At 41.2% G+C, this 72,089-nt stretch overlaps 1 protein-coding gene across 1 annotated transcript; it reads left to right on the top strand.

Annotated features, from left to right (window-relative positions):
- The first annotated feature begins 24,694 nt into the window (after positions 1-24,694).
- mphosph6 (M-phase phosphoprotein 6) lies at positions 24,695-66,163 on the top strand. The gene is made up of 5 exons (XM_041191916.1): positions 24,695-24,813; positions 46,088-46,200; positions 57,825-57,915; positions 59,941-60,038; positions 65,053-66,163. Exons 1-5 carry the CDS (start codon positions 24,763-24,765, stop codon positions 65,186-65,188), a joined length of 489 nt encoding a protein of 162 aa, XP_041047850.1. The 5' UTR covers positions 24,695-24,762; the 3' UTR covers positions 65,189-66,163.
- The last annotated feature ends 5,926 nt before the right edge of the window (positions 66,164-72,089 follow it).

The following is a 72,089-nucleotide window of genomic DNA, read 5'->3' as shown; positions in this document are numbered from 1 at the left end:
TTGTTCTTCGACGTCCTCACTATTTGACAGTCCATTCCAGATCCTCAACCACCTATTGCATCTAGGACAAGATCCCAAATGCAATCAGGAGCAACATCCAAGAATGACACCCCACAGATCACTGAGCAATTGAAGAAACTTCACAACAAGGTTACCATTACAAAATCTGGTTGCACCAGCAGATTATCTCTATGCTTTAGCGACTCATAGATTCATCTGTTCTATACACTTATGTAATGGTAACTGAACATGTATTGTAAATAATTATACATTTTTGGAAGGGGTGAAAATATCTTTAAAAAAAGGGGGGGATGTTATGATATGTCATTAAGCAGTTGCAGCAGGGCATCACTAGAAAGGAATTGTATCATACGATCCAGCTCACTTTTGCTTTTCAGCAGACTACATACACACATAGCTCTAATGACTTCAATCTTCATGTCAGTATAAATATTGCTATGTGCCTAGTCCCAATAAATGAACACACAATGTGTTTGCACAATTCCTAATGAGCAATTTATGCCTTTTTATTATTATAACACAAGCGACAAGATCCAGAGGAGGAATTCTCCTTACAGGGCCTACAAAATAATCCAGGCTGTGTTAAATACCAGACAGATGACTATCACATGAAAGCATTAAAATGTAATCCGCCGATAGCACCAACAATAATTTCTAGTCTTAGGAGAGATCTTTTATGACATCTAGCAGTGAGAAAAACAACTACTGCTACATGAAAGAATTCAGCTTGTATACAGTTCAAGTTGTGAAGCAAGTCACAGGCTTTAAACAGCTAACATTTAAATGAAAACAAAAATGTTACTTTGAAAGAAATGCTTGTCCTTGCTTTAAGCAAGCAGTCATCTTGAAGACATCTGATTGTATTTAGAATATCTAAGCAAGACATTGCAACTCCCTCTAAAGGAATAACAATGTCCTCACCCTCCTCAAGGAAGCCTAGTCACTGAAGGAAAGTGGCATTGCACACTTCTGCTTAACACTTAATGGGATGCTAAGTGTACATAGGTGTAAATGTATCTCACAATGTAAGATTCCACTGGAATAGAAGGATCTTGCAGTGGCAAGAAAGGCAATCCAACAGCAATGTCCTTTCCCAGGCCAACTTGCTCAGCCTCAAAACCAGCTCTACTGGTCTGGATATGTAATTTTCCTGCCACCAGACTCCTAAAGCAATTGCTCTACTCAGAGTTCAGTCATGGCAGAAGACTCCTGGGAGGTTAGCAGAAAAGCTTTAGGGATGTCCTAAAAAGCATCCCTGAAGAGGTCAAATATGCCTGCCAACTCCAGGAGAACGTGGCTTGTAACTGACCAAATTGGAGTAGGCTTGTTTGGGAAGCACCAAACACATCAAGAGGCTTCATTGGGAACATGCAGAGGCAAAGTCAATGTATCAGAGGGAGCGCACAGCTCTCCAAACAACCCATCTACCCAACCCTTCAAGCACCACCGTGTGGCAGAGACTACAGATCATGCATTGAACTTATCAGCTATTTCAGCACCTGTTGAACTGGAGTGAAAGTTATCTTCGATCCTGAGGGACTGCCTAAGAAGAAGATAAGATTCTAAAACTCTACAGCCATGATTTTGTGCTCTGTAGTGCCGCTTGTGCTGGTGCTACAGAAAAGCTGAAGCTGTAAAACGGCATGAGCCACTTCCCAATGGTTGCTTTTGGTACCCCATACTAGACAGGGCAAAAGTGAGAGTGTACCTTATGTGCCAGTAACATCAGGAGAACTCCAATTGTTATGTCAATCAGTTGTTCTAGCTGATTTGATGCATGTTTCATAAACTTGGTCAACACGTGTCCACTAAATACCTGTGTTAATCGCTTTCAGCTGCACATGTGTTCATTAGCAGGAAGGACCCCTGTACTGATGTTAGTTAAAGAGCCAGCCATCCAACTTGCAGATAAGGTGTGTTTGATTCACTTTAACTGTGACATGTTTTTGTGGCACATCACACCCATACTTGTGCCCTGCCTAGCATAGGGCACCATATGGGATGTACCAAAAGTGACCATTGGGATGTGGCTTATGCTATTCTACAGTTTTAGATCTTCTGTAGCACTGGCACCAGTGGCCCTACGGAGCACAAAAGCATGGCCATAGTGTTTTAGAATCTTACCTTTTTCTTAGGCAGTCCCTTGGGATTGAGGATTTGTAGTGAGCTGCTAGAATTCAGTGAGAGGCTAGTGGATCTGGTGACCTAATCTGCACCAGGTATGGGGACTATCATTGCACTGCCCCTGGGTCTGCAACATGACCAACAAATAGAACAGAGTCTACACAGAGAGAAGAAAGAGGAGGAGGAAATCACTCCACAGAAGGCCCAATAACACCACAGGTTTCGTTAGTACGCCATTACCTCAAACTAACCCAGGAGCAAAGCCTGAGGCAACTTAGGTTCAGCAAAGGCGTGGCCACAGAACTGCACTACCTACTTCAACATGACCTAGAGCCTTGCACCAGGATGAGGATGATGTTGCAAGTGGCCATAATGGTCAAGGTGGTGTTGAGTTTCTATGCACTGAATTTTTCCTGATGGGAGCATGTGGCATATCCAACATCTCCCTGTATAACCATCCTTTGATGCATCCGGGAAGTGAAGGAGGCTACCTATGCTAAGAAAGGTAAATACATTATTTTCTCTATCAGTAGAGAGAAGCACAGCAAGTGGGCACTAGACAGATGAATGTCATGAATGCATTAAGAATTAATCTGCTATAACACCAACAATAATTTATAGTCTTAGGAGAGATCTTTTGTGACATTTAGCAGTGAGAAAAACAGCTACTGCTGCGTGAAGGAATTCAGCTTGTATGCAGTTCAGTAAGTTGTGAAGCAACTTGCACGCTTTGAACGCCTAACCTTTAAGAGGGAGGAAAGAGGTGTGACATTTACATCTGTGGTTTTGTCGCACTAGTGGTATACCTGATGTTGCAGGGTGCCATAGTCTGCATGGACCTGGCTCTGTAGGTCCCACATGTCAACAAGAAGAGGTACAGGAACTGCAAAGGCTATCATCCCATCAATGTGCAGTTGATGTGCGACCAATGCACAGTGCTTCATATAGGTGAATGCCCACTATCCTGACAGCAGCTGTGATACTTTCATTCTGAGGCAGTCAGCTATTTCCACCATCATTGAGCCTGCATGGAGAACCAAAGGCGTCAAAGGCTACCTGTTGTAAACAAGGCTGATGACTCATCACCACCTGACCTCGTGAGGACAGTCAGCAGCATTGTGGAGCAGACCATAAGAAGCCAGAAGCAATGCTTCAAATGCCTAGACTTCCCACGTAAAGTGCCACCAGGGAGGACGTGTCCTGCTACATCATCCAAAGCAACAGCATTGTGAGGGCACAACCATTGCCTGCAATCTGGAGGCCACATTGGGAGGAGAGGAAGCAACAGGAAAAGTGCATCCTGGATCCTGTCACTCCAAGCAGGCTGTCCAAGAGAACCTGCTCAGACTCCACTTCCCAGGACAGCTTTCCCCTACTTCCATGAATCCACTTTTCCACACTGTTTCATCCATCTGAGATGTATCATCACAGTATCCCCTTTCCAACAAAACAATAAAAGCCCACCAACAAAAACATTTTCATTAACATTTTATCCCAAAACACATCCAGTTATAAAAATAAAACCAAACTATTCACCCTTGTGCATTCCTTTAATGCCTGTCTCCCAGTTTTTTTTTGCCTATCCTAGTGTTCATACACAGTTCTACCTCAGTGGCTGCAGCATGGCTGGTGGAAGGCTGCTGGATTTCACAGGGGAAGACTGCAGATGGTCTTCGAGAATGCCCTTGAGCAGCTTTGGGCCTTGAAGGCCTGGCTTTGGATTGGACCTCCTCAGCATGGACTTGCTGGCTAAGAGGTAATATGGGAAGTGAGAGTGTTGGGAGCACAACTGCTGTCATCCTGAGACAGTACAGCAGGTTTGCGCACCATAGTACCACTGCCACTCTTTTGGACCAACACATCAGAAATCCTAGTAATCTGCTGAAGCACAGATTGATGGACTGTTGTGAGAGCCTGCAAACACCTTTAAGCACTAATATCTAGTGCCATGATGGCAGCAGTCAGACCCTGATGGCTGCAAGCTTGCATCTCATGACCTTCACTGCAGCACTGAGATATTGGAAGGCTTCCACCTGTGTTGCATTGAAGTTTAGACAGTAACAACCAGATGCTGCATCATGGGCAAATCCTGTAGTTCTGGATTTGAGCTAGCCACCCCTTCCATGCTTGAAGTTATGGGCCCCAAAGTCTGTGCAATGTTCTCGGTCACCTTGGAGTCAGGCTCTTCCATACTCCTTGATAGTGACTGGACGGTGCCTGGTGGGTCTGTCAATGCACCAAGCATCTTTGTTAAGCTTTTTACAGCAAGTTGGTGAAGGAGAAGACCAGAAGTCAATCTTTATTCAGTTTTAGATTTATTCACAAAGTGAGACATTACTAATGTACAGTTTCTAACTCTACAACCTGCCACCAATGTCAATATAAGTCTCTTTCTACTCTTTTGAGTACAAGTCAACAAATTCACTGATTAACAACCCCTTTAAAGGGAGTACAGCAACTAAAACAAAAGCTACAAAGGAAACTTATGCACTCCAATACCTACCAGTTGCAAAGGGCCTCAAGCATACTGGCTGACACTCTGAGGGCACCTGGATGAGGACATAAATATCTCTTTATATTCTTTTGAGCACCAATGAATTAAAGAAATAGGGAAAATTAACTCATTGACAGCCCCTTAAAGGGGCACTGTAACAAAAGGACGAACCTTTTAGAGGAAACTTTGCAAATCAAATTAAAATGTTGTCTTGGGGCTGGTGATGCATGTCAGCTCCTGCCGTGTCTATTGGCTGTGGAAGGCCTCAAGCGAGCCAAAGGACACAGCATGCTCCCTCTCCAGGGAGACCCAGGCACGAACATAGTCACAGAAGAGGGGCAGACAGTCAGGCCGCACGAATCCCCAATGCCTGGACCTGTTAACAGCCACCTTGACCAGGCCCAGGAACATTCTAAATGTCTCTTTATTCTTTTGAGCATCCAATTAAACTAAATTAAAGAAAACAAGGGACAAAGTAAGAATCAGCCCCATAAAGGGAGCTGCAAAAAGAAAAACTAATCTTAAAGGAAACTTACAACATCAAATTAAAATGTGATTTGAGGGATCAATAAAGCAACCCAATCCCTGTGGTGCCCCCCACCCCCCCCACGCACAGAAGGCCTTGATGGTGCCGGTGGATACCATGTGCTTCCTCTCCAGGGACACCCAGCTACAAACATAGCTGTGAAAGAGCAGTAGACAATTGGGCCAAATGGCCCCCTTGGTCACCTGCTGCCTGGACCTATTGATAATTTTGCTATTGTGAGATTTGAACTCTTGATAATCTTTTAAATGAAAACCAAATCAACAAAATTGGGATAAATCAGGCACAGCCCCTAATTCAGGTCAGCTGTAAAACCAAGGACAAAAGTTTAAAGGAACCTTACAAACTTTAAATCAAAATGTGATTAAAGGGGTCAACAAAACACCCCAGTCCCCACGGTGCCCACCGAGCATGGAAGGCCTCAAGAGTGCCAGCAGACACCGCGTGCTCCTTCTCCAGGGACATCCGGCAGCGAATGTAGCCGCGGAAGAGGGACAAACAATCGGGTGGGACTCCCCCGTCGATCACCCGCTGCCTGGACCTGTTAATGGCCAACTTGGCCAGGCCCAGGAGTAGGTTCACGAGGAGGTCCTCCTCATTCCCGACCCCCTTCCGCACCGGGTGCCCATACATCAGAAGCGTGGGGCTGAAGTGCAAACAAAACATCAATAAAAGGTTTTTCAAATAACTAAAAAGGGAGTGCAGCCTACAACACCCTATGTATACATGGTCCACGGACTCCACAAGACCGCAAAAAGGGCACGTGTCCTGAGAGTCCGTGAACCTATGCATCCTCTTATTATAGGGGACTGCTGCATGCAACACCCTCCAACCCAGGTCCCCGATAGAAAGGGGGAGGACACCTCCGTAGAGGGCCTCCCATCGGGGGCCTCCGCCGCCGGACGGCAACAAGGCACGCCAGGGCGTGTCCGGTCGACGGACAAGGGCGAGAAAATGGAAGGTGTGCAGCAGCAGTCCATACAAAAAGCCCCTCTTTGCCGTGCCAAAAGGCACGGAGGGCATGTCCCCGAGGCGGCTCATATTGCGGGGCACCAGCACCCGAGGGAGGGTTCGGGGCTTGGGGCCAATGTGGAATTCTGTCCAAACAGGGGAACGTTCAGACGGAAGGCCACCACGCACCTGGGCCACCTCAAGACCCAAAATAACGTCGGGTCCAAGCACGACCGTTCTCAGGTCTTGGATGGCATCGGCTGCGACCTGGACACTCACAGACGCGCGTCGCGCCAACTCCTGCGGGAGCATCCAGCCCAATCCTCCGCCACCCAGCACGTCCCCGATCCTGGTCACCCCTGCGGCCACAGCCCTCCTCTCCGCCAACCACTGAAAAGGACGGAGGGGCAGATTCCTGAGCAGCAGCTCTCTGACAATAGCCGCTACTCCTGACGGGGGAGAGCTGCGTCGCGAGGTGACCACTTTCCAGACTTTGATCAGGTCCTGGTAAAAGACGGGCAATGCCTGCAAGGAGCCACCGAGGCCCAGCTGTTCTATAAACAGGAGCTGCACGTCATAATTCAGGCCGTGCACCTGACGGAAGAAATACGTCGTCAGGGCACACCATCTAGGAGGAGGCTCGATGTAGCGGTATCGCTGCAGGGTCTGAAGGCGGAAAGTCGCCACCTGTGTGCGTAGGCACACTAGCGCCTGACCACCCTCCCTAAATTAAAGTCAAGATGTAACTCTTTCGAGTACTAACCCGTTTCCATCAGTTTCAGATGAAGTTACATTGTTTCATAGTTTGCCATTGTGAGACTTGAACTCTTGATAATCTTTTAAATGAAAACCAAACCAACAAAATTGGGATAAATCAGGCACAGCCCCTAATTCAGGTCAGCTGTTAAACCAAGGACAAAAATTTAAAGGAACCTTGAACTCTTGATAATCTTTTAAATGAAAACCAAATCAACAAAATTGGGATAAATCAGGCACAGCCCCTAATTCAGGTCAGCTGTAAAACCAAGAACAAAGTTTAAAGGAAACTTACAAACTTTAAATCAAAATGTGATTAAAGGGGTCAACAAAACACCCCAGTCCCCGCGGTGCCCACCGAGCATGGAAGGCCTCGAGAGTGCCAGCAGACACCGCGTGCTCCTTCTCCAGGGACATCCGGCAGCGAACGTAGCCACGGAAGAGGGACAAACAATCGGGCGGGACTCCCCCGTCGATCACCCGCTGCCTGGACCTGTTAATGGCCAACTTGGCCAGGCCCAGGAGCAGGTTCACGAGGAGGTCCTCCTCCTTCCCGACCAAAATTCCAGTTGGTGTAACTCTTTCGAGTACAAACCTGTTTTTTTTCCCATCTGTTTCAGATGAAGTTACATTGTTTGCCATTGTGACATTTGAACTCTTGATACTCTTTTTGAGTAAACCTGTTTCCATCTGTTTCAGATGAAGTTACATTGTTTCATAGTTTGCCATTGTGAGATTTGAACTCTTGATCTTGGGGTTCCAAATCCAGTACCATAACCACTTGGCTATTTAGGCCAAGCCCAAACCCGTTTCCATCTGTTTCAGATGAAGTTACACTGTTTCATAGTTTGCCATTGAGAGATTTGAACTCTTGATCTTAGGGTTATAAACCCAGTACCATAACCACTTGGCTATTTAGGCCAAGCCTGGACCTATTAATGATCAACTTGGCCAGGCCCACAAGTAATGAACCAATGAGTGCCCCCACCTGTACACACACTTAAGCTTAATTTATACAATTAACAGATTCCTTTTCTCTTTGCTTTTAATTAAAAGCTTGATAATATTCATAATCAATATTTCAAAACAAATCTAAGATTAATGAAATAGATTTTCCATTTTCCATATTCTCTATAAAGTTTTCCTTAACAAGAGGCCACACTCCGAGCTCCCCTAATAGTCTTTTAGTGCAAGCGCTCCTTTTCATGAAACAATCAGATAATGGATGACCTACATCAACTTATTTGATCTTGGAGATTTCCTTTTCTTCTAACATTTCTTTCATGCTAACAAAGTCAATCCATAATCTTTTTTCACTTACACATTTTGTAGAGTGTGTTTTATCCCATGGGAATGATTCTCTATGGAACATTCAATGAGCAACTGTTTTTAATACACCCCTTGTATAGAATTTCCCCTAAAATATTTGACAAATATAATCCCGTATCCACTCCTAGTGTTTCCACAGCTGCAGTACTTTTAAGAACTTTTTTTTAGCTTCCTAGGCTTAAGGGCAACATTTCCCCATTTTTACCCACTGAAAATATTATGAACCCAGCTGCATTGAAAAGCCACCAGGAAACTTTGCATAAGAAGCATCACTAAAAGTAACTAATTTCATGTACTTTGGGTTCACCTGGGATAATATCACTTTGAGCTGACTTCATTGATAAGCTGTCAAAATATTCATCAGGGTCACCATAGTTACTCAAGTGATTCCTTTGTCTCCAACTAGAACCTTTTGGTCAGTTGTTTATATATTGGTGAGAATAGGTATTATATGGGTGAGTAAATATAACCAAACGCACCTTCACCTAAGGTAGCCATAGTCTCAGGCCAAGCTACTATGCCTGTTGCTTTATTTAAATAGCCCACCCAACCAGTCAATTGCAAAGTCCCACTCCATTATCAGTCAAAAACTTAGCCGGTGCCCCAAGTCCGGTCCCAATCCATTTCTCCATCACTTTATTTAGAATCACCCTTTTGTCTTTTCCAATGTATCATTGGAGAAAGACTGAATCTAGTTGCCATGTCTTTAAAGTTTAAAATGAAAATATTTCTGTCTATGTCCCATACCTTTAGATCCATGGCAACTATCTCATTAAAGTCACATGCCTATAGAAGGTTTACAACAGGCCATGATGGTGTCCTCCAATACTTTCTACAGGTTTCCCATTTTCACTAATCTCTTTGATGAGCCTTGTATACGCCTCATCAACTGCATCTGCATCATTTAGCATGATTTTTAATCTTTTGACAAGAAGGGTGAGAAAATTGTGCAGCTTTAAGACAATTTGGTTTTTTTTGCTGTCCGATTTTTATCTGATGCCATTAACACTTCTCTCACATTCTCAATAGGAACAGTAGGTTTTTTTAAGAGGAAACAATAATGCTTTGGGTAAACTGCAGATCCACTGATTTTCCAAAAACAATTACTTAATCATTATCCATGTCCAGTTTCATTTGTGCCTTTTTCAAGGAAGGCTTACTTAACAGCAAAGGTATCTCATGAGAAGCTTACATCAGTATTAATAACAAGGCTTACACCATCTATTGTATATGGAATCACCACTTTTATTGTGACCTCGATGTGTTGTCATCCCTGAAACTAAAACAAATAGAGCTTTCATAATCCCTGACCTTACATTGATCCTCCCTATTGAGTGAATCTAGATACCATTTTAGCCAATTTCTTTCACAGTCTTAAGATGCAACCATCATCTAACACCACACAGTTAAATGAGTCTACGGCTAATGCACTCATCGCCAGATCAAAGCTTCTTGTGACTAGTACAAATTCTTCTGACTGATGATTACAGTCTCTGAATTCCCTGTGCCATCTGCCACTTTGTGAACTCTGCTGTCCCATTTTGGGCAGCTCATCACATAATGACATTTTACATCACACCTGACACAAAACTGTTCCCCAGGCATTCCTGGGACTCATTTGCCTACTATTGCTGCACTAATCCTGTCATCTGCTGTGGTATCCAGATCTACTAAAAGTACTTTCATTCTGAATCCTACTGTCAGTACCTGTTCCTTTGTACTGGTGCCTGTGTCCAGTATCTTGATGATCTCAAAATGCCGCAATCACTGATTCCTCCATCCTTTGTGGCACTGCAGAATGTCCCATTTGTGCCCTCACAGCTGTTAGAACAGACTGTTTCCCAGGGTTTTTTCAAGTCCGCAGACATAGCTCCAAAAGGGAATCTCTGAGATCTGAACCACAGTTAAGACCAGGAGCCTGTCCGTATGCAACATCATAGCACAGTCCAGCAATTTAGATGTAAGCAGTGAACAAGTAATCTCCAAATTAAATTTCTGAAACCTTTTATACAGTTTGTTGAAGTCTATAATATATATCGTCCATCTTTTGAAATCTATAAAAGTCTGACCATGCCTAGTAGGCATCAAATAGATCATATTTCTGGTAAACTTCACTCATGAAACCTAATAGAAGAGCCAAAACTTCCTAAGATCCAATTGATGGGCTTGCAGCTCACAAAACACTTTGCTTCTGATTTTACTTTTGTTCGGAAGTGCCAATACCAAAGCCATACCTGTTTTCTCTTTGTTAAGGACATAACCCGTGTCCACATATCCACTTCATTCTTCCGCTGGTCATAAGGTTCAGACCCTGAGTATATCAATAGGTAATCATACACTGACAATTTACCCTAGCTTTCAGCCATTCTTTGCAAAAGCTACTCAGATTGAAGTCTTTTATCTTAAAAAAATTCTTAGTTTCTATACTTCATCTTCTAAGCTTCTTTTAGCCAGTTGGTTGTGCTGCTCAATCGGGGAAATCACATCTAATGGTAGACATTTGGTTTTTGGTTTTGCGAGCATGGGCTGTTTGAGTATGATCTGTACTCTGCCTATTACAAACAACCAAAGGAACATGCTGTTTGATTTGATCAGCTGATCATTGGGATGTATGGCCTACGTTAGATGGAATCCTGTGATTGAGAAGCACTTGCTGAACAATCCTGAGTGCACTAATAACTACACTAACAACCAATTTAAGATAAAAAGTAAATTACTTCGGATGCTGGAAATCTGAAATAGAATCAGAAAATACTGTAAAAACTCAGCAGGTCTGGCTGCATCTGCAGAGAGAGAAACAGTATTAATGTTTTGAGTCCGTATGACTCTTCTACAGACAATTTAACCAATTTAAGATAATCAGTCGAACTCATAACATGGCTTATTTACGCTTACTAGAAACATCATATATTCATAAGCAAGGATCTGTTCTCTGCAAACAAAAGGAATATGTTCAAGCTTTGCACCTTTTTTGAATTACCTGGGAATTTGGGGAGCCTCTAGTTCCCCATTGCTTTCTCCATTGCAAGCCCTTGGTCAATCAGTCAACTTACCAACCAATCAGCACCCTTTTCTCCTGTAACATAAATTATGATCATTTGAAACTTGGTATTCTTGCCTTTATCCTGATGATTGTGAGATGAAAAGCTTCAGCAACATGTCTATCTTTTCAGCAATATTCAAGTTCTGTACTACCAAGCGGCCATAGGCTACATAGTCGTAGTATTTAATCTTTTGATATGTAGATACAAACGGAAGAAGCTTCACTCCTGAAAACAAATTATTTCCCTGTACTCCTCACCAGAAAGATGTATATGTTTCTTGGCAGGAAGTGTGTCAAGATGTGGTTAGAATATGGCGAGCATCAAATCTCATTCTTTGTCACTGGGTTTTATGTCAATTACAGCAATAGGAGAAACCATGGTGCAAAAGAAGATTCACTGGTGTCAGCACATAAATGACATTTTCATGAAATTGTTCTTGAATACAAAAACTACTTTAAAAATATAATCTGATTTTTTCCATCCTTCTTAAGCCAATGAAAGATAAATCTTTGAAGAAATCTTGACCTCGTGACAAAATGTTTGACAATTGATTTTTCATTTGTTTGAATGAGCTTTATCATTTCCATGACAATAACATCACATATGCATTATAATCTGATTAACCCTATTATGTATATGTAAACTAAGAAAAAGGTTTTGGAATCAAGCACGTCTTTACATGGATGCCACCTCTTTCAAATTGCAATAGCACTAATTAGGGAGAAACAGAATACCAATTCAAATATCTGTAGGAATATCCTACCATGTCTGCTAGTATCAATCCATTTTGATTGATTTTTTTTCAGGGTCTATAAGTAATAGCATAATCTAGAGAAATCTTTATCTCCCTAGTGTCCAATATAATTCGTTCAGGGTCAGGCACCCACTGACCTTCACAACGATTGGCTCTAATGACACAGCACATAATGGATATCAGAGAAGACACTGCTGTCTGGTTCCACAGTGCACATGAAAAAAGAAACTGTGGAATGGTCGCTCAACACTGTTGCCCTTGGAGTCAAATACAATATTGCATCTCATCTAACAAACGATTGACTCAATCCAGACCACATGATGTGGAGAAGATAAAACCACTGTTCTCAATGCAATAGAAAGCTATAAAGGAGACTGCAAATTACAGGTTAACAGGGGAACATGCTTTATATATAGATTGCTAAAAATGAAGAAAGCTGAAACAAAATCGGTTGAACGGACTAGCCAAAAGTGAAGCAAAGGTCTGGGTGTAAGATTAGCAGCAGGAGAAATAATAATAGGCTCTGAAAATAGCATTATGAGTAGTGAAAGATAAAGGGATTTAAAGAAATAGTTTAACTCAACTAAATAGGAGAAACTAAAATTATGAACCCACTCATAAAAGGCAGAAAGGAAAAAGAGGTAGATAGAAATATCTCCTTACAATGAGAGAAAAGCAAAATGGAAAGAAATACAACTGAGAAAAATTAAAAAGGAAAACATAGGAATTACAACTTGTAATTATATAGATGCTTTAATGTAACAAAACATTTCAAGATCCTTCACAAGAGAACTATCAGCAAAGTTTGACACCCAGCCACATGAAGAGCTATTAGGGCGAGCAGTCAGTAACTTGGTCAAAGAGATATATTTTAAGGAACATCTTAAAGGAGGAGAGAGAGAAGTAGATTGCAGAGAATTTTAGGCTGTAGGAATTTCAGAACTTAGGGCCTAGGCAGTTGAAGGAACATACGGCAATAATGGAGTGATGAAAATCAAGGATGCGCAAGAGACTAAAATTGAAGGAATGCAATGATCTTGGTGGAGCTGACAGAGATATGGAGAGGTGAGACTATGGAGAGATTTGAAAACAAAGACAAGATATTTAAGACTGAGGAATGATGGAGACTTGGAGTCAATGTAAGTCAGCGAGCACAGGTGTAAGTAATAGGTGAACAGGACTTGGTGCAAGTTAGGATGTCATCAGCAAAATTTTCAGTGAACTCAGGTTTACAGCTATTTACTCAATTGAACAAATAGCAAGGCTGGGGGTCCTCCAGGAGAGTATTGGAATAGTCACATTTAGAGGTTACAAAGGCCTGGATGAGTGTTTCAGAAACACTGTTTCAGATGAACTGAGGTAGGGGTTGAGATGGGCAATGTTACAGCGGAGTGACTAGGTGGTCTTGGTGATGGGAAAGGTTACAATATTTGAAGTTCAACTCAAGGAAAAAATAGGAGGCTGAGGTTATGAACAGTTTGATTCAGCCTCAGACTGTGGCCAGGGAGAGGAATGGCATCAGTGACTAGGGAACTGAGTTTGTGTCTTTGATCTTCTCAATATGTAATTGAACGAAATTTCTGCTCATCCAATGCTGGATGCTAGACAATCAGCATGACAAATCAGAGACAGTGGATGGGTCGAGGGACATGATGGTGAGGTAGTGCTGGATGTCTTCAGTGTACATGTGAAACCTGACATCCTAGCCTTGAATTTAACTCTGTGCAAATGAATGGGTTTTAAGTGAGTTAAAATCTCACCATGTTTCTGGATAAGACTAACGAGAGGCAGTACATGGATGAGAAATAGGAAGGATATTATTCACCAAATATACAATGAGATCTAATTACTAAATCAGCAGGTGCTCCTCTAAGATGACGATTATTACTACATTTTAAAAGTACTTAATTGGCTCTAAAGAACTTTGGGACAGCCTGAGGTTGTGAAAAGTGCTGTATAAATGCAAGCCCTTTCTATTTTAAAGGCAATATCCCAATAATCTTCTTCACCCTGATGGAAGAAAGGACCTGCAAGTCAAGTATTTTTTCAAATATTTTAACAAATATCTGAATAGCTTGCCCTTTTGTAGTATAGATGGAATATATACATCAGGGAACCATTGATTGGGGAAATATTTGCTTGTGTGTTCAACACTGCACACTAGCAACTGCAAGACTTATGAGTTACTTCATCAAAAATTAACCTAATTTATATTCTCAATTTAGTTGTTCCTTAATCCATTATTTTAAGGTATGCAACAAAAATGACTACAAAACTGAAGGACATATAAGGATATGACATACAGGAGGTCTTTAAGATGAAGAATTGCAGCATTATACATCAACTAAATTGAGCATGCTGTCCAGCACTGCCAATCATGACACCCAAAATGAAAACAATGCATAAAAACATCCTTGTAATAACAATATTGCAGTTGGTAAATCCATAAATAGCATAAAGAATCTTAATCAAAGGATATCAGTTGAATCTCTAATCTTTTTGCCTTAGTTCCACATCAGAGAAATGTCTAGCGATTTCTCCCTCAACATCTAAGGATTATTAGATGCCAAAAGTTTCTGCTTGCCTCCAAACCATATTATATTACCTATTAGGGTTGTCAACTATGATTAACTGTATTCCTCAAGGTTTCATCACATGTCTTGCCCCCATGCTCCAGCCATTCATCTCATCTATCCTTGTGACACACTGCCTTCTTACTTCAACTGGAAAGCAAAAAGATTCATTACCCAATTGGATGATGCTTGACTGTCAGCCAAACAGCCTTTTTTTCCCATTTTCAAAATTTTTATACCTAGTAAAGGGAAATGTTCAAAGAAAATGACAAGGAAAAAAAACATATTTTTTATTGTCCCTATGTTTTTTTTTTCTCCCGGGTTGCACACAGCAGCATCCTGGAGATTAATCTGCAATTCCCGGAGATTCCAAGCCAATCCTGGAGGGCTGGCAACCCTATTACCTATTCTAACATATATTGATAGTTATACAAAATAATCCAGCTATCTAAGCCACAACACACCACCTTACTGAACTAGGCCTTCTCATGAAAGAAGAAGCCATACACCAATCTGTAAATTAACACTATTTTAGGACTTGTTGAGCACCTTAAATGTAGCTGTATTTTTTTCTAGACCAAACTAAAATAAAACATGAAAGTTTGAACTATACTGATGTGTTTGACAGGAAGAACAATATAGACATTATATAAAAGGGCTTGTAGTCATAAAACTTAATAAAAAACAGTATTAATGAAAACATGCTAAACAACAATGGCTGGAGTCATACCTAGCACAAAGGAAGGTGTTTGTGGTTGTTGGAGGTCAATCACCTCAGCTTCAGGACATCACTGCAGAAGTTCCTCAGGGTAGTGTCCTCGGCCCAACCATCTTCAGCTGCTTCATCAATGACCTTCCTTCCGTCATAAGGTCAGAAGTGGGATGTTCACTGATGATAGCACAATGTTCAGCACCATTCATGACTCCTCAGATACTGAAGCAGCCCATGTCCAAATGCATCAAGACCTGGACAATATCCAGGCTTTGGCTGTCAAGTGGCAAGTAGCATTCGCACCACACAAGTGCCAGGCAATGACCATCTCCAACAAGAGAGATTCTAACCATCGCCCCTTGACATTCAATGGCATTACCATCACTGAATCCCCCACTATCAACATCCTGAGACTTACTATTGACCAAAAACTGAACTGGACAAGCCATATAAATACTGTAGCTAAAAGAGCAGAGGCTAGGAATCCTGTGGTGAGCAACTCACCCCCAGACTCCCCAGAGCCTGTCTACCATCTACAAGGCACAAGTCAGGAGTGTGAGGAATACTCCCCACAACACTCAAGATTCTTGACACCATCCAGAACAAAGCATCATATCCACAATCATTCACTCCTCCATCACCAACGCACAGTAGCAACAGTGTGTACCATCTACAAGATGCACTGCAGGAATTCACCAAGGCTCCTTACACAGCACCTTCTAAACCCACAACCACTACCATCTAGAAGGATAAGAGCAGCAAAAGGGTGTGAACATCACCACCTGGAAGTTCCCCTCCAAGTCACTCACCATCCTGACTTGGAAATACATTGCCATTCCTTCTTTGTCACTGGTCAAAATCTTGGAACTCCCTTCCTAACAGCACTGTGGGTGTACCTACATCACATGGACTGCAGTGGTTTAAGAAGGCAGCTCACCACCACCTTCTCAAGGGCAACTAGGGATGGACAATAAATGCTGACCCGGCCAGCAAAGCCCACATCCCGTGAATGAATAAAAAAAAGACCTTAAGAATCTCTCTGTTCCCAGCCTCAGCCCAACGAATCCTTCCACTCTCAGTCTCAACAGAAGGAATGCTCCCACCCTTGATCTCAGCTTTAGCAACAGCTCCACTATCATACTCAAACTCAGGTATTTAGTTATTACTGTCTTCAGCCCTCAGAACACTTCTGTTCTTGATTTCAGTCTACCTACCTTTGCAATTCCAGTTTGTCAGATAACAGGAAACTGATTTAATCTATTCTGCTTCAGCTCAGATTTCCAGCCTCCATTTTGCTTGATTGCTCAGCTCCATGGCTTTCTCTTGCATTCACACCAAACTGCTTTGTTCCGTTACCTAAAAAACTGCTCCACTCCCCAGTTTATCACCCAGACTAATTGTGAGCTATATTATGGGGATACTACCATTGTGTAACAAATATGGTTGAGAGATGTAAGTTGACTCATCACCTAGTAATATTGTCTTCCATATAACGCTGCTAATTCTTTACAAGTTATAGGTATTAAAATCAATACTTGTCAAATGAATGTACAGTAAGTATAGTCTGCTATGTGTTATTTGAGGTAGAATATGTAACAAACAAATGGGAGTCATCACGGCAATAAAGAGTTCAGTGGATTCATATGACTTAATCATAAGTCTGAAGCTGCCATCTGTAAACAGCAGAGAGGAGTGATAAACAGAGGGAGAGAAAGAGGGTGGAGGTGGAAAAGAAAGGCAAGGAGGGAGGGTAGGGAGAAGGAGAGGAAAAGAGGGAAAAGAGAGAAGGCTAAAGCAGGAGGGAGCAAGAGGGACTGAAGGCGAAGGCAAGAGAAAAATAACGAAAGGTTGGGCAAACTGGGCTTGTTTCCACTGGAGCTTAGAAGAGTGAGGGGTGATTTGATTGAAGTAAACAAGATCCTGAAAGGCCTTGACAAAATGGAAAGGGTGTTTCCTCTTGTGGGTGAGTCCAGAACTAGGGGGCACTGTTTTAAAATTAAGGGTCGCCCTTTTAGGACAGAGATGAGGCGAATTTTTTTCTCTCAGAGGGTTGTGCAACTTTGGAACTCTCTGCCTCAGAAGGTGGTGGAGGCAGGGTCATTGAATATTTTTAAGGTAGAGGTAGATAGGTTCTTGTTTGGCAAGGAAATCAAAGGTTATCGGGGATAGATGGGAATGTACAAATCGAAATACAAGATCAGCTATGATCTTATTGAATGGTGGAGCAGGCTCAAGGGGCCGAATGGTCTACTCCTGTTCCTATTTCTTATGCTCTTATGAGAGGCATAGAAAGTAGAAAGGAATCCTGAAGGGAATGGGGTCAGAGCCAGAACTAAAGGAAGTGAAATGGGGTGGGAGGACAGAAGGGGAAGAGGAATCAGGGAAACAGAAATTGAAGGGGTTGTCATGGTAGAAAGGAGTGAAGAGAGAATTTTTCCAGCTTACCATATCAGTATCGGTTTTCAAAGAGTGAGAGATGTTAGTTGCATTGCCAGTTGTAAGGAAAAGTGAAGGCTTATGTGTATAACTGAAATAGATTATTTGAGATAATATTTATCAAGGCTTACTTTATATGAATAATTCATAAGCAAGATAAGAAAATAAATATATAATATAATTTTGCTCCAGAGTTTCATGAAATTAGAAGCCCTGTAAAACCAAAAGCCTAAGATGTGTATACACATGTTATCACAACAGTACAAATGCATTGATTTGTCATATTACAACAATTTCATTCAGTCATTGAACGTGAGTGTTGCTGGCACGGCCAGGATTCATTCTTCTTGAGTTCTCTGCCTAGAGGCAGGTCTGACCCAAGGTGCCATGATCTCCACCACAGGCAGGGCAAGGAGGCAGATCCACCCCAGCTGGAATGGAGATTGAACCCTATGCTGTTGGCATTAATCTGATCTACACCGCTCATCCAGCCAACTGAACCAACCAGCACCCCAATTACCCTTGAAAAGGTGGTGGAGAGCCACCTTCCTGAACTGCTGCAGTGCATCTGCTGTACCTACACCTTCCAGCGTGCTGTTAGGGAGAGAATTCCAGGATTTAGACACAGCAACAATGAAGGAGCTGTAAAGCACTTCGGGGTGCCCTGAAGTTGTGAATGCATGTTCTTCTTTTGCCATGGTACTATCCAAATATGAAGATAAATGTAATAATTAATATTAAAATCAACAATTTTAGCATTTCATTGTGTTATTCATTCATTTGATTCTTATCTTTTATGCATCTCCTTCACTGCGCCATTGGAGGCTACACCTAAGATTATCCAGACTGCAGGGTGGGATTTTTCGGACCTGAAGCCGCCAGGATTGTCTGGTGCCATTGAAAGTCAATGGACCTTTCGCTGGCCTGCTGCATCCCCACGGCAGGTCCCGCCATGGCGGGGCCAGAAAATCCCAGCCCCAATTTCTGGAATTCCCTCCCTAAACATACCCACCCCTCTACCTCCCTCTTCTAAGACCTCCATAAAATCCACCTCTTAGACCAAGCTTTTTGTCACTGCTCCAAATACTTGTTCCTTTAGCTTGGCCCCATTTTTGACTGAGTACACATCTGTGAAGCACTTTGGGTCCTTATTCTGCACTAAATGTATCAGTCCTCATTGATCTTATTGTGAATCGGATTTTGCAGTGGTAATGATGGTGAATTTGTCGGTATTCACCATCATTACACCACTGAAACTGATGACAACTTCTGGAGGCTGCACATGTGCAGAATAATGTGGAAATCTAGAAATTGCTGTTGGTGATTGCTCACTTCTCCAGAGAGTGCACAGTTGAGATACCCTCTAGCCTGTAACCAATGAAAATCAATTGAATTGACAATTTGTTCCACTGTAAAAGCACTTTAAAAAGCTACACCTTGTTGAATAAGATGTAACTGCATTGTTAATCACATACTAATGTCTTAAATACCGCAAGACACACTCACTGATCTGGAAAAGCTAATTTTATATTTGTGGAATGTCAAATTTTTCAACAGTTATCAATGTGATTGGCTGCTTGCTTGCTGAAATTATTGCTGCTGAACACCAAGAGATCCTCTTAACTTGACATCAGGCTTAAATTGCCATTAAGAAAGGGGGAAACTACACCATAGCGACTGCTAGATCATTGTGGGCAGCTTTTTTCTTTGTTAGTGGCAAGTGCCCTTTCTTCACCGCTGACTGCAAAATGCGGGCCAATGTGCACAATGGTATATGATGCCATGGTGTGAGGAGATGCAGATTTGCTGTGGGAATAGCTGAATGGAGAAACAGTTGCCTCCTTTACAAAAAATCAGAGACACTGTTAAAATGATCTCATACTCTTCCTGGTAACAAGTTGGTAATTTTAAATTGGCATTGATAAAAGCTTTGCAATGGGCAATATTGTACAAAAATCCATTGCACGCTAAAGCCATTCTGCCAATCAAACTCACTTCTCCAGAGTTACTGCCAACTACATTTTCATGAACTTCCCTCCCTCACCACTAAGCATTAGTTTCCAAAAGCAATCTCCCTATGCAGTTAAATATTTCCATACATTTCTGTGGTAATCTGATACACCTTTAAGAGAATGTGAGCAGTTTTAACATGTGACCGTAAGACCCAATAGCTGTGTAGCACAGACCACCATGTTAATGTTAGTCCAGAGTAGGGTCTGGTTAGAGAAGTACACGTCAAGTTAATGCTCTGTTGTTTGTGTAAATAAATAGTATGTGCTTCATTTCACATTGGTCTCTGCATCTGCAGTATATTGTAATCGACTCACCTGCTGACAGATAAGCGTGCAACCGGTTCACAAGCAAGGTGACACCATAGTAAAATATAACAACTGGCAACGAGGCAAAACACCACCAGTCAATGACACCAAGGAAAGCCGCAAAAACTCAACTGTAGTGAAGTAGCCGTGCCCTGCAGGATGATTGTAACCAGTGTTTCTACTGCCATCGCAATGGGCACATTATGCGATAGTGTAAAGAGGCCAAATTTCAAGCAAAAAGGCAGAAGTCGTGAAATTTATAAATGGAGAAGCCGGAAGAAACAGAGTCAGATATTTACTTACCCCGCTTAAAATTGGATAAAACAGAACCAATCACAGTAGAAGTCAACAGAAACCCATTCGAATGGAGGTGGATGCAGGCACATCCATGACAGTCATAATGGAACACACGTTGCAGTATCTGAATGGAGGAGGCCACTCACTAAAGCTGGAAAACTCAGATGCCAGAGTAAAAACATATACTGGCGAAAACATAAGAGTAAAGGGTTGATGCAAGGTTCCAGTACAATATGGAAGCCAGTCTGCTAACCTACCCCTGATAGTGGTAGCAGGGAATTGTCCATATCTACTTGGTCGGAACTGGGTTAAGGAACTAACGTTGGAGTAGACTAAAATTTTTCAACTCAGAATGAAAGTTCTGCAAGAATTATTACAGAAAAATGCCTCTGTCTTCAGGAAAGAGCTTGGGAAGATTCAGGGGCTGCAAACTGAAATCCATGTGGATCCTGAAGCAACCCCCAGATATTTGAAGGCGAGGCCAGTCCCCTATGCATTACATGAAAAAGTGGATATTGAATTAGACAGGCTGGAAAGGTTGGGAGTCTTACAACCTGTACAATCTTCTAATGGGCAGCACCCATAGTTCCAGTACTAAAGCCTGACACAAGTGTGCGAATATATGGGGACTATAAGTTGACCGTTAACAAAGTAACCAGACTTGATAGGCAACCCTATACCAAAAATTGAAGAATTGTACTCCAAGCTCACAGGAGGAACTGCAGATATGAAACTCGATATGAACCACGCTTACCAGCAAGTCAAGCTAGAAAAGGCCTCTCGCGATTTTGTCAACACACATAAGGGGTTATAGCAGTATACCAGATTATTCTTCAGAGTGCCATTTTCCAAAGGACTATGGAAAATTTGCACCAAGGTCTACCCCATGTGGTAGTTTATCTCAATGATGTCCTAGTAACAGGACCAACTGATGAAGAACACCTGGCTAACTTGGAAGAGGTACTGAAGTGTTTCTCATAAGCAGGAGTATGCTTGAAAAGGGAAAAATGTATCTTCCGAGCAAAAGAAGTGATTTACCTGGGTCATAGGTTGACTCGCAGGGCCTTCAGCCAGTAGAAGACAAGGTGAGAGCTACTTGTGGGGTACCAGCCCCAAAAAGTACCACAGAACTCAAGTCCTTCTTGAGGATGGTTAACTACTACTTTAGCTTTCTCCCAAACTTGTCTACAGTACTGGCTCCATTTTACTGGTTACTCAAGGAAAACCACAGGTGGACTTGGCAAGCCCCACAACAACAGGGTCTTATGGCAGTAAAGCAGTTACTACATTCATCAGCCCTGTTGGTATATTTCAACCCAAAGAAAGAATTAATGTTAACTTGCAACGCATCCCCTTATGGAGTAGGGGCAGTACTCTCCCACCGGATAGCGAATGGCTCCGAACGGCCCATTGGATTTGTCTCAAGAACACTTGGTGTGGCAGAATGAAGATACTCACAAATAGAGAAAGAAGGCTTTATCCATTGTATTTAGTTTTAAGAAAATCCACCAATACATTCATGGTCACCACTTCACCATCGTATCCGACCACAAGCCATTGCTAGGCTTGTTTGGGGAAGATAAGGCAATAACCCCAGTCGCCTCGGCATGCATCCAAAGGTGGGCACTGATTCTAGCTGCTTACAACTATACTTTTATCCACCCGCCAGGAAGCCAGATTGCCAATGCCAATGCGCTGAGCAAATTACTTCCAAAGGACAGCAATGTGAGCATCCTCACCCCTCAAGAACTTGTCATGTATTAAACTTTATGGATTCAACACCAGTGAATGCCAAACGGATCAGAGAATGGACAGACCATGATCCAGTTTTGTCTGACATCAGTGAATAAATCTTGCAGGGATGGTCTAATGCCAAAGTCAGACTAAGTGAAGCCCTATTTTAACAGGAGATACAAGCTCACCTACCAGGAAGGCATCTTACTGTGGGGAGCGGGAGTCATTGTGCCTCCCAGAGGAAGACAACCATTATCGATAGAATTGCATAGTACTCACCCCAGCATTTCCAGAATGAAAATGTTGAAATGCAGTTACTTGTGGTGGCCAGGGATGGACACTGAAATCTAAAACATGATTAAGAGCTGCATGCAGTGCCAACAGGTACAGAAATTGCCTCCTTCTGCTCCACTGCATCCCTGGGAATGGCCAGGAAGGCCATGGGTCTGCCTCAACATTGACTATGTGGGGCCCTTTTTGGGCGCAATGTTCCTCATACTTATCGACGCTCACTCCAAGGATGGATGTACATGAGCTGCGATCACTCACATCTGCTGCCATCATAGACAGATTGCGTCAAAGTTTTGCGATACACTGTTTACCAGAGATAATAGTGTCTGATAATGGAACGGCATTCACTAGTGGGGAAGTCCAAAAGATTTACAACTCTCAGTGGCATAACACATGTCAAGACCTTGCCATACCACCTTGCATCCAATGGGCTGGCTACAAATTCTGGAAATCTGAAAGCGAAATAATTGCAGAAAATATAAACCAGGTAAGTCATTCAAGGTCAGAAGAAAAACTAGAGGGGGACTTTATAGCAACAAAGTTATCATGCTTCCTGCTCAGCTGTAGGACTATGCCACATACAACCAGTGGTATTGCCCCCGCAGAGTTATTAAGGAAGAGACATCCCAGGACACGGTTAAGCCTCATAAGGCCAAATTTAGGGGAGAGCGTAGAGAGAAGTCAGGAAGCCCAGAAAAATGAACACAATTACTACAGTCATGAAAAATAACTTCACTGTTGAAGCAGTTTTTACAAAGAGCTCTGGAGATGGTCCCAAATGCCAATCAGGTGAAGTCAGTGCAGTGACAGAACCCCTATCCTACCATATGTTGGTTGAAGATTGGATAATCAGGAGACATGCAGATCACCTCATGAAAAGGGAAACAGATCCATAAGAAAAGGTGCACTAAACATTCCCATTGGAGTCTACACCACAGGTAGAAGGAACTCCTCTTGCTTTGGAGGTACCTGTAGGACCCGTTGAGTCTGAGACTCGAAGAGGCAAACTTACAGGTTCCTACTGAGGAGCCTAGTGGACAGATAACTCCTGAGAGGTAGGCCTTACATAAACCATCCGAAGTCATAGAACTACAACGGTTGACATGTTTGAAAAAGCCTCCTGAGAAACTGAATGGTTGTTAATATATTGTAAAACGTACTTTCAAGTAAAGGGGGAGGCATGTGGTAATCTGAGGTGCAATACACCTTTAAGAGCAGATTTAACACGTGACTGTAAGACCCAATAGCTGTGTAGCGCGGGCTACCATGTTAATGTTAGTCTAGAGTAGCGTCTGATTGGCGAAGCACACATCATGTTACTGCTCTGTTGTTTGCGTAAACAAATAGTCTGCGCTTCATTTCGTATTGGTCTGTGTCTGCAGTAGATTGTAATCGACACTTGCCGACACATAAGCGTGCAACCGGTTCACAAGCAAGGCCACCCCATAGTAAACTATAACAATTTCTCAATAGATGTCAAACTAGCACCCTTTTAAAGCTGTGAAATTCACCCCAAATTGCTCCCTCAGAGTTTAATCCACTATTCTTGTGTGTAGATGGGGATTATTTTTTATAGTCTCAAATGTTTTGTAAATGTTTTCTTTCCAGTTCTATGGCGGTTAAATTAAATAGCCTCATCACAGAATCATTACGGTGTAGAAGGAAGCTGTTCGGCCTATCGTGGCTGCACCGGCTCTCCGAGTTTTTTAGCTTAGTGTCGATCTCCTGCCTTTCCCCCTAACCCTGCACATTGTTTCGATTTAAATAACCATCCAATGCCCTCTTGAATGCCTCCATTGAACCTGCCTCCACCACACTTCCAGGCAGTGCATTCCAGACCCAAACTACTCGCTATCACTTGCATTAATTTGAAGATCTATCTTATTTCATACAACTGTTTTACTGCATGCAAAAGATGCATGACCTGGTGAGACAAGAAAGGGAAGAAATAGAATCAAGAGGGGGTGGAAACCCCTTCCAGGGGTTATTATCCTGCCCTTTTATTATTATAAAATAGATAAAGTAACGTTTTAAAATAACCAGCTCTAGAGGCATGCTTTGAATTTGTGGATGAGAAAAAAAAACATGGAGGCAGAATGACTTTTTTTTTGATTGAAAGTTCTCCATTCCGAAACAGAGCCTGGAATGTGAGTTTCCTTCATGAAGTGTTTAAGAAGTTGGACAGCTCCTCATCCTGTGGCCGGCGGTCGATTCGCCAGCCTGCGGCTGTTCGAGAGTGCGGCGGATCGATTGGCCGCGCCTGTTGCTAACGTGTTGCTGGGGCCGGAGGGAGAGCCGCCTGATCCGTTTGGTTTGTTCAACTTCAGCGTTTGTTTGGTTTCCCCGCCAACCCCCCGCACCAACCCCCCCCCCCCAAAAAAAAAATGGCGAGAGAAAGCGCAATGAAGTTGTCGAAAAACCTGCTGAAAATGAAGGTAGGATATAATTTCAGAGGCTGTGAGCGGGCGCAGGGGGCCTAGTGCGGGCTTCAGCTCTTAGTGTTGGACTGTAGGCCCTGGGTCTCGACAGCACCTGCTGATTGTGTCTGTGTGTGTGTGTGTGTGTGTGTGCACCCTGTGCGTGTGCACCTGGCTGCCTGTGCCTGTCTGGATATACGCATGTTATTAGGGTACCCCCAACGAGCTATGTGGAAACATAGAAACTAGGAGCAGGAGTAGGGCCATTCAGCCCTTCAACCCTGCTCCGCCATTCATTATGATCATGGCTGATCATCCAACTCAATATCCTGCTCCTGCTTTCTGTCCATATCCTTTGATCCCTTTCGCCCCAAGAGCTATATCTAACACCTTCTTAAAAACATACAATGTTTTGGTCTCAACTACTTTGTGGTAGTGAACCCCACAGGCTCACCATTCTCTGGGTGAAGAAATTTCTCCTCATCTCAGTCCTAAATGGTCTACCCCATATCCTCAGATTGTGACCCCTGGTTCTAGATTCCCCCACCATCGGGAACATCCTTCCTGCATCTACCCTGTCTAGTCCTGTTAGAATTTTATAGGTTTCCATGAGATCCCCCCTTATTTTTCTGAACTCCAGCGAATAATCCTAACCGACTCAATCCCTCCTCATGTGTCAGATCTGCCATCCCAGGAATCAGCCTGGTAAACCTTCGCTGCACTCCCTCCATAGCAAGTACATCCTTCTTCAGATAAGGAGACCAAAACTGCCCAAAATATTCCAGGTATGGTCTCACCAAGGCCCTGTATAATTCCAGCAAGACATCCTTGCTCCTGTACTCAAATCCTCTCCCTATGAAGGCCAACATACCATTTGCCTTCTTTACCACCTGCTGCACCTGCATGCTTACCTTCAGCGACTGGTGTACGAGGACACCCAGGTCTCGTTGTACATTCCCCTCTCTCAATTTATAGCCATTCAGATAATCTACCTTCCTGTTTCTGCTACCAAAGTGGATAACCTCACATTTAACCCCACATTATACTGTATCTGCCATGCATTTGCCCACTCACTCAGCTTGTCCAAATCACACTGAAGCATCTCTGCATCTTCCTCACAGCTCAACCTCCCACCCAACTTTGTGTCATCTGCAAATTTGGAGATATTACATGTAGTTCCCTCATCAAAATCATTAATATATATTGTGAATAGCTGGGGTCCCAGCACCGACCCCTGCCGTACTCCACCAGTCACTGCCTACCATTTGGAAAAAGACCTGTTTATTCCTACTCTTTGTTTCCTGTCTGCCAACCAGTTTTCTATCCATCTCAATACACTACCCCCAATCCCATGCGCTTTAATTTTACACGCTAATCTCTTATGTGGGACTTTGTCAAAAGCCTTGTGAAAGTCCAAATAAACCACATCCACTGGCTCCCCCTCATCAACTCTACTAGTTACATCCTCGAAAAATTCCAGTAGATTTGTCAAGCATGATTTCCCTTTCGTAAATCCATGCTGACTCTGTCCAATTCTGCCACTGTTTTCCAAGTGCTCAGCTATTAAATCTTTTATAATGGACTCTAGAATTTTCCCCACTACCAACGTCAGGCTGACTGGTCTATAATTCCCTGTTTTCTCTCAACCTCCCTTTTTAAATAGTGGGGTAACATTAGCTTCCCTCCAATCTGTAGGAACTGTTCCAGAGTCTATAGAATCTCGGAAGATGACCACCAATGCATTCACCTATTTCTAGGGCCACTTCCTTAAGTACTCTGGGATGTAGATTATCAGGCCCTGGGGATTTATCAGCCTTCAATCCCATCAATTTCCCCTACACCCTACTAATACTGATTTCTTTCAGTTCCTCCCTCTCACTAAACCCTGTGTTCCCCAACATTTCTGCTATGTTATTTGTGTCCTCCATTGTGGAGACAAAACCAAAGTATGTACTTAGTTGGTCAGCCATTTCTTTGTTCCCCATTATAAATTCCCCTGTTTCTGACTGTAAGGGACCTACATTTGTTTCCACCAAACTTTTTCTCTTCACATACCTATGGAAACTTTTACAGTCAGTTTTTATGTTCCCCACAAGCTTACTCTCGTACTCTATTTTCCCCTTCTTAATCAATCTCTTGGTCCTCCTTTGCTGAATTCTAAAATGCTCCCAATCCTCAGGTCTGTTGTTTTTTCTGGCCAATTTGTATGCCTCTTCCTTGGACCTAATACTATCTCTAAGTTCCCTTGAAAGCCATGGTTTGGCCACCATTCCTATTATACTTTTGCACCAGACAGGAATAAATAATTGTTGCAGTTCACCCATGTGCTCTTTGAACATTTGTCATTGCCTATCCGCCGTCATCCCTTTAAGTAACGTTTCCCAATCCATCATAGCCAACTCACATCCCATACCATTGTAGTTTCCTTTATTAAGATTCAGGGCCCTCGTCTCAGAATCAACTATGTCACTCTCCATCTTGATGAATTCTATCATATTATGGTCGCTTATTCCCAAGGTGCCTAGCACAACTAGATTGCCAATTATTTCTTTCTCATTACACAATACCCAGTCTAGGATGGCCCGTTCTCTAGTTGGTCCCTCAACGTATTGGTCCAGAAAACCATCCCGTATACACTCCAGGAATTCCTCCTCTATGGTATTGTTACTACTTTGATTTGCCCAATCTATATGCAGATTAAAGTCACCCATAATTACAGATGTTCCTTTATTGCATGCATCTCTAATTTCCTGTTTAATGCCATTCCCAACATCACGACTACAGTTTGGGGGCCTATATACAACCCCCATTAACGTTTTTTGCCCCTTAGTGTTTCTCAGCTCTACTCATACAGATTCCACATCATCAGAGCTAATATCTTTCCTCACTATTGCGTTAATTTCCTCTTTAACCAGCAATTCCATTCCACCGCTTTTTCCTTTTTGTCTGTCCTTCCTAAATACTGAATACTCCTGGATGTTCAGTTCCCATCCCTGGTCACCCTGCAGCCATGTCTCCGTAATCCCAACTATATCATACCTGTTTATGTCTATTAACGCGGTTAATTCATCCACTTTATTGCGAATGCTCCTCGCGTTAAGGCACAAAGCCTTAAGGTTTGTCTTTTTAATATTACTTGTCCCTTCCCACTATTTTTCACTGAGGCTCTGTTTGATTCTTGCCCTTGATTTCTCTGCCTATCACTTTTCTTATTCCCCTTTCTGTCTTTTGTTCTTGTCCTTGATTCCCCCTCCTCTGACTCCTTGCATAGGTTTCCATCAAGCTGCCATTTTAGTTTAAACCCTCCTTAACCACTCTAGTAAATATTTCCCCTGGGACATCAGTCCCGGTCCTGACCAGGTGTAACCCACCCAGTTTGTACTGGTCCCACCTCCCCCAGAACTGGTCCCAATGTCCCAGGAATCTGAAACCCTCCCCCTCACGCCATCTCTTCAGCCACGTATTCATCTAATATATCCTACTGTTTCTACTCTGACTAACATGTAGCACTGGTAGTAATCCTGAAATCACTACCTTTGAGGTCCTACTCTTCAACTTACTTCCTAACTCCCTATATTCTGTTTTTAGGACCTCATCCCTTTTTTTACCTATGTCGTTTGTGCCAATATGTCCCATGACCACTGGCTGTTCACCCTCCCACTTCAGAATGTCCTGTAGCTGCTCTGAGACATCCTTGACCCTAGCACCAGGGAGGCAACATACCATCCTCGAGTCTCATTTGCGGCCACAGAAATGCCTATCTATTCCCCTTATAATTGAATCCCCTATAACTATTGCATTCCCATACTTTTTACTCCTTCCCTGTGCAGCAGAAACAACCGTGGTGCAATGAATTTGGCTGTTGCTGCTTTCCCCTGAGAGGCCATTCCCCATTCCCCCCCAACAGTATCCAAAGCGGTATATCTGTTTTTCAGGGGAATAGCCACAGGTGATTCCTGCACTGCCTGCCTAGTCCTCTTGCTCTGCTTGGTGGTCACCCATTCCCTTCCTGTTTGTGGACTCTTAGCCTGCAGTGTGACCACCTCTCTATACGTGCTATCCACGATACTCTCTGCCTCGCGGATGCTCCGCAGTGTCCCCAGCTGCAGCTTCGGCTCTGAAACCCGGGCTTCCAGGAGCTGCAGTTCCTGGACCAAGCCGTCTAGGAAGCTTTTAAATTGGAAGCTACTTAACCAAAAAGTTCACTTTTTAGAAGAAGGAGAATTGTATTTTTCCCATTTCTGACTCATGTGGTGTTTTCACCTGCTTGATATCCCAGTTATTATTTCAGGATGAAATTTCCGGACTTAAACTTGACAAATACTTGACTTGGCTCCTATAACAACCCGAGGACTGGGTGCCACTCTGAATTTTGCAGGTTCTGCACTACCCACAGCAGTTTAGTTGTAAATCCCATTAGAGACCGCTGACTGGAACTTTGCTCCAGTCACTTTTGGACTTGGTAGTGATGGTGCCAAGGTGCAGGTTGGTTATGCCAAGTCTCCAAAGTGGCTAAATTACTCATGTTGGTTGTGATTTTTGTTTTGGAGAAGCCTAATGGCCCAGAGATATTTATCCAAAAGTGATCATAATGTGGTCAAGTTCAACATAGTGTTTGAAAGAGAGAAAAATGAAACGACTACTAAGGCTCTAAATTTAGGTAAGGTTGGCTTCAGTGCAGTGAGATAGAGACTACTCACAATAAATTAGGCTAAATCCATTAATAGGTTAAACAACAGAATATCAGTGGGGGTTGTATTTAATGTAATCCAGAATCGGTTTATTCCTTTAAGACGAAGGAACTCGACTTGCCAGAAATGGTCATAGCTGGCTAAAGAGGGGAGAGGCAACCTAAAACTAAATGTATAAAAATGCAAAAAAAGCATAGATCCTGGCAAATGGGGAAGATACAAAGAACAGTAAAGGATGACAAAGCAGGTAGTCAGAGCTACAAAACAGGAGTATGATAAAAAAGCAAAGGATATCAACATCAGCACAGAACCACTGCAGAACCCTGAGGTGCAGAGGAATCTAAGTGTTCTCATGCATGAGTCACAAAAAGTTAGTATGCAGATACAGCATGTAATCAAGAAGGCTAATGGAATGCTATCCTTTATTATGAGAGGAATTGAATATAAAAGTAAGGATACAAAAATAAAAATACCTGGAAAAACTCAGCAGGTCTGACAGCATCTGCGGAGAGGAACACAGTTAAGGTTTCGAGTCCGTATGACTCTTCTTCTGTTGAAGAGTCATACGTACTCGAAGTGTTAACTGTGTTCCTCTCCACAGATGCTGTCAGACCTGCTGAGTTTTTCCAGGTATTTTTGTTTTTGTTTTGGATTTCCAGCATCCACAGTTTTTTGCTTTTATGTAAAAGTAAGGATGTTATGCAGGGCATTGGTGTGATCGTACCTTGATTACTGTGTGCAGTTTTGGTCTCCTTATTTAAGGAAGGATGTAAATGCATTGGAGGCAGTTCAGAGGAGGTTTACTAGATTGCTACCTGGAATTAGCGGGTTGTCTTATGAGGATAGGTTAGACAGGCTGGGCTCGTTTCCACTGGAGTTTAGAAGAGTGAGGGATGACTTGATTGAAGTATATAAGATCCTGAGTGGTCTTGACAAGATGGACGTGGAAAGGATGTTTCCTCTTGTGAGTGAGTCCAGAACAAGAGGGCACTGTTTTAAAATTAAGGGTCGCCCTTATAGGACAGAGATGAGGAGAAATTTCTCTCTGAGGGTTGTGCGACTTTGGAACAATCTGCCTTGGAAAGCGGTGGAGGTGGGGTAATTGAATATTTTTAAGGCAAAGGTAGATAAATTCTTATAAGAGAATCAAAGGGGGTAGATGGGAATGTGGAATTCAAAACTCAGCAAGATCATCCATGATCTTATTGAATGGCAGATAAGGCTAGAGGGGCCGAGTGGCCTACTTCTGCTCCTATTTTCTATGTCCTTATGTTTACAATTACCTTAAGAAGTAGAGTGTGAGTAGGAGAAATGTGGGCCCCTTGGAAGTTGCTAACGGTGATATTGTCAGTGAAATTATGGAAATAATGGACAACTTTGTACCAGTATTTACAGTAGAGTAAGAGGTCTGCATTCTGGAAATCCCCACAAAACTATTAAATCAGGACAGTAACTCACCAAAATTAACATAAGTAAAATAACAATAATGAAGATAATGGCATTAAAGAGTGATTAATCCCCAGGACTTGATGGTTCCATCCCAGAGTTTTAAAGGATGTAGGTTAGAACATAGCAGATGGCCTAACTATAAATTGTCCAAGATCACTGCTATTTAAGAAAGATGAGCAAGAAAAACATGGAATCATTGAACATTAGCCTGCCATCTGTTGTTGGGAAATTACTAACTTCAGTAATGAAGAGTAGGATGAATGAACACTTTGAAAATTTTCAGTCCACCACAGAGAGCCAGCATGGATTGGTAAAGGTAGGTTATACCTGACGAACCTGATTGAATTTTTTGAAACAGTGCTGGAGTGCATCATCGGCACCGGGAATGACATTTTGATTTGATAAGTTTCCTTTAAAGTTTTTGCTTTAGTTACGATAAATTGATAGTGCCCTTTTACATGGGGCGCTTGATTGGTGTCAAAAAAAGATATAAAGAGTGACTTCTGGGAGTTTTTTGGGAGGAGGCAGACATTTGTAATGTTGCATTCTGTAAGTAAATCTAGTATTAAGTGAAAGATTGGTGTCTGGTTTCCTATTTCTGGCTCCAGAATTAATTAACAATAAGTGCCTCTTGATAGCATTGTCAAAGACACTTTCCATCACTTTGCTGATGATCGCACATAGGCAGATGGGACGGTAATTAGCCGATTGGATTTGTCTTGCTTTTTGTGGATGGGACATAGCTTTTTAAAATTTATTCTCTCAAGGGATGTGGGCGTTGCTAGCTAGTCTAGCATATATTGCCCATCCCTAATTGTCTTGGAGAAAGTGGTGGTGAGCTGCCTTCTTGAACCGCTGCGGTCTATGTGATATAGGTACACCCATGGCGCTGTTAGGAAGGAAATTCTAGGATTTTGGCCCAGAGATCGTGAAGAAATGGTCAGGATGGTGTGTGGTTTGGAGGGGAGCTTGCAGATGGTGGTGTTCCCACGATTCTGCTGCCCTTGTCCTTCTAGGTGGGAGAGGTCTCGGGTTTGGAAGGTGCTGTCGAAGGAGCCTTGGTGAGTTGCTGCAGTGCATCTTGAAGTTGGAACACACTGCTGTTTAAGGTGGTAGATGGGTGCCAATCAAGTGGACTGCTTTGTCCTGGATGGTGTTGAGCTTCTTGAGAGTTGTTGGAGCTGCACTTATCCAGGCAAATGGAGAGTATTCCATCACTCTCTTGACTTGTGCTTTTAGATGGTAGAAAGGCTTTTGGGAGTCAGGAGATGAGTTTTTCTTCACAGAATTCCCAGCCCCTGACCTGCTGTTGTAGCTGTAGTATTAATATGGCGAGTCCGGTTTAATTTCTGGCCAATGGTAACCCCCAGGATGTTGATAGCTGGGCAGTTTTTCACATTGTTGGGTAGATGCTGTATTGAAAGAGGGCATTGCGAGTTCTGTTCAGTATTATAGCCAGGATGTTGTCAGGGCCCATACCTTTGTTCTATCCAGTGCCTTCAGCAGTTTCTTGATATCACGTGGAGTGAATCAAATCAAATTGGCTGAAGGCTAGCACTTATGATGGTGGGGAGCTCAGGGGGAGGCCAAGATGGATCATCCACTTGACACTTATGGCTGAATGTGGTTGCAAATACTTCAGTCTTGCGTTTTGCACTGATGTGTTGGGCTCTCCCATCATGGAATCTATAGATGTTTTTGGAGGCGTAAACATCCAGTTAGCTGTTGAAATGTCCACCACCAATCACGGCTGGATGTGGCAGGACTGCAGAGCTTTGATCTGATCCATTGGTTGCTGGATTACTTAGCTCTGTCTATATCATAAGAGTTATAGTGCAGCACAGAAGGAGGATATCAAGCCTGTGCCAGTTCTTTCAAAGAGCAATCCATTTAGTTTCACTTCCCCGTTTTTAGTCCTTATAAGCCTGAAACCTTTTCCTTGTTCAATTAATCATCCAATTTCCTTTCTGAAGGCTACCATTGTATCTGTATCCACCTGTCAGGCTTCAAATCCTCATCACTTGTTCTGTAAAATAGTTTTTGCTTACGTTGCCTCTGGTTCTTTTGCTAATCACCTTAAATTTGTGCCTTCTCATTATCAGTGCTTCAGTCTTTGGAAACAGTTTGCCTTTATTTACTTTACTTAAACCCTTCAGATTTTAAACATCTCTTAAATCTCCTCTTGCTCGTTTCTGTCCTATGGCGAGCAACCTCAGCTTCTCCAGTCTATTCATGTAACTGTAATTCAACATTCTTGCAACTATTCTAGTAAATCTCTTCTGCATCATTCTTAAAGCCTTCACATCCTCCCTAAAAAGCCCAGAATTGAGCTCAATCCTCCATCTGGAGCTGAACTATTATTTTATATAGATTTAGCATAACTTCCTATGCCTCTTCATAAACCCAGGAAGTCATGACTCGGTACTATCCTATTTGCATTTTAATATTTGAGAATTATAAGATGATTAAAAGACTCAGGTGTTCGCCAGTTTGAAGGTTCTGGAAGAGAGTGAAATGGAGTAGGAAATTGCATTGTGCAGGGGTTCCTGTTAAAGGTTCAGACCAATAGGGAGACTTGAAGGTAATACTAGAAAACTTGATAAACAAGCAAAAGCAATATGAGATGGCTGTAGGAAGGCAAATCAGGTTATATGATGTATCACTCATGTTAGAGTGCAAAACAGATTTCCATTCTTTAGTTATGCATGGTTTTCTGTATCCTAACCAGGGCTTTAATATCTTCACTATAACAGCAACCAATATTTTGTACAAATTCAACATCACTTCCTTGCTTTTATATTCAGTGTCCCTATTTATTTAACACAAAATCCTGTTTCGTTTTAATGGCCTGATCAACCTGCACCTGCACCAAGTTATATGTGAACGTATCCCATCACTTCCTGCTTCTGCATTCTTAAGACTATTGACGTACTTTCACTCACTTTTCTTTTACAAAATTTTACAACTTCACAATGATCTGCATTTAATCATTAAGTAAATTTTATCCTGGTTTACTATCTGGTGAACACAAGCGTGTAAGCACAGACTGCTGAATGTGACATCTGTACTTCTAATAATGTGGATGGCCTGCTTCCATCAGCAAGCACTGTATATCAATTTAAACTATCCCATGTAAGTCCCTGTGATTGTGTAGTAAAGCTTATTTAGTGCATTCAAAAATATTGAATAAAGACCACATAATCTCAGGTCCAATATTTCCCTTGTTGTGCAGGCTAATCACTGTCTATCCCTGTGGTACTCTGCAGTTGAAATTATTTGTGAAAAATATTTTCTTCCTTGTAATGTGCAGTACATCTCAAATGTTTTGAAGCATACACAGTTTACAAAAAGTATAGAATTGAGTTGATATACAATCTTACCTAAGGTTTGTTTATTGGATGGATTTGAACTAAATGCTCATTAGAATATAAATTACCGCATTTATTAATAGGGGCAAAAAGTATCTCAGCAAATATAAGGGTGAATTCTAGAAACTTCTCAAGTGGCTGCAATGTTCGCGCGCAACTTAATGATTATGGGGCGACTACAATTCTGTACTATCTCAATATGAACTGTGTGTGTGAATTGGATACAGCTGCATAAATGCATGAGAAAACAGTTCAAAACGTCTACAGTACAATTTTTTTTGAGGATGGAGGTGAAAGGGATAAGTCATTCATTTTGTTTAAACCTAAAATATTTGTGGTTGCACTTACTTTTGTCTTCACAATCATAAAAATATGCCATGTGTTAATGCGTCATTTCTAGAGGATGTGATAGTATTTAACTTAATTAGATATTACGAACATGATGCGATATAGCATGTTAATTGTGCTAGATATATTTATATTCTTGCATATTTCAGCGTAGATGTGTTTTGTTTGAATGGCTACTTTGACTGAATACTGATTCTTGTTCATTCAACATTAAGTTGCCCAAGCTCCTCTGCAAAACACAACTGAGTCATTTTACAGCAAGCATGTACAAAAATGGATATTACAATATAGAATATGAGTACAAAGCAAAATAAAAACAGATTTTAGTTGATTGATAAAAGAATCACAGGTGACATGTCTTATTATTGGGTTGCCTTGGAAGATGGTCTCTAGCAAGAGATCTGGCTGGAGGGTAAGGTCTTTCCTTAAAAGTGCTTTTATTTACATAATTAACTATATACAAGATTACAGAACATCAAGACAGAGCTACTGCTCCTGTTTTAGGTTCTTCTCACTCTTCTCTCTCTGAGTGACATCATTATGACATAGCTCCTTACCCACATGCCCAGTAGCTATTATTATAGCAGTGTTAGAGTTGACCTTTCGCTGTACAACATGAGAGAAAACATCTTTACGCAATGAATGATTAGAATTTGGAATGCACTGCCTGAGACTCATGGAAACAGATTGGTAGTAGCCTTCAAAAGAGAGATAAATAATTGGAGGAGAAAAAAAATGCAGGGATATGGAAAAAGAGTGGGGGAGTGGGACTAACTGATTGCTCTTTGAAAGGATCACTGCAGACTTGATGGGCCAAATGGCCTTGTTCTGTGCTGTAGTATTCAATGATTCTATGCTATTGTCAACAGAAACAAAATCCTTGATACAATTTCATAGTGCAATTTACAAGTGTCAACTTAAACAGGCTGAAAAGCCATAAAGCCATTATCAGAGGTGACACATCGGCATTTTAGGTGGTCATAAAAAATTCTGTAGTATCATTTTGAAGAGTAGGGAGATCTCTTTTTCCCTTTGAACATTTCTCCCTGAACTGTATTAAAAATGATTAATGGGTTGTTTTGTGTTATTTGCTGTTTGCGGAGATTTGCTGTGTAGATTGGCTGTTACATTTACCTACCTACATAACAGCAAATACATTTCAAAGCAAATTCATTGTATATCCTATGGATGCAATAAAGCAAGTTTCACTTCATATCTGAATGAAAAAAAATGAAGTGAATGTACGATGACAACATGTTATGAGAAAAATGAAAAATATTTGTGGTATACCAAACTAAATTAAATAGTCAAAAGTATTTTTTTGGTCATTTGGGTATTTGAGGCTGTAAAACCCATCACCATGTATTTGATTCAAGTTACTGAGTTATTTAATTCTGTAGGATTTCTGTCTGCCCATTAAGGACTATACATGCTCCTCATACGCAAAATACAAAGAACTTGAGAATTACCAAACGTACACAATAATACTACTAGGGCTGAATTTTCCATTCGTTGGGCGGGCAGAGCTGACCCAATCGCGGGCGGGCGGGGACCCGATCGCCACCGGCGATTAGGGCTATGTCGCATTTTGCATGGGCGGGCCAAATAAGGCCTGCCCAGCGTGACGTCCGCAGGGAGATCACCTCGACTTTTAAAAATAGAGAAAAAAAATCCTTTACATGTCACCTCATTTGACAATGTCACATAAGTTGGGACATGTTCATAATTTCCATAACAACTTTATTAAAATTTTTAAAACCTTACTTGAAACCTCATCCCGCCAGTGGGATGAGATTTCATGTTTTTTCTAGTTGCTGCCGGGGCTCCTTAAGGTTGGATGGGGCAGGTCCTTTTAATTGCTTAATTGATCTTGTCAATGGCCTCAATTGGCCATTGACAGGTCAGCGGGCACGCAGCTGATTTTGCTGCGTCCCTGCCTTCCTGAAAATGTAAATGGTGCAGGGTGACATCGGGGGTTCCGCCCAACGTTATCCCGCGTCATTTTACGCGTCAGCGAGTGGGCCCCGGCCCTTCTCACTGACGGTAAAATCCGGCCCCTAGAGTTTAATCAGCCAAAACCAACAGCCTATAATCGCAGAGCAATGGTAAACTTCCCACTGTTTGCTGACTTTAGGACCATCTTATCAATTAGAGCATTAGGTTAGCTAGGGAGGTTATTTAGGGAGTGAAGTACAAAGAACCAGCTCCGATTGAGTGTTCTACCCTCTGATTTGCATTAGTGAGTTAGGGTGGTTGTTCAGTCCACTGAAGTGCTATAGATTTGCCTTGATCACATATCAGATTACTGAGTTTACCACAGCAGATTGACTTGATTCCAATCTTCCATCACCCAGGCTTGATGTCATGGAGATGCCTCATTGTCAAAAGGCTTTACTTTCCCCATCCCAGACACAAGAAGACAGAGCTATTGGCTGATCATTAGAAAACTGAAAAGCAGTTGTTTGAGCTCTTGCTTGGTGAGCAGCACACACCAGGAGCTTCTTGCTAGTCATGTGATTAGTACCGCAGTTAGCTGTAAAATTCACAGTGCATTACCACCCAACCCTTTACCACCGCAGGAATGTGCACAATAATTTATTGAACAGTTGGTTTAATAGCTGGAACTAAATCTCCTGGAAAGACTTCTTCTTTCTGTGTATGATCCAATATTGAGGTTGAGTAAACCTATCACTGAGCAGAGAATGAGCTTTGAACATGCATTGCTACAGTTATTAAATTCCTTGTCACAAGTGGAGTGGAGAGATTAGCAGTGCCCCTTCTTGGAAGGATGAAAAAAATCTAAGTGACTTCATTATACAGGAAAAATTTTAATTCTACGGTCATATCTTTCCAGGTTGAAAAAGTTGAACAGGGAGGCATGGGAGCATAGGAAATGAAAGGGACTTTTACAGCTTGCCTTAATAATATGTGGATGCTAAACCCAAAGCAAATAATGCAGTTCATATGGAAAGATGAATAAGTGAGCAAAATATTCATAACTCAAACCAAATACAGTATACTGATTAAATACTGAATGTATATTTTAACAAAGAAAGGACTTTGCCTATGAATCAGTTACTAAACTTCCAAAGACGCAATTCATGGTATGAAGTAATTTGAGATGTTGAGACAATATGGCAAATGCAGTTCAATGAAGAGGACCAGGAGCAGCATGTGGCTGTAAATATTGTGACTTGGAACTATATTGCTGTTCCTTCACTGTCACTGGGTCCTAGAACTCCCTTCCTAACAGCACTGTGGGTGTGCCTGTGCCACATGGACTGCAGCAGTTTGCCACCACCTTCTTGGGGGTAATTAGGGATGGGCAATAAAAACTGCTGGTCTAGCGAGCAATGCCCACGTCCTGTGAAAGAATATGAAAAAAAAATAATCCAACTGAGGCCATTTTAATTAAAAATTAATTCCAGTAACTAAATTTTAAGTTGAGAAATGCTGAGATCTAAACTTAGCTATCATCAAAAAATACTGATGCATGTATCATCAGAAATGTAGTTAATGATACTGCAGATCACCCAGCCTAAGGAAGTGACACAATTAACTGCTTTGATGACTTATTGGCACAGTAATTGTAACAAGTAGAAAAAAACAAAAGCACATCGTTATTGTTTTAGAAATAAAAAGATAAAATAGTGAAGCATATAGCAAGTTTGTAAGCATCTATGGACAGCCCAACCGACAAGTTACTGTTTTAGGCATTCGGGCCTTTATCAAAGCACTGATTTTTGTTTAATGTTTCGAGCATTTGCAGCATTTTTTGCTCTTTGATTTTGCATTGTTCAAATTCAAAACAAAAAAAATGTCCTACAGGACTCTTAATGCATGAAATTTTTGTTTTTGGAGCTTTAGATTGGTAAAGTTTGCCATATTCTTTGAAAACATACTGCCTTTGGTGACAAATCACTTTTGATCAGCTTTGAAGACTAACAAAACTTCACATTGAAATCATGCAAAGGAAAATAGTGTTGCAAGCTTGTTTCTCTATAATACTCAAGATGGTGATACCATGAGCAATGAATTGCTTGATCCATAATGCAAGACTTAATTGTCTGATCCATATTATATGACGACTGAGGTTTTGTAGTCCAGTTGTAATTATGAACAACCTCTTTCTGGAACTGCTTCCTAAAATGAAAATGTACTCTCTCAGAATGAACGGGCAGAGAATTCAATGAAATGACAAATTAGCTATTTTATCCATAACTGACCTCAAGTAAATTACTTACTCTATATGTCATTCCTGGATCATTCAAATCAGTAAGAGTCCAGTTGATGTTTGATCATTTCAAGCAATACATTTATTCATTGTAGACTGCTAGCCAAGCTAAATCTCTGAAAAGTGGCATTTGACTAATAAATTTTACATGCACGCTAGAATGCTCAGTAATTGCTTTGTATTAAAGTTTATGTCCTAAACATATGAGGCATTTTCAAAGCTAACATTGCTTGACAGAAATTGTAGAGCCATCAGCATTTCAACACATTAGTATCGTCAGCCCTTAGAATGCATCAGAAAGCCATGCCCATTTATCAAAAACTAGGACGAATGCTAATATAGGTAGGACATATTTTATTGTTACAATAGCAGATTTTAAGAAATCTGGATATTTCTAGGATTTTTGCACAATGAAGCTACTTAATACTTCTAATATCGATAGTGTCAATTATTTTTAATTATTGCATTGCTGAAACCTCTGCATTTTTAGAGAGATATTTTTCCCTTCCAAATACAGTATACATGAATATATCCCTCTGCCTTACATATCACTTGACCTGGCTTATAAAACTGCCATGTGTACCCTTCAGATGCTAACCTGTGAAAAGCCAATTACTCGAGTAGCATTCTTACTGATACAGTATCTTCCATTCTGCTTTCGGACCTGCTGTCCTATTAACCATAAGGATAGTAGATGTGGCCTGTATCTTGCAGATAAAAGTCTCATTGCATCATACAGGTTTTGTTATCTTCTTTACTTATGCTGCATAACTTGTAGTTTCTGCACTTTTTTACTTAATATACATGAGTTGGATTGCATCGTTCTGGAAGCTGTTCAACTAAAGGCAATTAGTGATTTTTGAAAAAAATGATTGATATCTTTTTCAGTTTTTATTTTCAGTTTTCTGTTATTCAGGAAATTAATTGCAGATTATGCACTTTTGCAGCATTATTTGCCATCAATTTTCAAATCAGTCTGCAGACACAGAAAGAAAGAGTTTAACAGTTGAGGGATTGCAAACACATGTAGCCTGGAAAAACAGATTAGGTATTCTTTTAAAAAATTAAAAAGTGGGAGGGTTAAGGTAGTATGCAAAGAGTTTGACCCCAGTATTTTATTTGACCTGTTGTACATAAAGATCAGATTTAGAACCGCTTACAGAGAACATGGAGAGACAGTATAAAATAAAGGGTACTATTCTAAAGGGTGTACAGGAGCAGGGAGACCTGGGTGTATATTTCCATAAATCATTAAAGGTGGCAGGACGGGTAGAGAGAGCTGTTTCTAAAGCATACAGTATTCTAGGCTTCATTAATAGGGGTATAGAGTACAAGAGCAGGGAGGTTATGATGAACTTATATAAGGCACTAGTTAGACCTCAGATGGACTTTTGTGTACAGTTCTGGGTGGCACACTATAGGAAGGATGTAAATGCATTGGAGTGCAGAAGAGGTTTATGAGAATGGTTCCAGGGATGAAACACTTCAGTTATGAGGAAAGATTGGAGAAGTTGGGACTGTTTTCCTTGGAGAGGAGAAGGCTAAGAGGAGACTGGATAGAAGTTTTCAAAATTATGAGGGGTGTGGACAGAGTAGATAGGGAGAAAATGTTCCTGCTCATAAACAGATCGAGAACCAGAGGGCACAGTTTTAAAGTGTTTTGCAAAAGAAGCAAATATGAGGTAAGAAAAAGCTTTTTCACATAGTGAGTAGTTAGGGTTTGGAATGCACTGCCTGGAAGTGTGGTGAGGGCAGGTTCAATTGAGGCATTCAAGAGGGTATTGGATGATTATCTAAATAAAAACAATGTGAAAGGTTATGGGGAAAAAGCAGGAGATTGGCACTAAGTTAAAATGCTCAGAGAGCTGGTGCAGACACAATGGGCTGAATGGCCTCCTGCATCGTTAGGATTCTGTGATTTAAAAACAGAAAATGCAGGAAATATTCAGGTCAGGCAGCATCTGTGGGGAGAAACAGAGTTAGCATTTCAGGTCTTTCATCAAAGTCACAGACCTGAAGCATTAACTCTGTTTCTCTCCATGGATGTTATCTGACCTGCTGAGTATTTCCAGCATTTTCTGGTTTTTGTTTCAGATTTCCAGCATTTTCACTATTTTGCTCTTGTAAATTTTTTGTTTTATTTCATACAGTTGAAAATCTTTGCAAGATTTGTTGAAAAAATATCAGATTCTTAACTAGGTTAAACCATAAATGCAGTTCATGAAAAAAAAATTCCTTATTCTGTGCCTGGACATCCATAGTAATAATGTATACTCCATGTCCAAAAGGTTATAAAAAAAATTAACTTGATTCTATCTCTTTTCCTTTTCCCCTCGTCCCTGCTTCACAATGAAAATCCGTTATCCTCACAGGCATCGCCTGAGTTATTCTTGATTAACTTTTTTCCCCAAGATGATTCTTTGCAGTCAGCTCCCTAGGGAGCTCCTCATTGTGCACCTCTATTCATCCTTGGCCAACTGCTGCCAATCTTGGCCCTTTCTCCCTAAATCACCCCCCATTCCCCTAGCTCCAAAGTGGGTGCATTTTAGCCCAAATTTCAAATTAATTGTTAGTTTCAACGTGCATTGCCCATCCCCCTATCAAATCTGCTCACTGCTTTCCTCAATGAGCGCTGAATCTTCAAACTCCTGGACTTCTCTGGACATCACCGAGACTACACTTCTGGACAGGATACACAGGATTGTCTTGCAAGCCTCAGTTGCTATATCTTTGATTGTACTTTAAAGTAACTTTAATCAGCTTGAGCCCTTCATCCGTTGCTGCTGTGATGTAGGATCTGAGGGACTCAAGTGTCCTGCGGACTCAAGTGTCCTGCTGAGCCTATGATTGGACTAGTTCTTCTGGTTTGTTAGCTTCAGCTACATTGGCCAGAGTTACTTTGTTCTGGATGGAAGCACATCTCTCTGCTGCTTCTGGATTGTATAGTGACCTCCAACTGTGCCACCATCTTTCTGCCACCATCAACTGATTCGTGCCTCCTGGATCTTCATTCAAATTGGAAATTCTTCCATCAATGCGACATTTGACACTGTACTGTTCAAATAGCTTCTGGACTTCACTCGACCCATCGCAGCTGCCTCTGAACTTGAACAATTTGTTGATGCTCTATGTTGACTCCATCTACCCATGTGAACTTTAACCCACTACAGAACTTATGACTTTAACACTGGACTCTCTCCGATTGTCTCCTTATTCTCAGTTTACTGCTAAGATATATGCATTGTAATTAATGCTGTGTTACCATGTCTATGTAACAGTTTTCTCTATGCTCATTCATGTGCATATTTTGGCTACCATCGAGCCCATCACTTCCATTTCCACCTTATTATTATGCTCCCTCTTTTCACTACCATTTTCTCTACCCATCCCAAGACCCTTCTCTCTGTCATTTATACACACTTTAATTTCTCCCCCTCTCCAAATCCCTACCCCAACCCTTCAATACGCTTCGACCTTCCTACTTGCCTGCTGCCATCCCATTTTTGGACTCCCTTTTAGATAAGCCAGCAGTTTCCCTCTGTGCCTCTCTTGGTATTTTTTTAAAGGGCCCATCCAGGTACTTGTTGCTGCCTCCTCGCAAGCAGCAATCAGCCTACTCCATTGACAACCTTCTTCAGATCTTGCCAATCTCCTCCCTGTTAAACCCACTCCGCCCAGTGCTGATTCTGTGGACTCAACCAGTGGTTCAGCTACCATCTCCCCACTCCACAATTCTCTCCGGAATGTATGTACATTCACTTGTGAACTAAGCCCTTGCAATCCATGAGCTTACTGTGGATGATTATGCTGGCATCATGGTCTTGACGGAAACCATACCCCTAAATGAAGCCTCCCTTCCTGGCTTTGGTTTTAACTACTTGCCTTGCCTAGACTGTCGTGGCCTGGCTCCTACCATCAAATCATACCTTGATCTGTCTCCTACCCTTCTGACACTTTTTCTCTTCCTTTGACCATCTCACCTAGTTCCATCTTTCACATGTCTCATTTCAAATCCTTGTCCTCTATCGCCACCCAAATGCCATGCCTATTTTTTCAATGGTCTTCACTGTTTTCCTCCCTCAGCCTGAGTGATTTTGACCTCCATCTCAATTCAACATGCTCTCTCTTTTCTATGTTTACAGCCTTCCTATTCTTCCTTAATCTCTCCCTCCATGCAAACTACCCCACCTGTATTCATGGTCACCCTCGACCTTGCCATCTCACGTGACCCGCTACTCCTATCAGGTCAATCACAAATGCGTTCATCTCTTATTACTTCCTTGTATTGCTCTCTACCCACATCCCAGTCATTCCTTTTGTATGTATGGCTGGAAAAATCCCAAATGCCTAACCTTTGGTTTCCACTCACCACATTTTTACAACTACCGATCTGATCAACCATATCCTCACCTCCACTTTCAATGTGCTCATCACATTAAAACCATTACTCTTTCATCCTGACCACTCCTCCTGATATGGCCCTCATATCTGCTTCTTTAAGTCCAAGCGACACAGACTTGAACATCTCCAATCTGCCTTCCCTCTCCAAAGTCTTTGAACTTGGTGTCGGCTCCAGAATTTGTGCCCTTTTTTCTCGAAATTCACTGTTTTAATCCTTCCAGTCATGTTTCTGTCCCTAACAAAGTACCGAAACAGCTCTTATCAAAGTCACAAATAATATTCTATTTAATGATGACACAGGAAAGCTATCACTCCTCATCCTCCTTGACCTGTCTACAGCCTTTCTTAAGGTTGATCACACGATCCTGTTCCAAAGCCTCTCCACCGACATCCAGCTGGGGGGACTATACTTGCCTGGTTCCATTCTTATCTATCTAAACACAGCCATCAATGGCTTCTCTTCCCACTTGTGCAATATCTCTGGTGTCTCCCAAGGATCTGTTCTTGGCCACTTCCACTTCCTATTTCTCATCTATCTGTTTCCCGTGGCGACATCATCTGAAAACATGTCAGTTTCCACATGTATGCTGACGACACTCAGCTTACCTCACCACCACTCCCTCTTCTCCACTGTCTCTAAATTGTCAGCCTGCTTGTCCAACATCCAGTGTTGGATAAGCAGGAATTCCCTCCAACTAAATATAGCAAAAAATAAAGCCATTGCCTTTGGCCCTCATTACGAACTCTGCTTCCTAGCCATTGACTCCATCCCTCTCTTTGACAACTTTTTGAGGCTGAATCAGACTGTTCACAACTTTGGTGTCATATTTGACCCCAAAATGAACTTGCAACCACATATTCATGTCGTGACAAAGACTGCCTAATTCCACCCCGTTACATCACCTGTGTCCCTACCTCACTCAGCTCTTCTGCTACTGAAATCCTCATCCATGCATTGTTACCTCCATTTATCTATATTTGCTTCACATCCATTGGTAGCCATACCAAATTTAAAAAAAATTTGCGCTCATCTGAAAATTTTAATTAACCAGCCTTTTGTGTAAATAAAAAAGTTGCTTCCTGGTTTCACTCCTAAGTGGCTTAGCTCCAATTTTAAATTATACCCGCTTGCATCATCCATGCCTTTACTACCTCTAGACTTGACTCTTCTAACGTGATAAAAACAAAAGACTGCGGATGCTGGAAATCCAAAACAAAAACAGAATTACCTGGAAAAACTCAGCAGGTCTGGCAACATCGGCGGAGAAGAAAAGAGTTGACGTTTCGTGTCCTCATGACCCTTCAGCAGAACCCTTCTAACGTGTTCCTGATTGGCCTCCCACATTCACCTTGTGTAAACATGAGATCATCTCAAGCTGTTGCCCATGCCCTAACGTGCAGCAAATCCCTTTCACCCACCACCCTTGTTCTAACTTACCTATACTGGCTCTTGGTTATGCAATGCTTTGACTTTAAAATTCTCATCTTGTTTTCAAGTTTCACCATGATCTGACTGCTCCCTATCTCTGTAATCTCCAGCTCTGTAATCAACTTCCAAGATCACTGCACTTATCTAATTCGGATATATTGAACATCCCCAATTTTAGTCGCTTTGGTGGTCGTGCTTTGTGCTGCCAATGCCCTAACCTTTGGAATTTCCTCCATGAACCTCTGCCTCCCTACCTCACTTTTCTCCTGTAAGATACTGCTTAAAACCTACCTCTCTGACTAAGCTTTTGATCATTTGCCCTGATATCTTCTTATGTAGCTTGGTATCGTATTTTGTTCTATAATGCCTTTGTGAAGTGCTTTGGAATGTTTAAGCACTCTATTAATGTAAGTTGTTACTGTGGTCTGGATGCACAGTGATTTTCACTTTAAGTACCCTGAAAGCTGTACTGAGTCATGAACACAAATTTCCTTGACCGTCACGTGCACTTCATAAAGCACAAGATAATCTCAATTTTTCCTTAAATGTTGGCATAATGTGCTTTTAAAATAAGAAATTAAGAATAGGTTGATTAAACCAATGAAAAATTGGCCAACAGTTTTACTTTATAATCAATATTGCAGCATATTTAATTAGAAACATGACGGTAAACTTTCTTTTAAAAAGCAACTTCTATGCTCTCAGCACAGTCAAAACACTTGACAAGCAATTAATTACTTTTGAAACACTGTCATTGTCGTATTGTAGGTAACAGCAGCAGTTTTTGTGCACGGTGAAGCCCCACAAACAACAATGAGGTGGTGAAAAGTTAAAAGTAAAAAGTTATCTGTTTTTGATGCTGTTTGTTGAGGGAGAATTGTTGGTCAGGAATCGATAACTCACCTGCTCTTTGAATTATCCATGAGATCTTTTACATACACTGTTACAGTTTAGAAAAAACAAAAATTGTGCTGTAACTGTAGTTTGAATTACTTTGATTTGTTTTCAACATCTGTGACTTTTGATATCTGTTCAGAAGTGATCTTAGTCTATACTGCTCCTAAGATGTTACTTAATTGAGTTTTAATTCGGTTAAAAAGGAAAAGAGTTTGAGATTAATAATTTTGTCAGTGTTTTACTTCTACCATAGGTCATGCTGTAGCTATATTCTGTGTTCAAATTGCCAGTAAGGAAGTCAAAATAATATACGAAGGATACTGACTTTCAGGCATTGATAGGAATACAAAATGGCATGGATCATCATGAAATCACTCCTAACTCTGTGTTTGGCTTTGTTGTACTTCAAATCCACAAATTAAAGCTATTAATTTAAATTTTTTAGAGGAATTCATTTTTTTTTATTTGCTTTTAGTTTATGCAGAGGAGTTTGGATACAGAAACTAAGAAGCAGTTGGAAGAAGAAGAAAAGAAGATAATTAGTGATGAGCACTGGTATTTGGATTTACCAGAATTGAAAGAAAAAGAGTAAGTAAACAATTCTTTGAGGATTCATTAATAATTCTGCTTGGGTATAGTTGTATCATCTCTTCCCAAGCAATTTCAGGTTAGTTTGAGGAATTCAAAAATAATTATGTAGTCAATTTGGAAGTTCAGAGACTTAAAAATATATTTTAGTGTTGGTTTTTATTCGTGATGAATATTTTGGGTATTAAACAATTCATGTAACTATTATAGTGAACAAATTTATTAACAAAAAATTATTTTAACATTCTCAATGATGCTATTGAATGCAATTTTGTTGAGTATCAACATAAAAACAACAGTGTATTTTGTTAGGTAGCTAACACTTTTGATAGTTAGCAATTTGTGTGTGACTTCAAACTAACATGCTGTACAACAATCCAGCCTAATTAAGGTTACAGTGACAACACTGAATATGTGTAAATGGATTTGAGGTCAGATAGCTCTACTGTCTAAAACAAAAACAAAAATACCTGGAAAAACTCAGCAGGTCTGGCAGCATCTGCGGAGAGGCACACAGTTAACGTTTCGAGTCCAAATGACTCTTCAACAGAACTAAGTAAAAATAGAAGAGAGGTGAAATGTAAGCTGGTTTAAGGGGGGGTGGGACAAGTGGAGCTGGATAAGGGGCCAGTGATAGGTGGAGATAACCAAAAGATGTCACAGACAAAAGGACAAAGAGGTGTTGATGGTGGTGATATTATCTAAGGAATGTTCTAATTAAGGGTAGAAAGCAGGACAAGCAAGGTACAGATAGCCCTAGTGGGGGTGGGGTGGGGTGAAGGAATCAAAAAAGGCTAAAAGGTAGAGATAAAACAATGGATGGAAATACATTTAAAAATAATGGAAATAGGTGAGAAAAGAAAAATCTATATAAATTATTGGAAAAAAAAGAGGGGGGGATCGGAAAGGGGGTGGGGATGGAGGATAGAGTTCATGATCTAACATTGGTTGAACTCAATATTCAGACCGGAAGACTGTAAAGTGCCTAGTCAGAAGATGAGGTGCTGTTCCTGCAGTTTGCGTTGAGCTTCACTGGAACAATGCAGCAGGCAAGGACGGACATGTGAGCATGAGAGCAGGGTGGAGTATTGAAATGGCAAGCGACAGAGAGGTCTGGGTAATGCTTGCGGACTGACCGAAGGTGTTCTGCAAAGCGGTCACCCAGTATGTATTTGTTCTCTCCAATGTAGAGGAAACTGCATTGGGAGCAACGAATGCAGTAGACTAAATTGAGGGAATTGCAAGTAAAATGCTGCTTCACTTGAAAGGAGTATTTGGGTCCATGGATGGTGAGGAGAGAGGAAGTAAAGGGGCAGGTGTAGCACCTTCTGCGGTTGCTTTGGAAGGTGCCGTGGGAGGGGGTTAAGGTGTAAGGGGTGTCCCGGAGGGAACAATCCCTGCGGAATGCTGCCGGGGGGTGAAGGGAAGAAGTGTTTGGTGGTGGCATCATGCTGGAGTTGGCGGAAATGGCGGAGGATGACAGCCCTACTGTCTAGCTTGATCATTTGGTGGTTTTAGACGTAATCTGCAGATTTTAGATAGGGGTGTAAACACAGTTTTTTATAGATTGGATCCCAAAGAGCAATATTCAGGGCTAAGGAAGGGACATTTTCAATAATCACTGAAATGGTTGGTTATTCCTCCAGGGATGAAGTTTGGAATTTTAATTCCTCCAGAGTTTATCAGTTTGTGCATGTATTATGATACTATTACATTACCACCAAAACATCACCACGAGCTTGCCTTGGCTTTTAGTTCTACCAGTGTGACTGGACTCTCCAAAACCAAAGTGAGCATGAAACTGTGGGTAGTGTAAGATAAATAGTTCAGCACTAGATCTACAACCATTTATAATGTACACTTGTGTTTCAGATATCAGGAGACCATCATCCATAATCTAGCTCTTGACACGTACATTGATAAATCTGACTCCTTTGTCCTTGTGGCAGATTTATAGATGCAATTTTTTGTGAACTAGGAGACGACAATCTCTATGAACTCAACTGTAACAGTAACAGTATAGAAGCAGTTTTAGAGTACTGTAGTAGTAGTACTAACAGCTATTTATCTCATCCTCTATGTTGATGATCTTATTGTTTACTAGGTGACAGAGACTTTTTTAAGCATGTAGAGGAAAGTTATCAAGGAACTGCAGTCATCAAGGATTACAGAGGGAGGTATAATATAAATGGACTAGTTAACAGACCCCATTCATCCAGTTTGTGATAAACAACGGGCAGAATCTTCTGTCTCTGCTGGAGGCAAGGAAGGAGGCGGGCCAGCCTGAGAATTTGGTGGGTTAGGGCCGAGACTGATATCCGTCACCTTCAGTAAGTTCTGCACAGAAAAGCCCATGGGTCGAGCTACCCGTCCCACCTCCACTTGAGTCCCTTAAGTGGCCAAAGAACGTCCACTTGAGGGCCTGTTCCAGCTTCAGATGGGCCTGCCAACAGGCGGCCTGCACGACTGGTAAAACTGTATTGGCTGCATGTCATCTGATGTAGTGGGGTTGTGGGGGATGGTGTGGGGTGGGGGATGATCCCTCGATTTGATCAAGGGCATGGGGCAGAGTGGTGGCAGCAGTATTGTACTCAACCACAATCTGTAACCTCAAGGCTTGGCATATCCCCTACTCTACCATTACCCCTAAGCCAGGGGATCAACCCTGGTTCAATGAAGAGTGCAGGAGGGCATGCCAGGAGCAGCACCAGGCATAGCTAAAAATGAGGTGTCAACCTGGTGAAGCTACAACACAGGATTACTTGCGTGCCAAACAACATAAGCAGCAAGCGATAGAGCTAAGCGATTCTACAACCAACAGATTAGATCTAAAACAAAAACAGAATTACCTGGAAAAACTCAGCAGGTCTGGCAGCATCGGCGGAGAAGAAAAGAGTTGACGTTTCGAGTCCTCATGACCCTTCGACAGAACTTGAGTTCGAGTCCAAGAAAGAGTTGAAATATAAGCTGGTTTAAGGTGTGTGTGTGGGGGGCGGAGAGATAGAGAGACAGGTGGAGGGGGGGGATGTGGTTGTAGGGACAAACAAGCAGTGATAGAAGCAGGTCATCAAAAGATGTCAACGACAATAGTACAATAGAACACATAGGTGTTAAAGTTAAAGTTGGTGATATTATCTAAACGAATGTGCTAATTAAGAATGGATGGTAGGGCACTCAAGGTATAGCTCTAGTGGGGTTTTTTTTTTATATAATGGAAATAGGTGGGAAAAGGAAAATCTTTATAACTTATTGGAAGAAAAAAAAAGGGAAGGGGGAAACAGAAAGGGGGTGGGGATGGGGGAGGGAGCTCACGACCTAAAGTTGTTGAATTCAATATTCAGTCCGGAAGGCTGTAAAGTCCCTAGTCGGAAAATGAGGTGTTGTTCCTCCAGTTTGCGTTGGGCTTCACTGGAACAATGCAGCAAGCCAAGGACAGACATGTGGGCAAGAGAGCAGGGTGGAGTGTTAAAATGGCAAGCGACAGGGAGGTTTGGGTCATTCTTGCGGACAGACCGCAGGTGTTCTGCAAAGCGGTCGCCCAGTTTACGTTTGGTCTCTCCAATGTAGGGGAGACCACATTGGGAGCAACGAATGCAGTAGACTTAAGTTGGGGGAAATGCAAGTGACCTGCTGAGTTTTTCCAGGTAATTCTGTTTTTGTTTTGGATTTCCAGCATCCGCAGTTTTTTTGTTTTTAGATTAGATCTAAGCTCTGCAGTCCTGCCATATCCACTCGTGAATAGTGTGAACAACTGAACAACTCACTGGAGGAGGAGGCTGCACAAATATCCCCATCCTCAATGATGGGGGAGCTCAGCGCTTCAGTGCAAAAGTTAAGGCTGAAGCATTTGCAACAAACTTCAGCCGGAAGTACCGAGTGGATGATGCATTTCGCCCTCCACCAGAGATCCCCAGCATCACAGATGCTGGTCTTCAGCCAGTTCAATTCACTCCACGTGATATCGAGATACAGCTGAAGGCGCTGGATACTGCAAAGGCTATGGGCCCTGACAACATTTTAACAATTGTACTGAAGACTTGTGCTCCCGAACTTGCTGCGCCCCTAGCCAAGCTGTTCCAATATAACCACAACACTGGCTTCTACCTGGCAATGTGGAAAATTGCCCATGTATGTCCTGTGCACAAAAAGCAGGACAAATGCAACCCGGCCAATTACCGCCCCATCAATCTACTCTCCATCATCAGTAAAGTGATGGAAGGGGTCAGCTGCAGTGCTATCGTGCGGAGCTTAGCGATAACTTGCTCACTGATGCTCAGTTTGGGTTCGCCCTAGTGGGGGTGGGTGACCTTATTGCAGCCTTGGTTCAAATTTGGACAAAAGACCTGAACTCCAGAGGTGAGGTGAGAGTGACAGCCCTTGACATCAAAGTAGCATTTGACCGAGTGTGGTATCGAGGCACCCTAGCATAACTGGAGTCAATGGGAATCGGCGGGAGGAAAAATCTCCACTGTTTGGTGTCATACCGAGCACAAAAGAAGATGATTGTGGTTGTGGTTGTTGGAGGTCAATCATCTTAGTTCCAGGACATCACTGCAGGAGTTCCTCAAGGTAGTGTCCTAGGCCCAACTATCTTCAGCTACTTCATCAATGACCTTCCTTCCATCATAAGGTCAGAAGTGGGGATGCTCACTGATTATTGCACAATGTTCAGCACCAGTCATGATCCACAGATACTGAAGCAGCCCATGCCCAAATGAAGTAAGATCTGGACAATATTCAGGCTTGGGCTGACAAGTGGCAAGTGGCGTTAGCACCACACAAGTGCCAGACAATGACTGTCTCCAACAAGAGAGAATCTAACCATTGCTCCTTGACATAATATGTCATTACCATCATTGAATCCCCCACTATCAACATCCTGGGGGGTTACCATTCACCAAAACTGAACTGGACTAGCCATATAAATACTGTGGCTACAAGAGCAGGTCAGAGACTAGGAATGTGGTGAGTAACTCACCTCCTTACTCCCCAAAGCATGTACACCATCCACAAGGCATGAATCAGGAGTGTGATGGAATATTCTCCACTTGTCTGGATGAGTGCAGCTCCAACAACACTCGAGAAGCTTAACACCATTCAGTACAAAGCAGCCCGCTTGATTGGCACCCCATCCACAAACAATCACTCCCTCCACCACCAATGCACAGTGGCAGCAGTGTGTACCATCTACAAGATGCACTGTAGGAATTCACCAAGCCTCCTTAGACAGTACCTTCCAAACCCACGATCCCTACCATGTAGAAGGGCAAGGGCAGCAGACAGATGAGAACACCACCACTTGGAATTTCCCCTCCAAGCCACTCACCACCCTGACTTGGAAACATATCACCGTTCCTTCACTGTTGCTGGGTCAAAACCCTGGAACTCCCTCCCTAACAGCACTGTGGGTGTAGCCACACCACAGAGATGGCAGCAGCTCAAGAAGGCTGCTCATCATCACGGGCATTTAGGGATGGGCAATAAATGTTGGCCCAGCCAACGATGCCCACATCCCATGAATGATTTTTTAAAAAATCCAAATAAGGGGCACAGCCCAGGCCCGTTACAGTACAGGTGACAGGAAGAACCATGTTCTTTCACATTTTATATTGATAAGAGGAATATCAAAAACATGCTTCTTTCCTTGGTGGATGGTTTCAATTTGGAGCCTCAAGCTAATTCTGTTTAACTGCAGCTGAAACCCTTATCCATGCCTTTGTTACCTCAAGATGACTACTCCAGTGCACTCCTGGCCGGCCTCCCATTTTCCACCTTGCATAGCTTTGTGCTCATCTCATCCAAAACCCTGCTGTCTGTATCTTGCACCAAATCCTGTTCACTCATCACCCATGCGCGGGCTGACCTACGTTGATCTCCTGGTCTGGCAGTGCCTCAATTTTAAAATTCTCATCCTTGTTTTTAAATTTCTCCAACACCTCCCCCCGCCACCCACCCACCCAATCTTTGTAATCTCCTCCAGCTCTATAAGCCTTTGAGAACTAAAGTGCTCCTCCATTTCTGCCATCTTTCTCATCCCCAGTTTGGCAGTCATGCTTTCAGCTGCCTGGGCCCTAAGCTCTGGAAATCCCTCTCCAAATTATTTCACCTCCCTATGTCTCTCTCACTCTTTCCCTCTCTTTCTGTCTCTCTCCACACTCCCTGCCCCCCAATCACCTCCCCCTTTCTCATTCTTTCAGATGCTGCTTTTAACCTACCTCTTTGACCAAAACTTTTTCATCTTCTGTGGCTTGGTGTCAAATTTTGTTTTAATACCTTTCTTGTGAAGTGCCTTGGGACATTTTGCTACACCAAAGATGCTATATAAATGCGATTTGTTGTTGATGGATCAGAGATTAATGTAATTACCTTTGTAGGTAGGGATGTCATTGGTTGGCTAGCATGTATTGTGCATGTCCAGTTGCTCTGGGAAGGTGGTGGTGGTGTGCCTTCGTGAGTCATTTTGGTCCTTGTTGTGAAAGTGTTCCCATAATATTGTTAAGTAGGCAATTCCAGGACTTTGACCAATAAGAATTTTCTTATTTGCCAGGTATTAGTCCAACCACTCTAGAGTTTTCTCCCTGACCCCCCTAACTTTAGATTTACTAGGGTTCTTTGATGTCATAGTAGATCAAATGGTGCCTTAATGTCAAGGGCAGTCATGTCCACTTCACATCTGGAATTTAGCTCTTATGACCACATCTGGACCAAAGTTGTAATGGGCTCTGGAACTGGGTGGTTCTGATGAAACCCATTGATGATCAGGGTTTTTTATTTGTTCATACGTTGTAAGCATCACTGACAAGGCCAGCATTTGTTGACCGTCCTTAATTCCCCTTGAGAAGATGATGGTAAGCAACCTTCTGTAACGTATAGGTGAGTAAGTGCTACTTGATAGAACTCCTATCACTACTGTATTGATGATTGGAAGTTGGCTGATAGGACAGATATTGGTCAGATAATAGGAACAGCAGTAGGCCATTAGACCCTGAAGCATGTTACATCCCTTGAGAAAATCACGGCTGATCTGTGACCTAACCTTTGTCTCATATCATTAATATCTATGGTTAACCGAAATCTATCAATCTCAGATTTAAAATTAACAATTGACTCAGCATCAACTATTTTGCGGAAGAGTCCCAAAGGTCTACTATCCTTTGCGTGTAGATTTGTTTCCTCACTTCGTTCCTGAAAGATTGGCTCTAATTTTGATGTTTTGTCCCCAACTGCTAAATTCCCCAAACAATGTTCCCTCTAATTTCTTTTTGCAGTGTGCGGCGACCTTTTCTTCTGCAGGTCCCTTTAAGATTGGATCGTGGCCACACATGCACACACCTTAAAGGGGACACTGTTTGTGCATGTCCTGTTTGTTCCCTGTGAGGCATATCGTGCAGCTTAAAGGGCCAACCAGCAGAATTAGCTTCTCTGTCTTCACATTGTCTGTTTCCCAGAATCCATTGAAAACTTTGATTAAATCGCCCCTTAAAGTTCTAAATGCCAGGAAATACAACCCTAGTTTGTGTGGAAAAAAAACAAGAACTATGGGTGCTGGAAATCTGAAATAAAAATAGTTCTGCTAAAAGGTCATTGACCTGGAACGTTGACTCTGTTGCTGTCTCCATAGATACTGCCTGATCTGCTGAGTATTTCTGGCATTGTTGTTTTTCTCCCTAGTTTGTGTAATCTCTGCTCATAAATTAACCCTTGGAGCCTGGGTATCGTTTGGGTAAATCTACGCTGCCCTCCCTCCAAGGCCAGTATATCCTTCCTGAGGTGTGGTGCCCAGAACTGAATGCAGTTGTCAAAGTGTGATCTAACCAGGATTTTATATAGTTGCAGCTATACTTGTAACTCCTCGTTCTCAAGTCCTCTAGATATAAAGTCAGGTTGGAATTGTACTAATTTCTGTGGACAACACATATCTTTGCAATTTTCCACATTGTTGGGTAGATGCCAGAGCTGTAGCTGTACTGGAACAGTTTTGATGGGGGCAGGGCCTAGCACAGGTCTTCAACAGTACAACCAGAATGTTGCTGCTGCCTGTAGGCAGTGTACTCAACCATTGCTTAATGTTGTGTAGAGTAATCAAATTAGCTGAAGGCTATCATCCATGATGGTGGGGACCTCAGGAAGAAGCTGAGAGGTTTACCCAGATTTATCAAGCTAAATTATGTAAGCTGTGGTGTGTGGCGAACAGGTATTGTTCAAAGAATTTATAAACATGAAATGGGTTTTCTCCCATTTCAGTTGGAGTATGTTAGAAAATTTGAAATAGATCAGGAAAACCCAATATAAGTGTATAAATAATAGACTTTTAAATCAGTAAAGAAATCCAGCCTCCTTGCATATGCTTTATTTTCTCCTTCCTAAATTATCTGGGATCAGTGTGTTTGCTGCTTAAGGACAAAATTGAAGCATTATGATAAAATCGACAGCTGTGGAAATTGCCATACAGCAGTCTTCCTGTATTATAAATGCAACATGTATTTTTTTCCATATGCGTCTTCCAAAAAGCTTTACTTCCAATAGCCCAAAGGCATGAAAGCAAGTTCACCAGTTGACATTTGCATTTGATAAGGTTAGTTGGATAAAACTAAATGAGTTAACTTTCTGAAATGTAATCAGGGCACTGGAACCACAGAATGAGAATGGGGATGGAGGTGGAAGCATTAGAGGGGAGAAACAGGTTGAAAGTTATTTGATAGTGCTGAGTTAATAATCAGTATGTTATTTTCCCGTGAACAAAATCCCAAAGTTCAAATGCCATCTCTTGTTACATTTGCAGTGCATACTATTCATCCGGGAAGGGGGCCATAATTGACTTGAAACTCTGGAGCATAAGGTCAGGAGTCATGCGCATACAAAGATGAGTGATCAGTAGAACTAAAACAAAATGGAAAAGCAATATATAGGTTGTACAATGTCCAAGTCAACGCACAATTATCTGCTTACAACATTTTTCAGGAATCCTAGCAGATGGTCTGTTTCCCTTACAGCCTTCCCGAGCATTCCAACTCCATTTGCACTCTAAATATCTTTTATTCATTTCAGCCTCGGATCTTGATCTCATAGCATTGGTTATTAGTAATTTTTAGTTATTTCTTTAATTTGTGAAATTCTTTCACTCTTACAGTAATAGTGGTTTATTTTATGTGTATTGTCAAAAACACATTGTGATTTGTCAAGATACCTGACAGAGTGTGAAGGTCCTTGAGAGGGTGCAGAAGAGATTCACTAGAATGGTTCCAGGGATGAGGGATTTCAACTACAGGGTTAGGTTGGAGAAGCTAGGGTTGTTTTCCTTGGAGAAAAGGAGATTGAGGGAACATTTGATATAGGTTTACAAGATTATCACAGGGTTAGATAAGATAGACAAAGAAAACCTGTTCCCATTAGCTGATGGTACAATGACCAAGAGACACAGCTTTAAGATTTTGGGCAAGAGATGCAGGGGGAATGTGAGGAAGACCATTTTTATGCAGCAAATGGTAATGACCTGGAACTCATTTCTAACATGGGAGGTGGAAGCAGAGGTGATTAATGATTTCAGAAGGAAATTGATCAGGCACTTGAGGGAAATAAACTTGCAGGGCTACGGGGATAAAGCAGGCAAATGGGTTTGATTAGATTACTCTACCAAGATCTAGCATGACCTCCTCGTGTGCTGTTATGTCTCTGAAATGTTAAACTAAGGCCCCATCTGCCCTCTGAGGTGTACATAAAAGATCCTGTGGCACTATTTCAAAGCACAATGGGGGAGTTCTCCTTGGTTTCCTAGCCAATATTTACTTCTCAACCAACATCTAGAAATGCATTATCGGGTCCTTAACACGTTGCTGTTTGTGGGAATTTGCTATGTGGGATTTGGCCATCACACTTCTTAGCTTACAACAGTAGCTAAACTTCAAAAAAAAGTATTTCATCAGCTTTAAAGTGCTTTGGGACATCCTGCAGTTGTGAAAGGCAATATATAAATGAAAATCTTCACTATGTCCAAACTTCATCAATTTAAAATCTCAATTAAATTTCCAGTTAGCCTCTGTACTCCAATGGAACTAGTCGTATCATTTCTAGTCTCTCATAACAATAGTTCTTTGTTGCTGCTATCATCACTGGACTCTGTGTTTAATGTCCTTTCTATTATAGGTCTCCTAAAACTACGCACCATACTCTAACTGTAGCCTAACCAATGTTTGTGTAAACTCATCAGTACTACAGGTACTTTGCTCTTGTACTCTGAGCCCTTATTTATAAAATCCAATTTTCTATTGACCTTTTTATGTGGCTTTATCTGTCTGCATTGGCACTTCCAGAGAATTAAAATATATGCATGAAAATGTCAACACTGATGTCTCAATCACTCCTGCTGATTTTAACTAAGCTCCACACTTGCAGCTCAAGATTACTAGTTGCACTCGTCACCTTCAATGCCACAATGAAAGACTAGTCCTTTTGTCCTATAACCTTGTTGCTTGGAGGTGTCTGCCAAGACCACTTTGTCTTCTAGCTTCATTTTATTCAAAAGCCTGTTAAAAATTGCCCACCCCTTTTAACTTTTCCAGTGTTCAGCTCTCCCTCTTCAGTAAAATATGCTACATAAATATACATAGTAGAGTTGACTGTATTTTCACATTCAGTCACTTATGAGTTGCAACACTGTCCTTTTGATGTTATTTGCCCATTTACTTTCATTTCAGTTACCTGCTGACATAATAGAGACCGCTCATTGACATGAATTAGTGAAAAATAATGAAACTTTCTTTGTCTGTCAGCTCTGCACTGTCACTTCTAGCATTTATCTCAAGAATCTGGTAATAACCAGAAAAGTTTTTAGTCTGCCCTGTTTTTTTCTTATGTAAACTGCAGATTATTATGGAAAAGGTAATGTGATCACAACCAAGGACTGAGTCCTAGTTGTCAAAAGTAACAACTTTTCTTTCAATGCATTTGAAAATGTTTTGTACAGTTTACTTATTGTCTCTTAACTACTAATGACAGGTGTGTGTGTGCGCGCATGTACATATATAACATATATAATTTATAAATTAAGTAAATCATAAATTCATTTTTCAGAAGCAATGTATAAACAGATATTTTATTGTATAATTGTATATTTGGCATATTGTTCATAAAGAAATGCAAATGCCTTATAATTCCATGGTTTTGGTATATATAATTTACAAAGCAATAACCTGTCTGACAGATAATACATCACCTTGGTCTTGCACAGTCTATATGAGAATGATTAATGAATAACTCAAATACATTAGTATTTTTAAAAAAAATACATACCTGGTAGTCTATGTTATTTTATTAATTCTTGTTACAATTTAGGAAGGAAAAAATACAATTGGTAAAGTGATGCAAGTTAACCTTTAGATGATGAACCTATCTTGTCTTTTTATCAGCTAAAGGAAGTAATACATTTGAGAATCGTAATAAGTCTTGAGTAATACACTTATTTTCTGTGCAACAACGATGTGTAATTTTTTAGTAACCCTGCTGTGGCACAAAGCAAAATGATTACCCATGACTTCCGTCCATTGAATGATATGGGTGTTTTATTTTCCAAACTCTCAAATATTTTCCTCAATAGCTAATTCTATTAAATTGTTAACACATTTCAGGAGTCACATTATTGAAGAAAAGAGCTTTGTGCCATGTGAAGACATGCTGTTTGGCCGAATGTCCTTTAAAGGTTTTAATCCAGAGATAGAGGTATGTTTTTACCGGAAATCCAATTTTATGTCTGTCTTGATTTTCCATAGCATTTTAAGTGCTGAAGGAACTTATCAGCATTTTCATGCAGCATTTTCTGTAAATTTCACATTTGAATGTTATAAAGTTAAATTGGGAATAGCGATGAAACAGACATTGCTGGATGCATGGCGTATTTGAAATATTTTAAGTCAACACTTCAAATTCTTTATGATGCTACTCCAAATCCCTCAGATAGAACAGGAGGGAGAGTAGGGGGTAGTGGGGAGGTAATGCCAAATCTATGAAAATTATTGATTAGGATGTAGTTAGAATATTGTGCTTCATTTTGAGATTCTTACTTTAAGACGAAATCAGGGTTATGCACTAGTGCCAAAGACTTTTGCTAAGGTGAAATCAGAGGCTTTAGTTGTGTGAAGAGATGTAAGAAACTGGTGCCTTTTTCATTGGAATTAAAAAAATGTTGAGAGATCTGATGGTGGTTTTCAAAATTTGGTTGATTTAATCAGGTAAACTGGTGAAACAAATATTTCCCTATTGGTCAATGAGGCAGCTTTCAGAGCATAAATGTATGATCATCATTGCAAAGAATGAAAGGAGAACATAGGAGGACTATATTTTTTAAACAGGTATGTTGGGATATAGAATGTACATCAGAAACAATGCTGGTCACCAAATCCATTATAGCCTTTAAAAGTAATGTGGATATACATTTTACATTAAGTTTGAATGGGTATAGGGTAAGGACAGAAAATTTGGACTATTTGAATAACTCATTCAAGACAATCAGCTCAAATATAATGGGCTGAATAGCCCCCTTCTGTGCTGTAAAATTATATGATTCCATGCAAAGCAGAAGGAAGGAAGCTACTGAGCAGGCCTATAAAAGTGAAGGGCCAGAGGAGAGTGTTTGAGAGTTACTGATAAGCAACTGGAAGGGTTTGTGTTTCTGCCAGTAGCAGCAGGTAAGCTGGTGGGGTTAGGAGGGGAAAATGCATGGTGAGGGAGCATTGGAGAGAACCTTGTCAGTAAGAAAGATGGCAAGATTTGAGGTTGTGTGAGGAAGTTGATGTGTAAGGTCAGTGAAAGTCAGAAAAGAGGCAGATCGTTTTAATGCAAGTTGAAACTGGCATGGATCACTCAGTGCAAAAAGACAATGTGACTTGGCAATGAGTATTTTGAAGGAGACACAAGAAGTTAAGAGGGTGCAGTACTTCCAGACAAAGGTTTTAACCAAGGACTTTTTTTTAAAATGAAAAAGTAGTTCCTTTTTTTAGTGCAGCTACTGTTTGTGCCAAACATTTTTTTCCATTAATATTGTATATTTTTTTATAAAGCTGGACTTCTGTATTAAGTAACAAAAATACATATGGAAGCCACTAAAAGCAGAAGGTATAAGCATGTGATGTGGAATGTAACTTGTGTGTCTGACCTAGTCTAAAATCATCCAAACAACATACCAACATGTGTGAAAGAAAGTAAGTTTAGACTAAGCAGTGGTTATGATATTTGACTGGAAAGTCAGAGGTCATATATTCAAATTCCAACTAGACTATTTCTGAAGTTGAAATTGAATTCAATAAATCTGGTAAAACATGATATAGCTGCTGTTTGTTTTAAAAGCACAACTGGTTCACTAATATCCACTAGAATGCTCCACCTGGTCAACTTGAGACTTCAGTCTTGGCACTTTGGATCACTATTCATGTTATCTGAAGAAGCTGAGCAAGCCACTCCATATGAAAGCAATCAATATGAACTGGGGCAGTCTTGACTATTTACAGAGCCTTGTCAGTACTGTGCAGTCCTAAGAACAAATTAAAAGAGCATCCTATCACTTTTAATATGTCCTGCAAGTACCAACAAATTAGAAATCTTAACTGCTAAGTGCCTCCCTATTGGTTTTAAATTTGGAAAGTAAATCAGAACAAAAATTTATGACCTATTTTCAAGACAATCTAACTTGATCATATTCAGCAAAATGTCCAAATAATAGTTAATAAATGAGCATTGCCTTTATTCCAGAAACTAGTTGCACAGATGTATTCCCAGAATGAAAATGAAGAGCCTGACGAAGACGTTAAGATGGAGGTAGATGTTTCAGATGTAGAAATGGCTAGGAGGTAAGTTATTATATCTCCAAGAGGTGTGATTCAATGTATTGGGCTGCATTTATCTCTCAGACACAGAATACATTTAATATGCCAAAGTTAAAGATGTAGTGCATATTTTAAGGTAAACGATGCATTTGAAAGTCGCAGTAGCTTCTGAGTGTTGCAGTATATAATTTAAACGTGGTCTTTTTCTACCATTACAATAATCATAAACCATGAAAATATTGGAGTTTTAAACAGATAAGGATTAGTGAACCAGTGAACTGTAACTGGGGTAAGTGATCCCAACTTCAGGGAAAAGATTAGGATTAATAGATTTGTTGGTGCAATCAGTCTGATATTAAACATTGCCACTGCAGAAAATAATTGTAGACTATGAAATGCATTGTTCAGTCTATGAAAAAAACATCCAGTAAGATTAGATTGACCATTTCTATATCAGTCGGTTCTTCACGATGCTTTATGCACAATCAGACTATTAAAGAAAAAGATTGTTTTTTAAAAGTTCAGATCATTGAGGTTAGTGTACTGCATAATTTCAACTCTTGTTAATGGTATCACACTCCACTGTTGTCATTGCATATCTCTAGTGAAGCAAACTATCATTATGCTACACTTATTGACAGAAGAACTGTCTTGGACTGTTAATCATACTGCATGTCCATATGTAATAATTGACTCATAAATAAAATATAGTTGTTAATAAATGTCTTAATCTTCATTAGAATATTTTTAGCATACTTATGGACATTTGAAACCCCTGAATGCTACAATAGTGCAAGTTATTGAAAGGTTATTAACCACCTGTTCTATAATCTTTATTGCTGGAAGACAGTTGCTTGATTTTTTTTTCACTCGAAGAAGACCCCTCTGAGGTTTCAGAAACTTGTCTGGCAAAGTATGGTGTACAGTAACAAATGGGTCTTGTACAAGTGTGAGAGTTTCATAATCTATTGTACTAAATCTTTTCATAATTTTATAATTAAGATATATTGCATCCATTTCAAACTTGCTGAGGCAAGCCATATGGATTGTACTTCAGTGACTTATCAACTTCTGCTTCTCCGTTGGGTCTTGAAGAGAAATCTGCTTTCCCCTGGACCAAACTCCATTTCTCTGCTGGCTTTGGTATTTTTCTGTGACCTCCAGCTTCTATGACTGAATGATCTCTGCTTTCTGCTTGCTTCCTGTGGGCACTGACTCCACTCAGCCTTCAGTACTCCTCCCTCATTCTTCACTAGACTGGGTCAGTCCAGACCCCACATGCTACAGCTGCAACACGTCACCTGGCCTTACATATTTATTGTATTTTATTTAACTAATTAGTGTTTGAAGTTTTGAAATATCACTCAATGATTATTTGTAGTTACCATAGATATTATTGTATAAGTTGACCTTTGAAGCCTCAAAATCCCTCCAAAAACTGGGGTCGACTTATATACTGAGTACAAGAGTGAACTGTCGGCATGGGTGTGGGTGGGGTCACTATTTTGAAATGTCATCAGCATCTGACGCAAAGAATGAGTGTGCCTTAAACTCCCATGCAACATAGCCGCTATCACTTGCTTGATCCCTTGTGCTTAGTTATAAAGCACCAGTAAATGGAATGAAAAATTGAGGCTGACAGCTAATGTGAGTTTTACATATCATGGTTGAAAGCTGGGGTGGGGGGTGTCAACTTATAGGCAGTGTATATACAAAAAACATGATTTTTGGTGTTGGAAAAATAGGGTTGTCTTACATACCATGTCAACTTATATGCTGTTATCTATGGTATATCAAGTAATTTAACCAGTTAAGCTATAAATTTATTACAGTACTTAAATCTCCCCAGCCCTAATTTATGCTACTGGCTGAGTTTAAAGGAGAAAGAAAAATCTTTACTGAGCCAAAATTTGCCTTTCAGTAGTTCCTGGGGTTCACTGTTCTCAGTTCTTGTGTTATATTCCTGCTGCCCTTCTCTATACTCTGATCTATGCTGTTAAGACCTGAGGGCACTGCATCTCTGTTGGTTCATGATCAACTCAATAATATCCTTCAACTCTCTTCCACCAGCAATGTGTCCACTGATACTCTGCCCTTGAACAGCTCCTGGATTCACATCTGTCTCCAAACCTGGACATTGGTTTATTAATGGTGCTGGCTTGTGTCAGCCATGGCTCAGTTGGCTGCACCCTTACCTCTGAGTCAAAAGCTGGTGGGTTGAAGTCCCATTCCAGGACTTCAGCACAAAAATCAAGTTTGACACTTCATGCAGCACTATGGGATTGCTGCACTGTTGGAGGTGTCGTTTTTTGGATAAGACATTAAATTATGGCCCTGTTTATCCTCCAAGTAGATGTAAAATATTCCATGACACTATTTTGAAGAAGAGCAGGGGAATTATCCCTGGTGTCCTAGATAGTATTTGTCCCTCAACCAACACCATAAAAACTAATTATCAATTCATTTTCACATTGCTGTTTGCAGGAGCTTGCTGTACAAAATTGACTACCGTATTGTCTACATTACAACAGTGACTACAGTTCAAAAGTACTCCACTAGCAGTAATGTGCTTTGGATGTCCAGTGGTCATGAAGAATGCTATATAAATGCAAAGTGTTTACTGGCTGATTTTATTCAGTCTTTTTTATTCAGTCTTTAAGTCCACTTCCATTTCATCGTAGGTTGCCAGCTATAACTTTAAGCTTTCTTGTAAGCTGTCCTTTCTGCCCTGTTTATAACCAAAATATATATCTCCCCATCTGTATAATTTGAATTCCCTCTGTCTATTTGCACATTTTGGCTACCAATCAAGACCTAGGTCCAGTCTATTTCTCTCTTTTCTCCTCTTGGCGCCCTTCTCTCCTGTTTCCTTCCTGTAAGCCGGTCATGCCAACTTTTATTTCTCCCAACTCCAGTTCTTTGATCATGCTAATCCTACCTAGCACAAAAGAAGATGGTTATGATTGTTGGAGGCCAATCATCAGTTCCAGGACATCACTGCAGGAGTTCCTCAGGGTAGTGTCTTAGGCCCAAATACCTTCAGCTGCTTCATCAATGACCTTCCTTCCATCGTAAGGTCAGAAGTGGGAATGTTTGCTGATGAGTGCACAATGCTCAGTACCATTTGCGACACCTCAGATACTGAAGCACTCCATATGCAAGTGCAGCAAGACCTGGACTATATCCAGGCTTGGACTGACAAGTGGCAAGTAACATTCGGGCTACACAAATGCCAGGCAAATGACTATCTCCAACAAGAGAGAATCTAACCATCGCCCCTCGACGTTTAATGGCATTACCATCACAGAATCCCCCACTATCAACATCCTTAGGGTTACCATCGACCAGAAACTGAACTTGGCTAGCCATAAAAATACTGTGGCTACAAGAGCAGGTCAGAGGCGAGGAATCCTACGGTGAGTAACTCACCTCCTGACTCCCCAAAGCCTGTCCACCATCTATAAGGCACAAGTCGAGTGTGATGGAATACTCTCCACTTGCCTGGATGAGTGCAGCTCCTACAACACTCAAGAAACTTGACACCATCCAGGACAAAGCAGCCCGCTTGATTGGCACCCCTTCCACAAACATTCACCCCCTCTACCACTGACAAACAGTGGCAGCAGTATGTACCATCTACAAAATGCACTGCAGAAACTCACCAACACTCCTTAGGCAGCACCTTCTAAACCCACGATCACTACAATCTAGAAGGGCAAGGGCAACAAATAGATGGGAACAACACTACCTGGACGTTCCCCTCCAAGTCACTCACCATCCTGACTTGTAAATATATCACTGTCCCTTCACTGTCGCTGGGTTAAAATCCTGGAACACTCACCCTGACAGCACTGTGGATGTACCTTCACCACATGGACTGCAGCAGTTCAAGAAGGCAGCTCACCACCACCTTCTCAAGGGCAGTTAGGGATGGACAATAAATGCTGGCCAAGCCAGTGACGTCCACATCCCATAAATGAATTTTTAAAATCCTGAACGGAACCCATTTTTATTGCTTTACCTTCCTACTTTTTTGCCATACCCATGATTGAATCCTTCTTAAATAAGCTCATAGTCTCTCTCAATGTTTTCTGAAAGACCCCAATGAGGTACATTTTGCTTCTTTCTTAAGAGCAGCAATGCCAACTGCACCATCCTCCTCTCTTATTGATCTTCTTGCCCAGTTTACTTGTTGGGCACTAACCCACAAACTACCTCCCACTGATCCCCTCAGACCAATGCTCCCCTGTAAATTTCTTTCTTTGTGTGCAGCCTATTGATTGAATACATGGTACCTTTATTTTTTGTGCAGCCACGCACATGACATTTTAAAGGGGTGACTGTGAGTCGCTTGCTTGGTACCTCCCAGGTTGCTGCACAGCTGCACACACCCACAGCTTACAAGAAACGTTGCCACAAACTCTGTCAGTGGATCAATAATCACTATTCTTTTTGCTATTTCTCCCTAGAATGTTTGTTCACGCACTAACAAGGCCCCCTTGCAATCCTTGACTTTGTTGGGGATAATTGCATTGTCATTAAGGCTTTGGAACCATGGCTCAGAGGTGGCAATGCCTTGCCCTTTACTTCAGCCTTGCCATCTATCTCTACTTGTATCAGCTACCCTGTCCAAACAACAGTGTAGCCTTTATCACTAAGTTGTACTTTGATCTGTCCTCCTAGATTTTAGATTTTCATCTTGATCCACCCTTCTTGCCTCTCCTTTAAAATCCTTGTGTCCAACCATCTTTCTCAGTCTTGCCCTGCATTTTTCACTCAGATATCCTCTCGTGTTTCTTTCCTCAGAATGTCCTCTGAGAGGCTCTTGACTGTCAATGATTCGCACTTCCTCAACTTGCCATGCACGCTCTTCACCTAGTTCACTGGTCTTTCCTTCTATAACTTCTCCCTCCATAAACTTTCCTATCCATTGTTAGAATTAATGCTTCAAAATAATACTATAATGGATAATGTTCAATAGTTAACATTGCAAGTTATTTGCATTCAGTGAAGCATTTTCAAACCTTGTCTTTTCCAGATATGAAAGCTTAGTGGGAACCATAAAAAGGAAGTTTACCAAAAAGAGAGACCGATCAGCTCTTCAAAGTGAAGAAACAGAAGCTAGCACCAGGGGTAGTAAAGTCAAGAAGACATTCATTAAGCCTCAGGAATAAATAACACAAGCGTGTCTTTAAATATTTTCCTATGTAAGGCAATGAACTTACTGTCTGAAACACTGCAGCAGCTGGCTGTTTATTGTAATTATGGAAATATAAATTTTGTTTGCATACTAAAATTAGAAGTATTACAACTTGCTGCAATGAAAATATTTTGTGACGGTAAACAGGTTCTGCTATTTCCTTGTATTGAAAGGATAGTGATCATTCTCAAATACATTTCAACAACATGCCATATATGTACAAGTGAAAATCAGTTGAATGATACGCAAAGATGACTTGAAAAGAAAGTTCTCCTGGGACAGAATCATATTAAGTATATAGTGGCGCAAACTTAATATATTTATATTTTACAGCTCTAAAAACAAATGTAGTAGGGATCTTTTATTAATAACATCTCTGTAACATCTTAATGTGCTAAAAGTATAATTCTTGTCTTTATGGTGGAGCAGAGTATCTTTTGCTGCTCTCTCATAGAGATCCTCTTTTTCCTGTGTGCATTAAGAAACATAAAAGCATGTCAGTGATTTGAATATGATAATGAGAATTTTATGCACTGACTGGATTGTTCCAAATGTTCCTGAGGTTTGATTTATACACTTTGTGTTAGTCAGTCTGTTATTCTGTACCAGGGGAGAGCTTGTGATTTTCCTCTGAGCACATTGTCCCACTGAGACAATTTTTTTGCCAGATTCAGTTATTTGTTCATGGCAAATCTGTGAGGATAAGCTGCTTTGTAACAGTGGTTGCATTACATCATGTAACACAAAATACAATGGAACAAAGAATTCAATACCAGATTGACTTAAGTTTGATTTGGAAATTAAAGGAAATCTGATTTTATTTTTAAAATCCTGAATATTTGAACATCTCTAGAGAAAAACTGGACATTTATAGTGGATTTCACTGATTGGGAATATATATTTAGAAGAGCTATTGCACCAACAGAAAATAAAAATAGAGCCGAAATTATTAGTTGTGGTATGAAATCTTTTCCTAGCAAGCCAAAGATCTTTACTCTTGCCACGAGAGGGTTTTAGTAATGATTTTCTTTTTAAATTCACAAAACAAATTTTTCTTATATTTTGACAGAAGATGTCTCGAACTGCAGCCCCACAGAGCACTTTTTATTGACCCAGGGAACAAATGTGGACTGGCACCCAGCTTACACTACAGTTTTGATCTAAATAGGACCTCAGACCATCAAATTAAATGATAGTCTCAGAGATTTGGAGACATATGTCAATTTTCATATCACTGCCACCAGCATCATTCTACTCTCCCATTGAGTAAACAACAATAAAATGAAGTTATTGTCCCACTGGAGCAGCAGCAACAGAAGCATCTGGCGCTAACAGATGGCAGAATGAACGGCCTGTGTGCATGCACATAATTTGCATTATGTCATAGGAGATGTGATTTTGGGGCACATTGGGCTGCAAATCAGATCAGATATACACAACGCGCTGGAGTAGCATGTAGCTGGATACTGAAGTCATGCATGATAGTGACAAAAAAAAATATGTGCAAGCCTAAAAGAAAAAAGGAAACTCCACGCATGGAGCCAAACTCTAGTGCCTGGGTGCTAGGTTTTAGGGAGAGTAAAGAGAGAAACTTCCTGGATGGATTTTGAACATGACATTGGTACATTTAGAGTCTTTTTTTTGTGACTGGCTTGTGCTTTTGTGGGTGTGGGGGGGCGGGGAGGGAGTTCAGCCTTATTTAGTTGACTACCATAACAACTTGGCCATTAGAAGAAATTAAAAAATGAAGTGAGTCAGTTTGTTCATTTTTAGATTGTTGACTGAAAGGGGTGGGGGGAAGTGAGAAATATGATTTTATGAATTACTAATTCAACTTTGGTTGGTTTTCTGACTTGTTTAAATGTAATCAAGTCAGCACAGATAATTTGACAGATAATAGTGACTTGAGATAATCCAAGAAGTGTGAGGAATGATTTATTTATGCTACAGACCAGACACATTTCACATGTGACAAGTACTTAATACAAAACTTTTCATAGATAAATGAACTATTAAAATTCAGAAAATAGAAATCAAACAGAAGCATTTTGCCTCTGGGGCCTTGGTTGATGTCCAGCCCAGACTCATGGAATAAATTTTCCTATGTTGGCTCTCTGAATCCAGCTCATGTTAGCTATTGGCCCTCCAGCACAAATCTGTAGTTGTCAGTTTACACCAAAAGGCCAGTGGTAACCTGATATTGGAAAGTTGAAATTGTCCCACTACTACAATTTGGGATCCTTCTCATAGACTGGGGGTCAGGTATATTGGGACACAACAGATGAACTTCTTTCTGATTCTATTCTTGCAATAACTGGTAGTGCTTGGTACTTGAAACTCCACAGCTCTTACATACCTCATTTTGATGAGCATGAAGTTCCCAAAAAATGTATATTTTTTAAGTTAAATGTCCTGTGTTGAGCAAAGTTCAACATTTCATCATGAATCCCTTTACATCAGTATTTCCACAGCAGTGCCATTTTCCTCTGCTTAACCCATCTAATACCATCGATACACACTCCCCAGAAAGTAGTTTCCTTTTTCATTTGTTTATTTGTGTGCCACTGTAGTTGGTACAAACAGTTATGGCTTTGACCATGGAAGTTTGTTTTAGTTCAGCATAGCTCTCAATTGAAACAATACACTTACTAGCTTTAAAAACATGCCATATATGTGGAAAAGTCCATCTTGTAAAAATCAACTCCATAATTTTTGGCCTAAAAAACTGTAGATTTCATATTTAAAAGGTCAGCCCTACATTTTCCAGGATCAAAACCCAAAAATTTCAGAACTGAAGCAATTACATCAAAAACCTCAATTCATTATTTACTAATGTATTTCCTCCAGTTCCTACTTGTCAGTTTAGCGTGAAGAATGTAGATTGATTTTGATTTTTGGGAAGAAAAACTGACAGATTGGAGAAGAATAATAAACAGCGTACTTGCAAACAGGGTGCAGGGACTTACTTCCAGAGCAAACTTTAAATAAATGAAGGCCCAGGCTTTGGGTCCTCAATCATCACCCTCAGCCTTCCTGGGGCGTGGTGGGGTGGGAAGGGGAAATGGCTCAAAGCTTGCCAATTGGTCTCTTACTGACTCAGTGCAATCCCCCTTGCAACAAGGCCCAATTCAAGGGCTGGGAGCCTTCACTAGCCATTTTCCAAGGGGACAGCCTTTCCTTTTCCTTGCCTTCCCCAGCCCCCCTGAGCAGCATTGAAACCAGAGGCCCAGCCAACACTACAACTTCCCCTGCCAAGGGTGAGGTGGGGTCCCTTACTAAAAACGGAGACACACAATGGTGTGGGTGCCTTTTCCCCATCACCTTCTGAGTTCTTCTGCGAGCCATATTAGGTGTGCCGAGTGGGTGTGTTTTACCCATGTAAAAGTCGACCTTTTAACTTTTTGCTAAAAAATTTGGTCTCAAAAATTCAATTTTTACATGAGTATATAGGGTAAAAAAGTTTCAGGACGAACTAAGTAACTTGCTTAAAATCATGGAAATACTCCACAGGTCTAGCAGCATCCATGAAGAGAGAAAAACAGAGTTCTGATGAAAGGTCATTGACCTGAACCATTAACTCTGTTTCTTTTTCCAGATGCTGCCAAAATTGCCAAGTGTTTTCAATTATTTATTTATTTTCTGTTATTTTGCTTTTGTAAATGGTTTGCTTCTTAAGTATTGTCCTGGCTTTTGAGGGCTACAAAAACTACGTTGCCAACATGAAACCAGTAATCACAATTTTTGTAATGATTTAGATGAACCAAAACACCATTCCTCAGATAACAGTCCGTGAAATTAACTCTGGCTATTCTACAGTTTTGGCTGTTATTTTCTAAAACAAATAAAACATATAGAATTAGACGCGAAAACTATTTTCAAGACTCAAGAGCTACAAAATTCGTAAATGTTAAATGTGGCAATATTGCCCTGTTCATGCTGCATTGTGATAAGCATCATTAGTACTTATTGGTACAGTAATCATAAACATTACCTGAAAAGATATTACACAGGAATTAGGAGCAGGAGTAGGCTATTTGGCCTCCTTAGCCTGCTCCACCATTTATAAGATCATGGCTGTTCTGATTGTGGCCTCAGCACCACTGTCCTGTCCATCCCTCATAACCCTTGACCCCCTTGTCGATCAAAAATCTAACTCAGCCTTGAATATATTAAATGACTCAGCCTCCATTGCTGTCTTGGGGAAAAGAAATTCCACAGACTAACAACCCTCTGAGAGAAAAAAATTCTCTTCATTTCATCCTTAAATGGGAGAACCCTAATTTTTAAACTGTGTCCCCTAATTCTAGATACCTCCACAAGGGGAAACATCCTGTCAAGTCCCCTCAAGATCTTATATATTTCAGAGTTCTGCAGTCTCTCTCCATTCAAATAACATACTACTTTTCTATTCTTCCTGCCAAAGTGGGCAAGTTCACATTTTTCAATATTATACACCATCTGCCAAATGTTTTCCCACTCACGTAACCTATCTAAGTCGCTTTGGAGATGCTTTATATCCTCTTTACAATTTACTTTCCTATTTATCTTTGTGTCACCAGCAAATTTAGCTGCCATTCATGTCATTGATGTAGATTGTAAATTGTTGAGGCCCCAGCACTGATCCCTGTGGCATTCCACTAATTACAGCTTGCCATCCTGAAAAACAACCATTTATTGCTACTTTCTGCTTCCTATTAGCTAACCAATCCTATATCCATGCTAATATGTTACTGCCTATACCTTGAGCTTTTGTTTCGTAACCTTTGATATGGCACCTTATTGAATGCCTTTTGGAAATCCAAGTATACCACATCTGTAGGTTCCCATTTATCCACCATCATGTTACTTCCGCAAAGGACTCCAATAAATTAGTCAAACACGATTTCCCTTTCACAAAACCATATTAACTCTGCCTGATTGGATCATTGATTTTCTAGCTGTCCTGCTATTACCTCCTTAATATTAGGGGAACTGCACCAAGGTAGGCAACTTCAAATAGCATTTATGTATTGTAAATGCAGCAGAGACTTTACTGTCAACATCTCAAATGTTTTTAGAGCAACTGGGAATTTTCTAAAGAAATAAACTGATGAGTAGCTTTTGCAAACTAAGTGCTAAAATCATTGGTGATGTACTTTTAAGAGCATTTGTCATTCTCTGTTAACACAGATTTCACCCACTCAACAAGTGAACTTCCCTTCCATGCATGTCAGCATGGCTCGGTCGCACTTCGCTCTCTGAGGCATAAGCTTTTTGATCTGAGCCCCATTCCACATAATCTACGCTGACACTCCAGTGCTGCATTGTCAGAGATGATGGTCTTCAGATTAGACTAGAGGAGGCTAAAAATTCTTTATTCAGTGGCTATGCAAGAGTTTGCCAAGTATTGTGTGTAACATTCCATCCTGTCAACACAACCAAAAATAGATTAGCTGATCATTCATCTCATTGTGGATTTCACTGAGTGTTGAATGTTTGTCAAATTTGTCTACATAACAACAGTAAATCACTGAGTGAAGTTTGAGATTTGTAATTGACACGAGGTGGGTGCCCTTCTTTCAAATAAAAAAAATGCTGGAAAAACTCAGCAGACCTGGCAGGATCAGTGGAGAGAGAAACCAAGTTAATGTTTTGAGTCTGTATGACTTCTTTAGAGCTAAAGAGAAGTAGAAACATGATGAATTTTGTACTGTTTAAGGGGGGTGGGGGGGTGGAAGTGGAGAAGGTGGGACAAGAAAGAAGGTCAGGGATGGGTGACAGCTAAGGAGGGATTGACAAAGATGCCATGGACATGAGACAAAGAGACTGGTAATTGTAAAGAGTAAAGAAGGTGCTGATAGTGGCATAAAGGTAAGATAGCAGAAGACGTTAATAGCAGAACAACGGTCAGTGCTCTGAAGGCAAAACAAAATCAAGTGACAGATGGCCCTGTGGGGGTAGGGTGGTTGGAGAAAAAGGATAATAAAATGAACAAGTAAATAAATGAAATTCAATAAATAAATAAAAATTGGATTAAAAAAGGGTGTCAAGATGGGGGAGAGAGTCTGAAGTTGTTGAACTCAGTGTTAATTCTGGAAGGCTGTCAGGTGCCTAATTGGAAGATGAGGTACTGTTCCTCCAGTTCCCAATCCCTAAACACCCCCATTCCCCACCAGGAAGGTCTGAGGGCTCTCCGCTTCTTCTTTGAACAGAGGCCCAAATAATCCCCTTCCACCACCACTCTCTGGCCAAACTTGTTCTCAGACTGAACAATTTCTCCTTTAGCATGTGTCACTTCCTCCAGATAAAAAGTGTGACTATGAGTACCCACATGGGCTGCAGTTATGCCTGTCTTTTTGTGGGTTATGTGGAACATTCCTTGTTCCATTCCTACTCAGGCCCCCTCCCACAACTCTTGTCAGTGCATTGATTACTGTATCGGTGCCACTTCATGCTCTTGTCTGGACCTGGAAAAATTTATCGATTTCGCTTCCAATTTCCACCCCTCCATCACTTTCACATGGTCCATCACTGACACTTTCCTTCCCTTCCTTGACCTCTCTGTCTCTATATCTGGTGATAAACTGTACTCCAATATTCATTACTAGCCCACCAGCCACCTTGACAACAGCTCCTCACACCCTGCTTCCTGTAAGGACTCCCATCCCATTCTCTCAGTTCGTCCACCTCCCTCACATCTGTTCCAATGATGCCACCTTCCAAAACGGTGCTTCTGACATGTCTTCCTTTTTCCTAACCAAGGCTCCCCTACCGACGGACCCCCCCCCCCCCCCCGGCCCTGCCCAAAACACACACACTCACAACCCCACCCAGCACTCCGGTTGACAGGCCCCTCAATTGTGTCTGACCTATGTTCCTCACCTCTGCCTTTACCC

This window comes from Carcharodon carcharias, chromosome 7 (assembly GCF_017639515.1).
Source record: "Carcharodon carcharias isolate sCarCar2 chromosome 7, sCarCar2.pri, whole genome shotgun sequence".
Lineage (NCBI taxonomy): Eukaryota > Metazoa > Chordata > Chondrichthyes > Lamniformes > Lamnidae > Carcharodon > Carcharodon carcharias.
Note: the sequence above shows the minus strand (reverse complement) of the source record. Positions and strands in the feature narration are given on the sequence as shown.

What these genes read in the sequence shown, in the direction of transcription:
- mphosph6 (XM_041191916.1), top strand. Translation starts at nt 24,763, where the DNA reads ATGGCGAGAGAAAGCGCAATGAAGTTGTCGAAAAACCTGCTGAAAATG. An exon ending in GTTTTAATCCAGAGATAGAG is followed by an intron (nt 57,916 to 59,940) that starts GTATGTTTTTAC and finishes CCTTTATTCCAG; the next exon opens with AAACTAGTTGCACAGATGTA. An exon ending in GATGTAGAAATGGCTAGGAG is followed by an intron (nt 60,039 to 65,052) that starts GTAAGTTATTAT and finishes TGTCTTTTCCAG; the next exon opens with ATATGAAAGCTTAGTGGGAA.